Raw genomic sequence first — 72,089 nt, forward strand, 5'->3', positions numbered from 1 at the left:
ATCACATCATAATTTAACCATTTCCCGTCATCCTCCCATAATTTAGACTAGTTCTGTAAGTAATTATTGACCTATGTCGGTCAATTATATTAAGTGTGTTGACAGGAGCGATGTTCGCCAAGTCACACTTTACCTTTAAGCATATTTACGCTGTCATTCCCTATGTTCAATGGCAGTGGTCTCCAGGCCCGAATTATGATGGCAGTGGTCCACACACAGTTCTTACAGTATGCGTGTGGATCACCTCCATGAAGGCATACTGAGTACCCAATGCCGCCACATTATCCCCTACCATAGTGTTTTCTGCAACCCATAACCACAACTTCGCCAAGAATCTCAATGAGGCACGTGAATTAGTTTTTCACTTGATTCCAGACCATTTCAAGTCAAATATACTAATCTTGAATAACGACTATCTAATTTATATGGCCCATATTGCCGGATGTTACAGATTAGATATAGACTTGTTCATAAGTTCAATCATGACGATTTGTGTGCTAAGTCAATACGATGTTCAGTGTTGTAACCATAGCTAAGCAAGTGCTTAACAATTACGTCTTAAGAAAATTTTCTAGACCTAGTCGTAATAATGATGATGTTGGCTTTATATTAACATTCCCACTCCCAAATTCTTTTTAGGTGATTGAACTTCATGCTTATGCACAAACATTTTCCTAGATAGGCCATACCTTGTAAGCACATGTCTTCCTCATATCATGACCAATGAATACTTCATAAATGTTATGACAGTCGATCTAAGTACGTTCTGTACAGGTTAACATATACGCCCTTTTCCTCAGCTATACCTTTTATTTTACTTTACTAGTAAATTGAAGGTCAGGAGTTAAGTTCACGTCTTGTCCAAACAAGTAACTATCATACAGTTTATGCGCAGGCGCAAGATATTGTCTCCGCCTAGATGGGCCTTAAGACGCTACAGTCAGTTCCAGTACAGCACTCGTGGCTGCCGCATCGCGGTTGCGAAGTGGGGCCGAGGCAGCTCGAGGTAAGTTTTACATTCTGACGATAATGTATGGACTTGTAGTTTTAGCTTGATCATGTCCACTATGGACAAACGATAGATACTGTTATTATGAAGAAGGTTCGGTTATCCCGACTGAAACGTAAGTAAATACTAGGTAAACGGTGCAACCGAGGCTGTTCATTATTAAAATTAAAATTAATATGTATACAATTGCTGACAGGGCCGCGAAATGTTGAAGATATGATGAAGTACAGAGAAGCTGATTTGGAAACGCTAATCTGTGTAACGTCCGTTCCTCAGGTTAAGAGCTCATTCTATAAGAGGTGATAGTCCCTTGACCTAAATAATGTGATTTTCACCTCTCCCTCCCTCATCTCTCTCTCTCTCTCTCTCTCTCTCTCTCTCTCTCTCTCTCTCTCTCTCACTCACTAATATATATATATATATATATATATATATATATATATATATATATATATATATATATATATATATATATATATATAGGGTGAGTCACCTAACGTTACCGCTGGATATATTTCGTAAACCACGAATCGATTCCACAAACCGAACGTGAGGAGAGGGGCTAGTGTAATTTGTTAATACAAACCATAAAAAAATGCACGGAAGCATGTTTTTTAACACAAACCTACGTTTTTTTAAAATGGAACCCCGTTAGTTTTGTCAGCAAATCTGAACACATAAACAAATACGTAATCAGTGCCGTTTGTTGCATTGTAAAATGTTAATTACATCCGGAGATATTGTAACCTGAAGTTGACGCTTGAGTACCACTCCTCCGCTGTTCAACAGTGTGTATCGGAGAGCACCGAATTACGTAGGGATCCAGAGGGAACAGTGATGGACCTTAGGTACAGATGAGACTGGAACAGCACATTACGTCCACATGCTAACACCTTTTTATTGGTCTTTTTCACTGACGCACATGTACAACAACCTCTGAAAGGTGCAAATCTGCAACACACCAGATACTTTAAACTAAAAGTTTTAACAACTCACACAAACACATTAACTATGCACCCCGTAAATGGGATGGAAATGGTACAAACACTAACACTAAGAATTTATTTGCCACCGAAAGTGCAATTTGTTTCTAAAAGAACTCTTATGGGGGAATGGTGGCAACTTTATAAAAATGACTATTGAAATAAAACCCATGAAATTCAGATTTACATAAAATGTACATCATGCTCTACATTACACACACACCGCCTCGCAAGATGATACGCAAGATAAAAACATATTTCAGGAATTCGGCCTTTACACCTTAATTCTATAAATCCGTTAACACCGATTCCGACAAACATGAAAGAGGCAGGTATTAACGTATGCCAGACCGATAGACAGACAGACACTAATTGCCTAACAAATGCGGACGAGAGACAAACGAGCAAGCTGGGGACGAGAGACTGACCAAGAAAACAAGTAGAATTTAACAAGTAACTTAAACAACATATCTCCAATCACTTAACTTCTAATAAACTGCGATTTCTGGCGAAGACCTGGCGCAGCACCCCCAACGCTCTCCCGAACCGTCCGATACCAGCCGCTTCAACGGACGCAGGAAGGCGCGCCGATCTCCCGTCTCACGGCGTCGCAGCTCGCCCTGGCCAGCCCGATGTCGTGGGTTGACTCCTGTTACTCTCGTGTGAACCGCGACGTCACTACCCCTTTCTATACGGCGCGGCGCACTGGACTCACGTGGGGACCTCACATGCGCCGACGCTCAAGGAGGACAAGTCATCTCGTGTCTCAGTGCACGACCAACCAACCGACCGATCCAACCGCCAATGACCGTTGCCCGAGCAACTCGAGCAGACTGGCGGCGTAACGCGCAGACTCAGATGCAGGAGTTCAGCCCCGACGGGACGACCACTAGCTGAGTTCTGTTACTGGCGGAGTGGCAAGGCTCTCATTGTCTGGCTTAAAGTTTGAACCAAACGACAGACATACTCGCACTCCGACGACAGACAAACTGTCGCAGAAATGCGAACGAGAGACAAACGAGCAACTAGTGACGCGAGACTGACCTAGCATCACCCTGACTGACCAACTGCCGAGCTGATAGCGCCCCGTGAGCAGGCAACCTTTCCCCTTTTCCACCAGAGGGAGACACCAAAGCTGCGATTGCCACAGCGGCGCCACCGCCAGAAACGGAGGGCGACTGCTTCACACCACGCACTGCGGCGCGCTCTTCAAAACAGCAATTTTTACCACGGCTCAATGACGAGCAAATAGAGGTGCACACAGGGCTACCCGTCAAGTTTGTGGTTTTATCTTAGAGCATGCGGTAACCGTACACCGGGTTTTTGAACTTTTCCAATTGCATTCAAATTTCGGACGGCGATGGAATGATCACAGTTAATCACATTTGCCAGTTCTCGAGTACAGTGACATGGATCATTGTGGATTAATGCATTTAAACGATCTTTATCAAACCATGAGGGTCTTTCTGAATATGGACAGACAATAACGACTAAACGACCCTCCTTAAAACGGGAAAACCGTTTTTTGCAGTGCTCCGTCCAGTAGCATTATCGCCGTACACAATCCAATATTTCTGAGTGCCTCTACATCTACATCTACATCTACATCTATACTCCGTGAGCCACCTTACAGTGTGTGGCGGAGGGTACTTATTGTACCACTATCTGATCCCCCCTCCCTGTTCCATTCACGAATTGTGCGTGGGAAGAACGACTGCTTGTAAGTCTCCGTATTTGCTCTAATTTCTCGGATCTTTTCGTTGTGATCATTACGCGAGATATATGTGGGCGGTAGTAATATGTTGCCCATCTCTTCCCGGAATGTGCTCTCTCGTAATTTCGATAATAAACCTCTCCGTATTGCGTAACGCCTTTCTTGAAGTGTCCGCCACTGGAGCTTGTTCAGCATCCCCGTAACGCTCTCGCGCTGACTAAATGTCCCCATGACGAATCGCGCTGCTTTTCGCTGGATCATGTCTATCTCTTCTATTAATCCAACCTGGTAAGGGTCCCATACTGATGAGCAATACTCAAGAATCGGACGAACAAGCGTTTTGTAAGCTACTTCTTTCGTCGATGAGTCACATTTTCTTAGAATTCTTCCTATGAATCTCAACCTGGCGCCTGCTTTTCCCACTATTTGTTTTATGTGATCATTCCACTTCAGATCGCTCCGGATAGTAACTCCTAAGTATTTTACGGTCGTTACCGCTTCCAATGATTTACCACCTATGGCATAATCGTACTGGAATGGATTTCTGCCCCTATGTATGCGCATTATATTACATTTATCTACGTTTAGGGAAAGCTGCCAGCTGTCGCACCATTCATTAATCCTCTGCAGGTCTTCCTGGAGTACGTACGAGTCTTCTGATGTTGCTACTTTCTTGTAGACAACCGTGTCATCTGCAAATAGCCTCACGGAGCTACCGATGTTGTCAACTAAGTCATTTATGTATATTGTAAACAATAAAGGTCCTATCACGCTTCCTTGCGGTACTCCCGAAATTACCTCTACATCTGCAGATTTTGAACCGTTAAGAATGACATGTTGTGTTCTTTCTTCTAGGAAATCCTGAATCCAATCACAAACCTGGTCCGATATTCCGTAAGCTCGTATTTTTGTCACTAAACTTAAGTGCGGAACCGTATCAAATGCCTTCCTGAAGTCCAGGAATACGGCATCAATCTGCTCGCCAGTGTCTACGGCACTGTGAATTTCTTGGACAAATAGGGCGAGCTGAGTTTCACATGATCTCTGTTTGCGGAATCCATGTCGGTTATGATGAAGGAGATTTGTATTATCTAAGAACGTCATAATACGAGAACATAAAACATGTTCCATTATTCTACAACAGATTGACGTAAGCGAAATAGGCCTATAATTATTCGCATCTGATTCATGACCCTTCTTGAAAATGGGAACGACCTGCGCTTTCTTCCAGTCGCTAGGTACTTTACGTTCTTCCAGAGATCTACGATAAATTGCTGATAGAAAGGGGGCAAGTTCTTTAGCATAATCACTGTAGAATATTACGGGTATCTCGTCTGGTCCGGATGCTTTTCCGCTACTAAGTGATAGCAGTTGCTTTTCAATTCCGATATCGTTTATTTCAATATTTTCCATTTTGGCGTCCGTGCGACGGCTGAAGTCAGGGACCGTGTTACGATTTTCCGCAGTGAAACAGTTTCGGAACACTGAATTCAGTATTTCTGCCTTTCTTCGGTCGTCCTCTGTTTCGGTGCCATCGTGGTCAACGAGTGACTGAATAGGGGATTTAGATCCGCTTACCGATTTTACATATGACCAAAACGTTTTAGGGTTCTGCTGCTCTTAACCTTCTACTGAACTCAAATAGAAGAATACATCGAAAATGTTCCGATTTCTTTACTTGTAAGTCCATTTTTAAGCGTCCACAAATCCACTCATTACCTCCAAATGACAATAGCAACACAAGGAAAACATGGCAATCGATAAATAAACCCATAGCAATTGGAATATCAACAGGCAGAAGAAAAAGGCTACGGACTTATGCACCAACGTAACGTATATACTCGTTCCCTTTCTGAATTGACGGGGTGTTAACCAGTGCGATCGATCTGCATATGAGTTATTATTCTCATGATAGTTCGAGACATTTGCATGCCTTTACTGGGCAATACTGTTAATTAATGTATAAGTGGTTTGCCTTGTTGTGATGTCTCAATTTATTGTTCTCTCTCTCTGTAGCAGAAGTCTGTTGCTGTGGTAAACGTTAATTTGGCACGAAGCGTGGGCACGCTGGTGGATTGTACAATGACCTGTCTCAGAATGTTTACGTCAGCCGGGTGTGCTAGAGCAGATGCCATTTCCCTGAATGTATGCATCTAAACCATTGTCTGTACAACCGGTGAAAATCAGTTTCACATCTAAATTAAACGATCCACTGCGTTTATTAATATTTTCATTTCTCTGTGTATTTGTATTTTATCGATTGTCGTCAATATACTAAGTTATTGGTTTAACATTTTTTAAATTGGAAGAACTTGGTCAGATAGTGTAAAGCACATTGTGGCTACAAGCCGAGCATCATAGTTCTGAGTTCTTTACGGAGTGGCGTGGTAATTGGAGTTTTTGGGTTTCAAACTTTCGAGTGATTGAATGCCACTCGATGTTCAGCTAAGATAATTGAACCTTAACTTAAGGCCTGAAAGAGTTTTCTTACTGAAAGCCTGAAATGGATGTGTGAATTTCTTTTATTAAGAAAAATTTTGTTGACTGTTTAAAGGCTTAACGGTTTTCAAGGAAAAAGCCCGTCGTTACTTCTTAAGAATCTTTTGAAACATTTTTCTAACTATTTACATTATTAACTGTTTGAGGGCTAAGCCCGTTGCCCTGTCACAGAAGTTTGTTTAGAATATTGGTCCAATGGAATCGTTGGTTCAAATTCCAATGTACGTAAAATTTTAAACTGGCTTGTTTAGCAACATAAAACGTTGAATAAAAGGCCAGTGGCATACTGCTCATGGATCCATGCATCCGAGCTACCCTGCTCTATGGTTACCTACCGTCATTCCAAGGACTACAGGACACTTGTTAAGATATATTATGGTATAAGAAAGAGCTGATGAATGTTAAAACCGTAGGAGAATACAGAGACTGAAATGTATAAAACAATTACTTTGTAGATCAGTTGTAAGCGCTGGATACAAGCAAGAAGGGTGACAGGTGGCATAGGTGATGATGTTGTGGCGTTTTGCATCAGACCAGGCAAAACGGATGAACCAAAACAAAAGGAAGCCTGCAATTCTCATTCTGGTTGCCGGTAACAATCTAAGTCCGGCAGTCTTGTATTTTGCCACCAACGCTCTTCAGGCTTGTCTTGACTCAGTTATGAGAAGAGACACAGCGGGCAGGAGACGAGAAATCCAGTGGGGGATCCATGAACTTTTTGAGGATTTGGATTTCGAAGACATCACAGTTTTAGTAGCTCAAAGGCAAATATATACAAAAGCTAAGTTAAATTGACTGAAAAAAGGAAGAGGAGTTGATAGGCTCAAGATAAACATAGGTAATGCAAAGGAAATGAGAATAAATCCTGGAAACAGGGAAGTTCCGATGCGTGTAGGGGAGCAGGGTTGTCAATTCATTCCTGCACTTGGGTACTGTAGCGACAGAAGATTGTGAATCTGGAGAAGATACACCGCATTAAGTAGGCAAATACTACCTCCACACATCTGAATTACAAGCAGAAACATCACACTCAAAAGTAAAATTCGTATTTTTAATACAAATATGACCGCTGTCATTCTGTACCGCAGTGAAAGATGTAAAGTAGATAAAAAGATAACATCAGTGATACAGAGTTTCATAAATAGGTGTCTCCGAGGCATAATGAATAGCTGGTGGCCATAAAAAGTAAATAACGACGATGTCGGATAAAAAGCCAGACCTATAGAAGAATACATATGTAAGGGTAAATGGTGATTGAGAAAGCTGTATGGATCAGTCGAAAAGAAGGCATTGGAACGGAATCCCCAAGGAATGAGGAAAAGAAAAATGGTTCAAATGGCTCTGAGCGCTATGGGACTTAACATCTTAGGCCATCAGTCCCCTAGAACTTAGAACTACTTAAACCTAACTAACCTAAGGATATTACACACATACATGCCAGAGGCAGGATTTGAACCTGCAACCGTAGCAGTCCCGCGGTTCCGGACTGAAGCGCCTAGAACCGCTCGGCCACCGAGGCCGGCTGAGGAAGAGAGCAGGCCTAACGCTACATTCAAGAGGACGGTGGAAGGGAAGCAAGGACAGTTGGCAAGATCTGGATGGAGTTGTGGGAAATGGCCAGAGACAGAGGTTTATGGCGTGTTCATCTGGATGCCTCATGTTCCCACAGGGGTCAAAGCAATTAAGTCTAATATGTCGCATAATTGACATTATTATTACATCATAATTGAGCATGAACAAATAATGATGAAGTGTGGAAAATAAAGATGGAAGTAAAAAATACCTCATTACAATGGCACAGACAAAACTTTATTCACCATATTTGGATTTACACAGTCATACATGGAACAGCTAGGATTCGTCATAGAATTGATCAGTTAATCAGCGAACTGGAAGCTTCAGCGAAGCGGAAGCTCAGACGGTGGGGTAGTAAGGGTAGGCTCCTCCTACAACGGGGGCGACATTGGCTGGGTAGACGTTGCGAACGATTCCGGAGGAGTAGACACTGGGGACCACTCCTGAGGTGTAGACGTTCGATGCCACACTGCCTGGGTATACCGCCGGCACGACGCGGCCTCCCACCACCTGCTGGGGCTGCACCACGGGCTGGTACTGCAGTGGTTGGTACCGCGGCTGCTGGTAGACGCTGGTGCTGGCTGGCACCGTGGCGGCGCTGGCGGCGGCCACCACGCCCAGGAGCACCACAGCAAGTACCTGCCGGAGGGACCAGAGGTGGCCAGTATTAGTCTGCAGTTGTTACAGGTCACAGGCAAGACGTAGTGGCTTGCATACAGACTAAAAATACAGCAAGACGCGAGACAGTTTTCACAATCTTTTCCTATCGACGAGATGAACAAAGGTATAAATTTCCTCCATTTAAAAACCTGACTTAAAGACGTCTTCAACAATACATTAAAAACAGTAGATACCCGTAAGGAAGTTGAAATATCTCTTAGTCTGGCGATTCTTAAACCGGGGAAATCTCCCGAAAACCCTTCAAACTACCGCCCCATAGCCTTGCTGTGCATTTGCTACAAGTTGCTGGAACGGCTTATCTCCAACAGGATATACCGACGATAGACAAATACCTGCCACATGAACAAGCCAGATCGGAAGTTGTTGAACACACGTATTAGCTCTCACATGGTATGTAGAAGTGGGATTTCAGAAAAATTATAAAAAACATCAGTAGACCTTATTGACCTCATGGCAGTTTATGATAAGATATGGATAGATGGTCTCATCGTGAAGTCTGCCGACATGATTCCATGCTTGAAATTAACAAAGCTGTTGGAAAGAGTGCAGGAAGTCCGATAGTGCAAGGTAAATCTGGAGTCCCAACCAAGCAAATGAAGAAGAACAGAGAACGTACTCCAACAAGGATCAGTTCAAAATTGGTTCAAATGGCTCTGAGCACTATGCGACTTAACTTCTGAGGTCATCAGTCGCCTAGAACTGAGAACAAAAAAAACCTAACTAACCTACGGACATCACACACATCCATGCCCGAGGCAGGATTCGAACCTGCGACCCTAGCGGTCGCTCGGTTCCAGACTGTAGCGCCTAGAACTGCACGGCCACTCCGGCCGGCCAAAGATCAGTATTACCTCTACTCCTTTCTAATGTTTATATTAGTGACGTGTCAGATACTATCACGTATGCTTTGCTACGTTGACAATAAGGCTATGATGACTCAAACAAATGGCTAGAAGAAGGAGAAACAACTTTGACAGTGGACCTAGATGTACGAGACCAGTACTACAGAAAATGGAGACTGTGCCCACACCCAAAAATCTGAGACTGACTTGCGCTTTCCATTTAAATAACCACCTAGTAGACAGAGACCTCAAAATAATATGTTGTGGAGAAAGAGTCAGGCTCAACAAATATCCCAAATTCCTAGACATAACTCTTGACAGATCACTTACCATCAGAAAATATATTTAATTAACTGCCCAGAAATTCAAAACCTGAAACATCATCCGGAAATTTGTGGGTACCACATGAGGAGCAGAAGATATTACACTAAGCTGAGCAGCACTGAACCAATGAAATTTCTTACTTTTCCTTTCAAAAGCGTAAAATACAGCTGTTTTCTGAAAGCACTTATCTGGAGGTTAGCGTTAGATGGAGCTGAAACGTGGGTGATAAACAGTGAAATCAAAAAGTGAACAGAGGCTTTCGAAACATGGTGTCCAGTACAATGCTGAAGGCTACACTGATGTATGTGTTAGCTAATGAATAAGCTGAACCGAATCGAAAGGGAAACGAGTTGGTAAGGACAAACGAAAGCTTGAATACAGTCAGATAACTGAAATACATGTACGTCGCTGCAGCTATCCAAACGACTTACAACTAGTGTAAAGAGCCAGTCCTGGAAGTGAAGCAAACAACAGAAATAACAACAATTGTCAGTGTTGGTGCGCTAGTTGTATCTAGATCCTGGTAAGCCAGAGGAGTCGAACTTCTTTCGAACTGGGCTCTTCGGTTATTCGATTCCATGCAGTCCTAAGCTGTCAGAAAAAAGAGAGGGAAGGAAGATACGAGGTTAACTTCTGTCGAGGGTGAGGTCATCAGTGAGGAAGAGTAAGCTCCGTTTATCGAAGGATGACGATAGAAAGCTTCCATGGCCTTTTCAGTGGAACCATCCTGAGTTTTGTGTAAGCGATCTGTGGAAATAGCGGAAAATCCGAATAACCAGGTGGGGTTCTGAACCGTTGTCCTCCTGAATGTAAGCCCAGTGTCCTGACCACCGCACCGCGTCATTCTCTGAGGAAAATTTGACACAAGGAGTAGAACTACTTGTATAATACGCATGTGATTCCTACACAGTCTAAGCAACTTATTAAATGTTTTATATACTTCCTAAAAACTGATTTAAATGGATATTTGGAGCTCAGAATGTAAACTATTCTTGATTTCCATTCGAAGGAAGATAACTTTCGTAACTGATCCACGATGATTACTGACATTTACAAAGTCAGTACAGGATCGGTGTATTAATGTAACTGATCGTCAGTTAGCCTTGCATCACAACATGAGTTGGCAGTACAGCAGAAAATCTATTCACCAAGCAGCAACATCTCTGAATGGTGTGCATACTCACGGCTTTCATGATGAGGAGGTGTGGAGTTGCGAACACGAGGTCTGCACTGTAGTCTGGTGGGTCACCGTGTGTGTCTTCCTCTGCAGGCGTCTGCTCTTTTATACTCTTTCGGCCCATGGAGCGCTTACGGGAGATAATGGCAAATTGTAGCACCAGTGCCAATGACCGTGGCTGTGATGTGTGGCGGGGTGGCGGGGAGAAGGGGGAGGGGGGAATGTGGGGACCAGACAGGTCGTTACCTCAGCATCGCCCGGATGTGAGTTCCTCCCGCTGTGCCGCAAAACCAGTTCTGGTGTTACAGCACCGCGACCCTCGCTCATGGCAGATAGTTGTCTGCGGCGTTATTTAGTGACGCCAGATGTTCCTCTCTCGCGTCGCTGTACAGGATCATGGAAGATGGAGCTCCAGACAGTGGTGCCGCAACAGTTACCTAGCATAATAATTTGTGACTGTTATTTTATAAACGCCGCTCAAATGAAATACAGAATGATGTTTGAGATAGTACTGGTTGTCACGCCAAGATGCAATTATCCTGCACATTCTGTGTAGAACGACACAGCTTGATGATGGTATCGTTCTTCCACAGTATCACACACTGTTCAGTAGCATGTGAAGCGGTGGCCTTTCGAGGACCGTTATTAGTTGTGAGATGCTGAGGAAGCAACCGACAGCTGGAAGTTTACAGTTTAACGTCCTGCCGATGTCGAGGCCATTGTAGGAGTAACCGAAGCTGGGATGGGGAAATAGGCAGTGTCTTTCCAATGGAACCACCCCAATATTCGCCTTAACGAATTTAAGAAGCTCACCATACTGACTAACTGCAGTTTTCCTACAGTAAAAAAATGGTTCAAATGGCCCTAAGCACGATGAGACTTAACATCTGAGGTCATTAGTTCCCTGGTCCTAGAACTACCTAAACCTAACTAACCTAAGAACATCACACACATCCATGCCCGAGGCAGGATTCGAACCTGCGACCGTAGCAGCAGCGCGGTTCCGGACTGAAGCCCCTAGAACAGCTCGGTCACAGAGGTCGGCTTCCTACAACAGAAAATGGTTAAAATACTAGTACGGTTCGATAAACACACGGTTAATTGGGATATCCTAAGTGAATTCATATGAAATCATTCTTCCCGTAAAAGTCTACGGATAAATTAGTGTTTGTAATTCTGTCGAGGTTACAATGAGAAATGTCCCTTATAAGTGGTAACAATTCTGACGTTACGGCTAATAATGGAAGCAAGGCTAAAGAAAAATCAAGACACTTTCGTAGGATTTGTCGACCAGGAAAAAGCGTTCGACAATATAAAGTGGTGCAAGCTGTTCGAGATTCTGAAAAAAGTGGGGGTAAGCTATAGGGAGAGACGGGTCATATACAATATGTACAACAACCAAGTGGGAATAATAAGAGTGGACAATCAAGAACGAAGTGCTCGTATTAAGAAGGGTGCAAGACAAGGCTGTAGCCTTTCGCCCCTACTCTTCAATCTGTACATCGAGGAAGCAATGATGGAAATAAAAGAAAGGTTCAGGAGTGGAATTAAAATACAAGGTGAAAGGATATCAATGGTACGATTCGCTGATGACATTGCTATCCTGAGTGAAAGTGAAGAAGAATTAAATGATCTGCTGAACGTAATGAACAGTCTAATGAGTATATAGTATGGTTTGAGAGTAAATCGGAGAAAGACGAAAGTAATGAGAAGTAGTAGAAATGAGAACAGCGAGAAACTTAACATCAGGATTGATGGTCACGAAGTCAATGAAGTTAAGGAATTCTGCTACCTAGGCAGTAAAATAACCAATGACGGACGGAGCAAAGAGGACATCAAAAGCAGACTCGCTATGGCAAAAAAGGCATTTCTGGCCAAGAGAAGTCTACTAATATCAAATACAGGCCTTAATTTGAGGAAGAAATTTCTGAGGATGTACGTCTGGAGTGCAGCATTGTATTGCAGTGAAACATGGACTGTGGGAAAACCGGAACAGAAGAGAATCGAAGCATTTGAGATGTGGTGCTATAGACGAATGTTGAAAATTAGGTGGACTGATAAGGTAAGGAATGAGGAGGTTCTACGCAGAATCGGAGAGGAAAGGAATATGTGGAAAACACTGATAAGGAGAAGGGACAGGATGATAGGACATCTGCTAAGACATGAGGGAATGACTTCCATGGTACTAGACGGAGCTGTAGAGGGCAAAAACGGTAGAGGAAGACAGAGATTGGAATACGTCAATCAAATAATTGAGGACGTAGGTTGCAAGTTCTACTCTGAGATGAATATGTTAGCACAGGAAAGGAATTCCTGGCGGGCCGCATCAAACCAGTCAGTAGACTGATGACCAAAAAAAAAAAGTTTCGTCACGACGTCAGTTATCGAACCATCGTCTTCACCGTTAATATTGAAACATAATACAAGTACATTGGCTAATAGTCATAGTAGGCAATCATGAGTGACATGTATAGAATCATCCACATCGTATTAACAGTGCGTCTTGCCACATATCTCCAGCACAGGTGAGTATGTTGAGAAATAGTGTGTAGATGTGAAGAATAAAGATGTAGAAAGTTAATAAAGCTTATTTTGTTTAGAAAGCTTTACGGATTTCCACTTGAAATATTTGGAGGCGTTAGTTGTCAGCAAGTAGTCGTAAAGTCAACAGCGGGTAGTCCAAACAAATTTTCTTGTTTTGGGTTTGTGATTATTTTTAATACTCTCAGACTTAAACAGACTGTTGACATCGTATTTAGCGAATGAATATGAACAGTGGTACTGTGTCTACTATTCCCACTTGCTGAAGAAGACATCACCATAAATACTGTGCACTTATCTTAGGCACAGTTATAACTGCTTATCTTTGCAGATTGATCAAGTTTATTGCAGTGAAATAATCGCATAACGTATCTCTGTATTTACACCGGTTTCGTCTTATTAAACATTTTCAGTCTTCCTAGGAATGATGTAGATGGGCCAGAACATGTCCTGGAGTCACCATAAGTAGGAGAAATTTGCTGGAGTTTGTCTTGTAAGAACCATTTCGTAGGCTATTGGCAATACCTGATATAACGAAAACGATATAACTTGTTAGGTACCGCTTACTTCATTTTCCATTATTTTTCAGTGACTGTTAAAAGAGCAAATGCTTCGTTGCGAAATAACTTTGGTGTTGTTGCCGGCCGGAGTGGCCGCGTGGTTCTAAGCGCTACAGTCTGGAGCCGAGCCACCGCTACGGTCGCAGGTTCGAATCCTGCCTCGGGCATGGATGTGTGTGATGTCTTTGGGTTAGTTAGGTTTAAATAGTTCTAAGTTCCAGGCGACTGATGACCTCAGAAGTTACGTCGCATAGTGCTCAGAGCCATTTGAACCATTTGACCCATTTGGTCGTGGTGATTAATATATAATGCTGTCCAAAATTAAAGAAACAAGCGGAAATTTTGCAGGGTTGCGTTTATCTTCTCATAAAACACTATAATCAGGTTATGTTAATCACCTGAGCAATATAAAGAATACAGAACAACTGCAACAAGCATAGCGGTAGACAAAAATGGTCTTAGATTTTTCCACCGTAACGGATTTACACACACATTGCGACAACTGCTTAAAGCTCGGTACGGGGTGTGACCACCTCTGGCAGCAGTACAGGCCTGACAAATGACAGGGCATGCTGTGAGTCATACTATCAATGTCATGTTGAGGAAATAACGCCCATTGTTACTGCTGTGTTGCTCGCAATTCTTGGAGAGCGGCTGGTGGATGCCGACGTGATGCAGTTCGGCTCCCTAGTGTATCCCAGACGTGCTCTATTGGATTCAAATCGGGAGAGCGAAAAGACCACGCCATGCGTGCAATACCTTCCGTCTCCAAGGAAACATCACCCACGCGGAGGTCGCGCGTTATCGTCCAGCAATTCGAAGTCTGGCCCCACAGCACCTCGCAACAGCCTCATATGAGGTCCCAAGATCTCGTCACGATCTAACCGTACAATTTGGTGAAGAGGTGTTCGAGTGGTCAACGTAATCCATACCCACAATAATTATCATCCTCGATATCAGTGTCTTTCCGCAATGCTTGTGTACCCAAATCGTGTTCCACGTTCCCTCCAGACGAGAATCCGTCGGGAATCACTCTGCAGACTAAATCGGACCTCATCTGTGAAAACAACATTGGCCAACTGTTCGACCGTCCAGCTAGCAAGTTGACGGCTTCATTCTAGACGTCAGAGGTACACATACAGCAGGTCTCCGACAATAAAGGCCACTCTGCCGAAGCTTTCTGTACACCGTTTGCCTCGCTACAGCACGTCCAGTGGGTGCTGCGAGATCAGATGCCAGTTGCCTCGCAGTTATAAGGCGTTATCGTCGTGTCGTTACAGCCAAATAACGGTTCTCTCTTTCTGATACTACACTTGGCCGGCCCCGCCCTAATCTTCGGGATACAGTTTCGATCTGTATAAATTGTCACCACATCCGGAAAAGAACAGAGCGATTCACATTAAGCCATCAGGCCACATCAGTTAGCGACTGTTCGGCTTCCATTTTTCCTATGGCCCTCCATCGCAGAGAGCCTGGTAAATATCCTTTCCGTGCCATATTGCACCGTCTGTGACTGTGTACATAGCGATTGTGGACGTGGGACTACTCGATAAACACTATCCCGTTTGATAGATGCCCTGACGTCATCGTTTGCGTGGGTTGTCCGTTGACCAGAGTGCCATCTTCTGTGAAGGACACGATCGTACGGCCATCTGTTGACTATTTGTATGATTATATGATTAGTTATATACAGGACGGGGAAATACTGATTTGTTGGGAAATACTGATTTGTTGCTTTAATTTTGGACACCAGTGTAAAAACGTTTCTCTTTAGCTTTTGAATGTTAAGGCTCCACAAATGTAGGTGGAATAATACTTATTTTAAAAGATGACACCTGATATCATTTTATCTTTCTTCAGAGTGCCTAGACACAATCACGCTTATATTAATTGTTAAATTTATTCCACGTCGTGCCGACGTTTGCCATGGCTATATTGCTTTTCTGAATTAATCTTTCACGTTATAACAGACCACAGTAGCCTATTCAAATGACGTGTTCCACCAACGGAAGCCAATGATAAAGAACGATGATGCTGTTTTGTCCACGGATTTCACATGTAGTTATGCACACATTCCGAGAATACCATGGATCGTTATTCACTGTTACCCACGCAGCCGACTTTAGCAAACTGTTCAAGTAATTTATGTACTATGCAGTTACGCCTGACCGTTCAGTCCCATCCGAACCTCCTTGTATAATGGCTCGTGACAGGTACCGATTGGGCATTGTAAACAACACGTACAACAATAAGAAAATACGTCTTGCCGGACAAAAAATTCGCTGATTCAGAGGTTCCAGAGAGCCAGTAATACGTGAAGCGTACGATTTACTGCATCACACAACTGTCCAGAAAAGCATCCCTTACAAACTACAGAAGTATGTTATGCAAGTGTTTGACTCTTAAGAGACAGTGGACAGTGCTTTTTTTTATTACAAAAAAGCTAATCGCTGTTGTTATCTGCCAATAACGTGACAAATGTGAGTACATTTGGGGAGATAGTCCTTTTTGTCAAAGGAATGAGTTATGCCAAAATATTGTACTCTACAATACCAGTGCATGAGATGTTATATTAACTAACTGACTTGTATGCCAACTAAGAGCTTCTTTTTACAAAATTATCTGATCCTAAATGCTTTTGCTGGTTTCTCAGTTTAAGTTTCCATACTTATAAGCATCCGAGAAGATACAACTTACTTTCTGTTTATTATGGTTATTACTTTAAGTGTCGCGGTTCTAGGCGCTCCAGTCCGGAGCCGCGCTGCTGCTACGGTCGCAGGTTCAAATCCTGCCTCGGACATGGATGTGTGTGATGTCCTTAGGTTAGTTAGGTTAAAGTAGTTCTAAGTTATAGGGGACTGATGACCACAGCAGTTGAGTCCCATAGTGCTCAGAGCCATTTGAACTTTAAGTGTGTACACTAGATTAGCCATAGGTAATGAAGTTTGGAGTGTAATAAAAGAGCTGTGCTTCTCCAAAGGCCCACTTCTGCAAAACCAGTTAATAACTTACACAAAATCTGTTGATATTTACTCACTCAGCTTCACAGAAATATTTCTGTTAATTTATTCAAAGGAAAATATGGGTTATTCACAATGAGCAGAAATGTAATGTGCCACGCCACAGCAACGAAGATGCCCACAGTACATACGAAGACCACAACACACACCATGTCTATACAAAGGAACTTTAACACATATTTGCACTTACTGCCGTTGTAGTCTGATGTGACGTCTAGCCTCGAAACATGGTTCCGATTAAATGATTTACGTAGGAAACAAATGTTACGACTGGGAGCGATGTTTGTACGATATTTTCATAATTCAACTGTGTCGATCCTTATGGAACATCCAAAGCAATCTCTCCCCACGAAAATGTGACATCGCTTTGTGAATTAACGCACAGCCTTCTGTAAATACCGGCATACTGCTTGTTAATTAAGAAATGCACTACAGGCAGATAAAACTACATCAGTGTAAAGAGAACAAGATTGGATAAGCAAATGGTTGGCAAAAAGGAAGAAAGGAAGATTGACACTGAGGTCATTAGAGAAGGAGCACAAGAGACAGGGAAGGGTCTTGGCCGTACCGTTTCAAAGCAAACATTCTAGAATTTTCCCGGGAGTGATTTAGGGAAGTCACGGAAAACCTAAATCTGGATGGCCAGACGCGGGTTTGAACTGTCGTCCACGCGAATGCGACTCCAATGTGTTAACCACTGCGCCATCTCTCTCTGTACAAATGATTAACATTTCAGCACATCTCCACAAAGTAGGTATGGCTAATGATGTAGTAGTACGTATTACATTCTGTATTCAAAATGTAACGGGTATAAGTCAAGATATTTTTGTATGTGGTAACTTAAACATTTTACGTCCATGCGTCCACACTTCAATACCTGACTATGAAAATAAGCATCAATGGCTTGCCAAATGTACTTTGAGGTAATAAGTCTTCAAATGGTGTAAATACTGATGTAACGTTGTTTAGTACACCGTACACCGTATCCATAAAAACATAAGGAAAGATTACGCATAGGTTTTCTCATTGAGACGCCGAAAGCACAATTACACTTTTATTTGTGGAACACTTCGTGTAAGAATGTGACAGAAAGCGTGACGTGTCATGTCTCATCAGTCACTAAGATTGATAATCTCTGTCATTGAGCGGAAGCAGCAAACGAATGCCATATCTGTAATTGTCATTCAAGCTCAGTTAGAGCCGTTTCTGCTGCCAATAGAGACAGCCCGGTGTAGCTGCTTTCGCTACACCTACAAATCATGTACGAGTGTTCTACCTACTATATTAGTTACGGACAAGAATTTAAATTTTGTTATATACTACCCCGCATGAACCATGGACCTTGCCGTTGGTGGGGGGTCTTGCGTGCCTCAGCGATACAGATAGCTGTACCGTAGGTGCAACCACAATGGAGGAGTTTCTGTTGAGAGGACAGACCAACGTGTGGCAGCAGCCTTTTCAGTAGTTGCAGGGGTAACAGTTTGAATGATTGACCTATTTGGCCTTGTAACACTAACCAAAACGGCCTTACTGTGCTGGTACTGCGAACGGCTGAAAGCAACCGGAAATTATAGCCGTAATTTTTCCCCAGGGCTTGCAGTTTTTCTGTATGGTTAAAAGATTATGGCATCCTCTTGGGAAAATATTCCGGAGGTAAAAAAGTCCGGGTGGGGACTACTCAGGAGGACGTCGTTATGAGGAGAAAGGAAACTAGCGTTCTACGGATCGGAGCGTGGAATGTTATATCCCTTAATCGGACAGGTAGGTTAGAAATTTTAAAAAGGGAAATGGATAGGTTAAAGTTATATTTAGTGTGAATTAGTGAAGTTCGGTGACAGGAGGAACCAGACTTCCGGTCAGGTGAATACAGGGTTATAAATACAAAATCAAATAGAGGTAATGCAGGAGTTGGTTTAATAATGAATAAAAAAAGTAGGAGGGCGAGTAAGCTATTACAAACAGCATAGTGAACGCTTTGTTGTGGCCAAGATAGACACGAAGCCCACGCCTACCACAGTAGTACAAGTTTATATGACAACTAGCTCCGCAGATGACGAAGAGATTGATGAAATGTATGATGAGATAAAAGAAATTATTCAGATAGTGAAGGGAGACGAAAATTTAATAGTCATGGGTGACTGGAATTCGAGAGTGGGAATACGGAGAGAAGGAAACATAGTAGGTGAATATGGATTGGGGGTAAGAAATGAAAGAGGAAGCCGTCTGGTAGAATTTTGCACAGAGCATAACTTAATCATAGCTATCACTTGGTTCAAGAATCATGAAAGAAGGTTGTATACATGGAAGAATCCTGGAGATACTAGAAGGTATCAGATAGATTATATAATGGTAAGACAGAGATTCAGGAACCAGGTTTTAAATTGTAAGACATCTCAAGGGGGAGATGTGGACTCTGACCACAATGTATTGGTTATGAACTATAGATTAAAACTGAAGAAACTGCGAAAAGCTGGGAATTTAAGGTGATGGGAACTGGATAAACTGGCAGAACCAGAGGTTGTAGAGTGTTTCAGGAAGTGCATTAGGGATCGATTGACAAGAATGGGGGAAAGAAATACAGTAGAAGGAGAGTGGGTAACTTTGAGGGATGAAATGATGAAGGCAGCAGAGGATCAAGTAGGTGAAAAGACGAGGGCTAATAGATATACTTGGGTAACAGAAGATATATCGAATTTAATTGATGAAAGGAGAAAATATAAAAATACAATAAATTAAGCAGGCAAAAGGAATACAAACGTCTCAAAAATGAGAACGACAAGAAGTGCAAAATGACTAAGCAGGGATGGCTAGAGGACAAATGTAAGGATTTACAGGCATATATCACTAGGGTTAAGATAGATACAGCCTACAGGAAAATTAAAGAGACATTTGGAGAAAAGAAAACCACTTGTATGAATATCAAAAGCTCAGATGGAAACCCAGTTCTAAGCAAAGAAGGAAAACTAGAAAGGTGGAAGGAGTATATAGAGGGTCTATACAAGGCCGATGTATTTGAGGACAATATTATGGAAATGGAAGAAGATGAAGATGAAATGAGAGATAAGATACTGCGTGAAGAGTTTGACAGAGCACTGAAAGACCTAAGTGGATTGAAGATAGATTAAGGAAAGGCAAAACTACGTTTCTAGCATTTGTAGACTTAGAGAAAGCTTTTGACAATGTTGACTGGAATACCCTCTTTCAAATTCTGAAGGTGGCAGGGGTAAAATACATGGAGCGACAGGCTATTTACAATTTGTACAGAAACCAGAAGGCAGTTTTAAGAGACAAGGGGCATGGAAGGGAAGCAGTGGTTGGGAAGGGAGTGAGACAGGGTTGCAACCTATCCCCGATGTTATACAATCTGTATACAGAGCAAGCAGTAAAGGAAAGAAGAGAAAAATTTGGTGTAGGATTTAAAATCCATGGATAACAAATAAAACGGAATGGGAAGTGTCTTGAAAGGAGGATATAAGATGAACATCAACAAAAGCAAACCGAAGATAATGGAATGTAGTCGAATTAAATCGGGTGATGCTGAGGGTATTAGATTAGGAAATGAGACACTTAAAGTAGTAAGTGTGTTTTGGTATTTGGGGAGCAAAATAACTGATGATGTTCGAAGTAGAGAGGATATATATTGTAGACTGGCAATGGCAAAGAAAGAGTTTCTGAAGAAGAGAAATTTGTTAACATCAAGTATAGATTTGGGTGTCAGGAAGTCGTTTTTGAAAGCATTAGTATGGAGTGTAGCCATGTATGCAAGTTAAACATGGACGATAAATAGCTTAGGCAAGAAGAGAATAGAATCTTTCGAAATGTGCTACAGAAGAATGCTGAAGATTAGATGGGTAGGTCACATAACTAATGAGAAGGTACTGGATAGAATTGGGGAGAAGAGGAGTTTGTGGTACAACTGGGCTAGGAGAAGGGATCGGTTGGTAGGATATGTTCTGAGGCTTCAAGGGATCACCAATTTAGTACTGGAGGGCAGCACGGAGGGTAAAAATCGTAGACGGAGACCAAGAGATGAATACAGTAAGCAGATTCAGAAGGATGTAGGTTGCAGTAGGTACTGGGAGATGAAGAGGCTTGCACAGCATAGAGTAATGTGGAGGGCTGCGTCAAACCAGTCTCTGGACTGAAGACCACAACACCAACAATTACCCCCCTTTGCGTTGCAACTTTTGTGAAGAGCAATTGCTATCAGGCATAAGATGAGTCATTTAATTCATGAATCAGTTAACCTTGTACATGTTTGGTACAATTAAGATTTTTTAAGACATCTCAATTGGTGTCATCTTCCCTTCGTGCTAAGTGAATATTTACGGAGATGGCTCAGTAACACACCTTCTTGTAATACTAATTTTCATTCTTTGAGTATCCTAGTATTTCGCAGGTAACTGACAAACCTTACACATATGTGGTAACTGATACATGCATCTGCGACATTCTGTCTTTATCGATATCTTCTTATAGAGAGGAAAGATTTAAGTTTAACGTCTCGTCGACGGTGAAGTCATCAAAGACGAACTCTTGCTGTAGTGAGTCCTATTGACCCTAGTTCATGATTCGTGCACATACGCCTCTCGATATTACATCATAAGAGCTACAAACTTTTAGTACGTTCCTTAAAATATTATCAAAGTTATAAATGTTTCTATTTCAAAAATTTTACGTTGCCCTTGAGACAGGTATATTAACTACAAAAAGACTGTTTTTGTACCAAGTTTTTAACGCTCTGCTTTCCCTACTCATACCAATTTTCTTACGTAATTTTTAAAGTTTGCACTTGAAAATGTTTACTCTACATGAGCTGTCTTTTGTAATTGCCCTATGTTCTTTAAATAATAGAAGCAGCTACATAATTTACACTACCCCATATAGTAATTCATACTAATTAACTTGTAATTTTGAGCTGTAAACTGTCTATAAATGTAAATGTATTTGAGCAGTTTCCTTAATACGCGGAGTGCTACGTAAGTAATTTTACACTTTTTTTTCTTAAAGCGGGTTGTCTCTATTCGGGATTCCAATACGCCGTATTATTCTCCATTGTTTTGGCTACAAAACCCCGTTTCCCAACATAACCTTTGTTCAATGTGACGGCCGGTCGCCACCTTATTGTGAGGGCCTGTATGCCCGAGTGGTTCCACTCTACCAGTCGACGTCGGAGCCAATGTCTGTCTGTATCAGTAATCTCCCCATCGCACAAGTAATGCTTCCCCCGAATGCATCCTTCATTGGGTCAAACAGATGGAAATTGGAAAATTGCTAAACCCTGTCTGTAGGATGGAAGAGGAAGATGATGATGATGACGATGATGATGTTTGGTTTTGTGGGGCGCTCAACCGCGTGGCAATCAGCGCCCGTAAAAATTCCCAACCTTTGATCAGCCAAATCTCGTCACTTTTCATGAATGATGATGAAATGAGGAAGAGGAAGAACAGTCCAATGCAGTTTTGTGAGCTCCTGTTGGGTGTGCAGACTTCGTGAGGCGTTGTGTTTTCATGGAGAATGAGAAGTTCGTTTGTATTTTTGTGGTGATGAACACGATGAAGTGTCCGCACGTGCCAATATTGCAAGAGTCAAAACTGTGAGCGGCCGACCGGCACGCGGGGCTCAGACGGGGTCCCGCGATCTTGTTGAGATGATGAGAGACGTCTCACACAATGATTCGTCGTGCTTTTGTTCACTGACAGGTGTCCATAAGCATTCTGCAACCGCCTATGAGTACATGCAAATGCTCTGGTTCCCCGCAAAAGAAATTCAGTGACGGCTGTCAGCTTGGAACGTTCCTCCGGTTCTGACGCCATACTAACAAAACGCATAGCCCCACCGCCAATCAGATCTTCATAAAACTACTCGGACTGAAGCGGGAATGTTCTGCAGTTTCCTTAAAACTAAATTAGCCGAGAAAAATAATGTGTTGCATTACGTACTGAACGTCTCTCGTACATAACGCTTCTGCTCGCAATATGAAGTTACTTCGGGATCAATAATTCTTCTCGGTATCTTGCAGATGTTTCTTTTTCTTTACTAAGATACATTATACAACGAGCTTCTAAAGTTCCTTTGCTAGCTTTTTACAATTTTATTTAACTCCCAAATACCTGAATAAATTTCTACTTGCTCTAAAAAAATAAAATCTCGTATTTTGTAATCGTTAATGATGTGTTACATAGTTCAAAAGGTCACATGTAAGATATGTTATACCTGTCAGTTTAAATTAAGTATGTGACATATTTGAGAAAAAAAGGCATTTGGGAAATTCAGTAACTCTTCATTTACTAAATGATTTCTTTTAAGTATTTTGATGATAGGTTAACAGGATTCAGATGATTAAAAACGAATAATACTTGGTTTCATACATTTGAAACAACTGTGTATAACACGATGTAGACCTGTTCGTGATTTCTCGGAAATGATATATTCTCCTATTTAGATACAGATGAACGTTACACGTACTGCACATGTATACAGTCTTTGCTTTGCAGTTTGATCTTTTACGGTTTTGCCTTGTACCTGTAACGTGAGGCCAATGATCTACTTGATCAGTTCGTGTGTGCTTATATCCAACCGGTTTTGTCGAACTCCAAAGCTTCTTGCATACTAATTCCGTCTGTTCGCTGGCTGAAGGCAAACCTCTCTGTTGTTACATCTTTTCCTTACTCGCAAAGTGTGTCTGTTACTACGAATTTGAATTCTTGCAGATGATTTTGTTTGTTATGGGGGATTTCTACACTGTCACAGTTACATTCCGTTTCTGATCTTTGAAATATCCACTTCCATACCTTCGAGCATAAAACCTCCGCGATCCATAGATGAAAGCTTGAGATTATTAGCAGTCCATTAGATCATACAGTGTAGGCTTTCAGAGCCGGTATGGTCTTCACTTAAAACTTCCGGGCTGGTAGGTCGTGTTCGATATATAAAACTCTCCCCTGACGTTTCGTCTCCTAGTGCGAGAGACATCATCCAAGGTAATGCCGCTTTACCTCGGAGGATGTCTCCCGCAGACGGAGACGAAACGTCAGGGGAGAGTTTTATACATCGACCACGGCCTATTAGCCAAGAACTCGTAAGTGTAGTTCATTAGAGTTTCCACATCGCTATAACAGTAAAATGTAATCAGTCCAGACAATGTTGAGGTCGGATGTTTGTATGAATGAATGGAAACCTGTAATAAAGTAAAGCATACATACATAAATATTGAACACAATTCCTTACTGAAATATTCTAATGCTATAAATTAGCGGTAATATTTGTTTTCATTGCACCTGATTTCATCTGTTGCATGTGCTTACTGACACGTATCTTACACAAACAGTATTTTTGAATTCAGTTGAACGTTCAACTGGTTTATTACATCAAAATGTGATTTATGTCAAGTCGCAGATACAACAAACAGGTTTCAAACTTAAACTTACATCTGTATCTAACTGTAATTCTCTAAATAATGATGACAACTTCTTGTGTGTGTGTATGTTTGTGTTGTTAACGAAGGGGCGAACAGCAAGTTGCTCTAGAAGTACCCTAACTAGAACAGCGGAACCGGTATCTCCATGTAGAATGAACACCTAACCTCACTGCCAGTCAGAAACAATTAATCTTCCATTTATTTCAGTACAGTGTGGATTCGTAACGCACATCATCAAAAATTTAATTATTTTTGTAAAAACTGATTATGAGAAATGTATTATATCGAAGGCTGTCATTTGAAGTGATTGTAATCTTCACCATTGTCAACAATGTTGAAGTTCCCTTTACATTTTTTCATTTTGTCATTAATCTGCCTCTCACCGAATCTCCTTAAATATTACTGAAGTGTACGTGCAACTACGTTATGTAAGAGCCGGTGTATCACGATCTATCGATTTACCATAATGGTGTGAAAACATTTATGCTTTAGGAAGAGCAGTGTAACGGTGTTCATCATTATTATACATATCATTAATCCCTGCTTTTAATATTTCTGTTTAAGCGGCCACTACAGATGACTTGCTCCTTATGCTGAATAAGGAACTCGATATGTACATAATTACTCTGAAATTTTTATTTAAGTGTGTAGCAGAGTGTTTGTAGGGTCACTTAGAGGCTGTTTTTTGACTAGCGCGTTGGTAAATTAGTTCCTAAACCTTTCTGAAGAAACTATTATTTCTGTTATGTTGTTACAATGTACACGTCTCCCCATATAAGTGGGAGTTGTCAAAATATTATGACATTCGAAGGAGAAAGTTGGTGAAAAAGTCTTTCTTTTAACGAAGTGAAACCAACTCGCGTATCACATCCCTTCCCCATTTCGGCGACAATACACACGAGTAGTCTTTATTTGAACTCTTTCAATGTCCTCTGTCAATTGCATCTGTTGACGATACCGTACGGAGCAGCAAAAATTCCAGAAGAAGACGGACAAGTATACTGTAAGCAGTCGCATTAGTAAATTTTTTGCGTTCTTCCAGCGAAACACGTCCTCTGTTTCACCTTTTATAATATTTTCTATGTGATCGTTCCAATTAAAGTCGTTAGTTACTGTAATAATTAGGTATTTTATTGACTCGTTAGATGCATTTGTGTGATTCACTGTATAACCGAAATTTAACGTATTTTTTTTCTTCTTTAATACTAAATTGGTGATCTCCTGATGTCTCGGTATGTGTCGTATCAATCGATTCCATCGTCTAGTCAAGGTGTACCACAAATTTCTTGTCTCCCCAGTTCTCTTCAGTACCTCCTCACTAGTAATGTGAGGAGAACTACTGCAGCTACATGTCCGGGACATGTTTTATTAGATTAACCAGGTCAATAACAACCAAATAAATGGAAATCGTGCTTTACTTTAACCTCGTACAATTTTGCGATGTCTTCATTTTAGCGAAGTTGCTAAATTTCAGGCAAAATTTTTTTAGCCGTAACTAAACAGTTGCGGACCTAAGTTTATACGAAATTTTTTCTTTAGTTTTACTTGTAGAATAACATAATAAAATATTTGAATGTCTTCGTGAATCACCCTGTATGTGTCACGGCTATAAAACAGAGAACCGCGTCTTGTGAAAATATGATGAAGTGTGAAATGAAAGGCAATACAGTGCGTCCGCAACATATAAAATGTATAAAGAGTAGCATCTAAACATTCTGCGTTGTGTCTGTTTGTTCTATATCGTGTCTCCCTACCACTTTCGCGCAACGACGCTCTGAGCTTGTTTTTTTAGGGAACTGACTAGTTTGAACCTGGGACCTGTTGCTGGTAAGGAGACGTCAGACCACACATGACATGTAGAATTCAGAAGAGTTCAGCGAGACAAGCGATGATATAACCAAATACTTAATGATTTCAGCGTCAGCTCGACTGCACTCCCTGTAAAGGAATCTTAATACTAACTAAATTTAGTGGAAGGGGTTCAAGGCTTTCCTATTTTTAGTTAGCTGGTAAAATAACGTCGAAAAAGCAGTTAAGTTTACCATTGGAAATTTTATTCTACTCACAAAACATCGTTTGTAAATTCCACTATTGATAAAAGGAAATGTTTTAATACAGGATGGTAAGAACCAACTGCGTTCAACAAAAATGTGAACGAATATTCTCTGAATGGGTTTCCAAGTTCTACAATGGATCGAAGGATGACCTATGCCATATCACATCTATAATCTAGGTTTAAATTAAGTTTCACAAAAGAGAAAACTATGAAAATGGTCTACAGTGACCCTCAATTATCTTTAATTACTTATCTAACTTGTCGTAAATTACAGTGGCTGATGTGGCTTCTCAATAACTATATAACAGAAAAATCATCGCGTTGCAGATTTTTACTTCAAATGGCAAATGTGAACACCATGAGCTTTAATTGACGATCGACACTAGTATTACGCAAAAAGGGGGTGTAACAGATGAGACTTCTGCAGTTCTGAGTGAAGCTTTATGCGCTCAAAAATGCAGCATCTCGTGCGTTCATTACCTTGTCGGTGTTCGTCAGGGGCGACGGGCAGCACAGCTCCGCTCACCTCGCCGTCTCCGAAGCAACTCCCTTCTAACTTCTCCTTACTACAATTTACCGAAGTTGGTTTAAAAAAAAAAAAAACTATCTGGCTGTGTTTTCATCTGACCAATCAGGGTCTCAATGTTAACCTTAAGCTCCGCCTACAAAAATTCTGTCTATCCAATGAGAAACGTTATACTTTTCGTGGTGGGGCAATGTTTTTGAAGTTTGCAACATAACAGAGAAGCGAAAAAGTCTCACGCTAAAACTTGCAGCTGGTGTGGTCCTTTTAGCGTTATCGTAAGATCTATATTGTTCTTCTGGAGGGCTCTATCTTTTAACATGGGCTGGGGGATGGTCCTAACGTAACAGAGACGCGAAAAAGTCTCACGCTAAAAACTTGCGGGTGATGTGGTCGTAGCGGTTAGCTGGCGACGTGGGTGTCCGTCCCTTATCGTAGGGCCTTCTCACTTAACACGGTTCCGCTCTTGGCTTCTGTTCTCGTTTCTCCCCTCGAAACTGCGTCTGTCTCACGGTGGGAAGGTATGACATGCATTTAGGCATTCTTGTGTTAGTCTGTGGCATTCCATTTGCTCACTCGTTACTCGTATTACTTTGGTTAATTTAATGTCACGATTTATTCGGAGCTATGTGACATACTACAGGATTTGCTTACCATGTCAGAGTTTTCATGGAAGGTGTTGGATTTGCCTGACACCTTACAAGCAGATGACAGTGTTTTCTTTGGATAAACTCATAAAGCTGTCTGGCATAATAAACAATGAAGTGCCGCCAGGGAGAAAATTGATGAACTCTCTTTTGTCTCGCTGTACAAGAAGGAAGTTGTTGTGTGATAGCGCCTCTGACGCTTTTGCTTGTAAAACGAAAACGAATGTATTGTAAATGTACTACTGTGTGCGTCATTTCAGAATATAATTCAGTAGTTAAAATATTAACTTACTTTGTTCCTTCTGAACAACTCCTCTCGTTGAATTATTAAGTAAATACGTAAGAGTTTTCTACAGGCCATATGCCATTGCGGATCTGTAATGATATGCGGACTTCACTTGAATTCTTGAATAACGTTATTACAGGAATAAAAAATCAGTAGAATATTTAGTCTTTTAATGATACCATAAAACATGAGTGCTTAGGAATAATTTTTTTATGAAATGCTCTGACTTCGATTTCGCTTCACGGAATCTGGTAACAGTGAATGATTTAATGAAGAATTTGCATGAAGAGAAATACTAAACGGATAGTGAAGTTGAGATTTTTTCAGTCTGGATGCTCAGATAGTAAAAATTACTTCACTACAATACCGTTTCGTTACGTGAGTGTTTGTATCGGCAATCCCTCTCGATTCTATTTGGGGCAAACGTAAACAATTTCACACTATTTACGTCATAGACGCGAAACTGTATCAGAGAAATTGGTTCGCAAGATTAGTTTTCACAACATTTGAAATCCATTGGCTCATGTAATGGCAGATCATTAAGAGTGACAAACACGAGGCAAATTTTTGTGCTTTGTAGCTGTACTCATTTCACTCTTTTCACACGCCTAGCAGCTGAATCACTGCAGGCGGTTCCAGTCGCGTAAGCACCGACCAAGTGAAATCAATACGATCATTCATTTTTAAACATTACATATAAAATAAAATTCCAATAGAATACCCACTAAGAGAGGAAAGGTCACTAAACGACGTATTTTAAAATTCACTAAATCAGTTCACTAAGCTTCATCAGCTGCACCATATGTCTGGCCAAAATGCATCCTTTATATTCAGGTGACTGTTTCATCCTTGAATCTTATGTAAAATAAATATAGCATCTTTCCAAGAAGTGAAAGGAAATCTATCACTGTATATACTGACGAGCATACGCAGTCACTAACAGTATGTAGTGAGAAGGAGTTTCGGGTCGCTGAACAAGACCAATGCCGATGCTGGAGAGTCACATTGCACACATCGGACTGCTGTGTATGTAAAAATTTCACTGTAAAAGATAACAAGCGAGGTACATTTTTTCAAAGAGTATTTGAATGTCATTTAATAAATTACATCATTCTCTCGAAAGAATGCTTATACGCGTTGTAGAGACGATTTAGTAGTTAAAGTTTTGATGAGGAACCATTGTCCAGAAATGTACCATTTGAATGTGGAATAAGTTTGAAGGTTAGATCAGTTTCTATTCTCCTACTTCACGGTATGTTCACAATGGAGACAATGTGGTTTGACGTGCGTGCAGCACACCAACCCAACAAATGGGCAGTGTACCAGTATTTGTAGTCGGATTCTCTTCTATGTGACAGAGGACACCCTCTTCAGAGCCGAGAGTGCAGGGCGTCCGTGGATCACCACTGTCACTCCTCCTCGGTGAAAACTACCAGTTTCTCGCAGCTGTTTGGTGAAATTGCTCTGTCGAATTACAAGAGGGACTAACGATAGTGCTCTCTTCTTAGTTTGTGTGCGTACCTTCAAGTGAGAGATTTGAAAGTGTTCGGTTTTCAAACTTACTTTATATCCGAAATTTACGTACCCCACATCGGTTCCTGATCAAAACCTAATTTATTAAGTCCCCTATACACCCCTAGAATCTTGTAATAGGAACTGTGAAATACCATACGAAGTGCTTCTAGTTTTGACGTAAGGTTTTAACGACTGGTGACTCCATAGAGTGCTACGTGCACAACGACCATGTAATAAGTAAAATTAAAAGGAAGGTCAGCGTTGGCCGTAATTTTGATGATTTACTAACAGAAAAATAGATTTTCGATCACATTAGCATATCCACCAAGTTTCGCTGCAATACGATAATTACACTCCGCATTGGACCTCCGTGAGCAGATGTATCTTACTTATGACCACGTGGTAGTAGTTCTGCCGTAACGACCGCGAAGACTGGACCAATTACAGTACCCTCAGAGACGTTTTAATCATTTTTCGCTCTCTGAACGACGGGTAGAGACCCTCAAACGCCGCACAATGGTAAGTACCTCCTATTCTTGAGCACGGTTTTGGTATATCTATATATACCTTCATCAGAAGTAAAATACACTAAAATCACATCCTGAAATGGAGATTCATAAAACAATTATGCCAAAGGCGTCGTCAGTAGTTAAAACATCATCTCCATTTATACAACATAATTATGGACAGAGGGTCGATGCGAACACAGTTTAGCCTCAGTACTTCGCCTATGAACCGTGGTTAATAAATCTTTATCCTGCAACTGTTTTGGCTGTCATAATTCACTCAGTTGATTCCTCTTCTCAAGATCGTACAGTTTTCAGATAACAGGGATCTATCACAGTGTGTGTGTGTGTGTGTGTGAATTCACTGATCACTATGTGAAAATTTTTAACTTCCAGCACTGAAGATGATCATTATGTGATCGAAAATCGATTTTGCTGTTAGTAAATCATCAAAATTACGGCCAACGCTGAGTTCCTTCTAAGATTTTAAGGCGTTTAATCAGTGCCAGTAAATCCATCTTCATACAGGGTGATTGAGGGACTTCTGCTTTTCAATATAGAACATCAAATCAAAAACACTTTCAGCGGTCTATTTTTAAAATTTTATTTTACTTATGCGACAAGTTCCATCCTGAAAATGACGTAGTGAAACACCGAAACTGGTCGCATAAATAAGGAAAAATTTTAAATGCAGACGGTTGAAGGTGGTTTGATTTGACGTTTCATTATTATTGCGGTACATCTCTTGGCTTGTTGTTAGTGCATCAAAAGTTATTGATGTCGCTCAGTGAAGACAGCGAGTGCAAGCGTGGTTCTTTTTGTAGTTCTTTCTTCCTTCTGTAATTAGTGTTCGGGATAACTGTGTGAACCGCGAGCTTAGTTGCTCCCCCAAATGTGTTGACTTTAGTATATTTCAGCACAAACTCATTACTCGATCTTCGCCAAGGTGCTGATAATATAATTCCTTTATTTATGATCAATGGTAATACTCAACGATAGTAGCATACCCTGGCTTTGTACACTTGTGTTTAACTTGAAATATACAGCAAACAGTAATAAGAAGGGTTCCATAGTGGTTATCATTTAATTTAATACTTTCATGACTCCTTATTTATATTAAAAGAATTTAACTACAAATCATTCTTGATTGCGGAAACAATTTTAAAACGTGAATGTTTTCGATGTGCATGAGATCAGTATAACAGTTACACCATGATGACTGTTAGAGATGGTGGCAGAGAGAAGGCACTGCTCTGGGAAAGCATGAGAATGAAGAACGACTGCCTATTTTGTATAATCTTCTGAGTTACAGCACCTATTTTCCACATATGATAGGGCCTCCACTGTTTAATAAATTAAATTTGTGATGGCGGTGGCTCAGGCGTAACTTAAGCAGTAGAAAACTATCATTCTTGTAGTAATGAACTTTAAGATGATAGTATGTACAATCCAAGCGCCTAACTGCGTAAGTAAAATAAGCGACTCACGCCGAACGTTTATTGTGTTGAGAAAATTGTTGTAGGTGCTGTTCATTCCTGTGCAGTGGGGCTGCGAGTCACGGAACCTAAGTTGACAGGAGTGTATTCCTTCTTGCTTACCGTCACTCACAAGCAGCCGTCTTTCCCTCTGGGAAGAACCATACTGTCATTTTCCTGGCAGTCTGAACTGGTCTAGGCAGTACCGTTTTACACTTGTTGTTCAAAGACTTACGATTTGACAACAAAAAACAACTGATTTAAAAGCATATTAATCTTTGAATTATATATATATATATATATATATATATATATATATATATATATATATATTTTTTTTTTTTCGGGCAAGTTTTGTTGCCATCTTCAGATCTACATACATGGACAACTGTGCCACTGTATGTAGTGTACGACAATTTATTCATGGATGTATTTTGAAAATACTCTTTGAAAAAGACGCTCCAGTGTAACGTCACACATAATACAATAAATCTAAGATTGTGCCCAAAACGCACAAAAGTTTCTGATCATGCACATGTGGTTCATACGATATTATCTGCTGTATATATGTTGTCAGTTGTGTGCGTGTTTGGCACAACCGTAGTTTTACTGTACATTGTCGTGTATAACGTTATACTGGAGCATCATCTTCAACGATTTGTTCCCAGATACGTCCATGATTAAAGGACCACGCACTACAATGAGTGGAACCATGGTCCATGTATGTAGGTGATCTGAAGATGGCAGTTTAACGTCCCGAAACTAGTTGTCAATGTACGTGTACGATCTGGGTAATCAAACTCCTCTAGCAAGAAACTTACATTATTTAAATTTAGAGATAGCACTCTCCAGCTGTCAATGTTAAGTAGCCACGTTAGCCTGTCTTCTGATTTTTCTTGATACAAAATCACAGACATTGGCAATTCATACCCAACTGATGTGATGTAGGTATTACTGACGCAGGTAAATTTAACTTCCAATTGCATAACAACACAACATGGGATGCTCGGATTTAAGAGGATACGGACTGGGAGATAACTATGTAATAAAAGCACAATTTATGATGGCACAAGAAGAATTTTAATTATGAGAATTCATATATAGTTTTAGACAGTGAATTGCAACAGACGTCATAAGATAGATCTGGAATTCAGTAAGTCTGGACATCAGATCCTGGCGTAGTAGGGGTAAATCCCAGATATAGTGGGCACGACTCTGGCCGAGTAGACTGACGGGACGATGCCAGTGGAGTAGAAGGGTGACGAGTAGACGGCGAGGCGCGCCCCGCTGGACACCTGGGGTTGAGCCTGCTGCTGGGTCTGCTGTTGAGACTGCTGTTGAGCCTGGACCTGCTGCTGGGTCAACTGCGGGCAGCCAGGGCAATCTGGGCCCCCCAAGATGGCGCTGGCGCTCGCCACCAGGCCTACCAACAGCACTGCCATCACCTGCTGGCAGAGAAGGCCACGTGTTAACGTTCGAATGGTCAGGAGTCAGCCAGGACTGGGCCCGCGATCTCAAATTTCCAGATCAATCTTGAACTGTGCTGTGAGGTCGATAGCTTGCCCCCAGAGAATTCTGCACTTCCTTTACGGTTGGAGTATCTTTGGTCTCTGTAGTAGGAGGGAAGGAGCGAAGCGAGAATGAGGTTTTCGAGGCGAACGGTTGTTGGTAGGATGGAGCCACGTCCTGACTGGAGACTTATCTACATGCATGCTCATAAATTAAGGATAATTGCAGAAGGTGGTGCCACACAACGTGGCACTACACAAAACTGGCGCTAATAGCATAGGCACATAGAGAGCACATACGACAAAGATATGTAAGGCCACAGTATTGGTGATAAGTTGAGAGAACCGTCCCGAAACACATGTGCTACAAAACTCCACTGTTTCCTGCGCATGTACCCCGACATCAATATGGGATATGATCACCATGCACACATACACAGGCCGCACAACGGTTTGGCATACTCTGGATCAGGTGGTCGAGCAGCTGCTGCGGTATAGCCTCCCATTCTTGCACCAGTGCCTATAGGAGCTCCTGAAGTGTGGAAGGGGTTTGAAGACGTGCAGCGATACGTCGACCGAGAGCATCTCAGACATGCTCGATAGGGTTTATGTCTGAAAAACAGGCAGGCCACTCCATGCGGTTGATATCTTCTGTTTCAAGTTACTCCTCGACGATAGCAGCTCGGTGAGGCCGTGTGTTATCATTCATCAGGAGGAGGGTGGGACCCACTGCATCCCTGAAAAGGTGGTCATACTGGTGCAAAATGACATCCCGATACCCCTGACCTACTACAGCTCCTCTGTCAAAGACAGGCAGGGGTGTACGTGCACCAATCATAATTCCACCTCACACCATCAAACCACGATCTCCATACAGGTCCCTTTCAAGGACATTAAAGGGTTGGTATCTGGTTCCTGGTTCAAGTCAGATGAAAACCCGGCGAGAATCACTGTTCAGACTATACCTGGACTCGTCCATGAACATAACCTGGGACCACTGTTCCAATGACCATGTACTGTGTTCTTGGCACCAGGCTTTACTGGATCTCCTGTGGCCAGGGGTCAGTGGAATGCACCTTTCAGGTCTCTGGGCGAATAAAACATGTCTGTTCAGTCGTCTTTAGACTGTGTGACTGGAGACAACTGTTCCAGTGGCTGCGGTAAGGTCCCTAGCAAGGCTGCTTGCAGTACTCCGTAGCCGTCTGCGGGCACTGATGGTGAGATATCTGTCTTCTTGTGGTGTTGTACACTGTGTACGTCCCATACTGTAGCGTCTGGACAAGTTTCCTGTCTGCTGGAATCGTTCCCATAATCTTGTGATTACATTTTATGGCACACGGAGGGCCTGTGCTACGACTTGCTGTGTTTGACCAGCCTCCAGTCGCCCTAGTATTCTACCTCTCACAACGTCATCAATATGTGTTCTTTGAGCCATTTTCAACACACAGTCACCATTAGCACGTCTGAAAACGTCTGCACACTTACTCGCTACACCGTACTGTGACATGCTGCAACACACCTCTGTGTATGTGGACTGCTGCCAGCGCCACCGTGCGACGACCGCAGGTCAAATGCACAGCATGGCCATACCCCAAGGTGATTTAAACACGCAAACCGCCTACCACAGCAATTTTTCACCATGCATCAACATTATCCTTAATTTATGAGTATAAGTGTAGGTGGTCTGCAGTTTGTTTGAAGCAGCTTGACACTTGCCTACCACTTGATTTTCAACTTCAGTTGTGCTGCATTCACGCAATTTGCATTTAAGTGGTGATTACTTGGAGGGCTCGCTGGCATGTGGCCAACTCCTTCCCCTATGGAAATGGGCATATCTCTTTAGAGCATGCCTTTTTTATAAGTAGAATTTCAAGCTGTTGACTTCTTGTCATTCTGTTTTTAAGACCTTGAGGTCTGTGCTCAATTTTAAATTTAGCTTTCCTCTTGCCACTGAGTTGAACTCAATAAAGGAGATCCACTTTAATCAGTGACAGTGACCTGGTCCTTGCAGTCAGCAGTATATCCACCTCCATGCTCTTTAGCGGAATAAGTGGAATATTTCGTACAATACTCAAATAGTTGTTTTACATTTAAATTATAAATTACCCTTGATTCTTGTTTATACCCGCTCTAAGTGTGATATCTTGCACAGCTGCGCCAAAAGCTTTAGCTTAGTTTTACCGTTCCACTGGTTAAGAGAGTGTTTGCTGTACACGTTGTAGTGGTGAACTTACTGTCTCCGGATGCTGCGCCCGAGGTTTTGGCCAGGGGCCTATTGTGCTCCTAGCGGTCTTGTGCCCCGATCTGAAGATGGGCTGGTCAAATGTAATTTATTAATATGTACTGTGTCTGATTTTTTGTAATCGTTTAAAATTGTGAAGCGTGTCTAAATTGTTAACATCTGGTATTTGGACTTGAATAATTCTTTTAAAGCTGACCTTTAATTTCTTTCTTTTATAAATAAAGAGGAAAAAATTGGTTTTTGTACCTTTCAACTGCTTCGCTAAAGTGTTTACTGTTGAGTAATAAAATTTTGGAGGACGTAGTTAACAACAAATGATGTTCAGTGGTTTTTCCCTGCCCTTCCACTAGTACTGACTATTTGTGTCCTCTAACTGGCTACACGCTCTTGTTGCCTGTTCCAAAACATGTACATTACGTAACTTCTGACTATAATACATGACATACGCCGACTATTTAGCTGCATTATTTGACTGTTGTTCCTGACTGAAGAATCGGAACCACCTCCAAGCCGCCGGAACTCACAGTGCCGTTATTTATCTATACAGACGATGCTCTGCTCCTTCCTCTTCCACACAAGTATGTATAAACTGAACCGCTTTGCCAGAACCGCCGTTTACAACGCACGCTCTTGGATAGTCGAGCTGTACATATCTGCCTAAACGTGTTACAGTCAGTTTCATTTTGACGTATGCAGTGATTACAGCGATAAGTTGCCCAGTATCACAGAGACTTTTGCCGTACAGACAATGTGTGAACACGATTCAGTTGTACAGAATCAGTGTAATAAGTTTATATAACGTAAAGTACCAGGGGTTTTGTTTGTAGTTATTTGTCACACGTAAGTCGCTGAGAAAAGTTGATCACTAACGGTTACTATTAGCGCAGTACGAATTTAATAGGTCGCCGGATACGATGCCGGGATTGTTCACAGATGTGCACCGCTATAGGAGATCTGAAGCTATACATCATATCCAGCAGTGAGTACGAGCTTATTATGAAGTAAGTGAATAAAAATTCTGTATCATGTAAGTTCTTACACATGTATTTAGCTCTTTCTGGCCGTTCCCAAATCTGATTCATTTTTATCAAAATTAGTTATGATATGTATGAAGAGGCCAAATTTCGTATTTCACTGACGTCGAAGTGCTTTATAAAACGCAGCTAATATTTACTGAATGGTGCCTACTATCTCAAATACCAAAGAGAAACGATATTTCAGCTATTCCCGATATGGAACATAATTATCTGGTTAATGTTACCTAGTATTTATTTAATTCTGAGAATTACTGGAAGTCAGAAGTATATATTTCGTTTTGAAATATTTTGTCAAGTTTCAAAAGTATATTTTGGTGTTTCAGGCCTAGGAGAAAGCCACAAACAGTTTCATGATGGATAGTGCAAACCCCCATTGTCAAGGAAACAGTTCTATGGTATATTAATTTTGGAAAACACTAATTTAAATTGTACAATTGCTAGTACCAGACGTGAAGACCCAACAGTTTATTTCCTATTTAAAGCGGATCACTGTTTGTCTGGACAGTGGGAAAACCAGTAACTGAGTTTCAAGACAGTTTATAAAAGTGATCTTATAAAGAAGTTCATTATCTTATTCTTCCTCAAATGAGGCGAACCTGCTGATTTACAAGGAACTAACAACATATAGTCAGTCTGTGTCAAGTATCACACGCATTTGAGGTGGTAACGGACAGCACATGGAAGGAACATCATAAGATGTATTCTTTAAGAACGTTTCGTATAATATCAGACGATGTGTAGTTGCATGGCGTAACTCAGTGAGACACAGATGGTTGGGAAACCTTCCTGAGCCATGACCGTCACCACACAAAACTCCAAGAGATTTTTCAGGAGCGGGACCAAGACATGCACATTTCGGTTATTGGTGACCCAGATGTAGTAATTGCATTGCAGTCAATTAACTTAGCCCGGTACACAAATATGCAAATGTAAGAGCACTGTTCTGCAAAGCCACAGTTGTGAAGCGACAGATGGATGCGTTATCTCGCTGAATGTAAAAGTTACCTGCGAGGTGTTACTGGATACAGGACCACATTGTGGGATAATAGCTGCCTACACGCCGGAGCGGCAGAAGTCATGGAATACCTCTTAATATCGTGTCGGGCATCCTTTTTTCCGGGCGTAATGCAGCAACTCGAAGGGGCAAGGGCACAACAAATCTTTCGAAGCACCCTGTAGAAATAATAGGCCACGCTGCCTCTATAGCCGTCCATAATTGCGAAATTGTAGCCGGTGCAGAATTTTCTGCGCAAACTGACCTCTCGGTAATGACCCATGCATGTTCGATTGGATTCATGTCGGGCAATCTGGGAGGCGAAGTCATTCACTCGAGTTGTCCAGAGCTTTCTCCAAACCAATCGCGAACACCAGTGGGAAGGTGACGTGGCGCACTGTCATAGATAAAGGGCTGCAGATGGTTTCCATGTGGCCAAACATAACCATTTCCCGTCTACGAGATCCAACACCATTATGGAGCTACCACCGGTGCCTGCTTGACACATTGGATGAATGGCTTCGTGGGGTCTGCGCCACGTTCGAAACCTACCAGCTCTTATCAACTGAAACTAAGACTCACCTGATTCGATCATGATTTTCTCTCGTCTAGGATACAATCGATATTGTCACGAGCCCAGGAGAAGCGCTGCAAGAGATGTTGTGCTGTTAGGAAAAGCACTCGCCTCAGTCGTCTACTGCCATACTCCAGTAACGCCAAATTTCGTTGCACTTCCCTAACGGATACGTTCGTTATACGCTCCAAACTGCTTTCTGCGGTTGTTTCAAAGTGATGCTTGTCTCTTAGAACTGTCAACTTTACGTAAACGCCACTGCTCTCGGTCGCTAAGTGAAGGCAGTCGGCGACTGTGTTGTCCGTGGTGAGATGTAATGACTGAAATATAATATTCTCCGTACACTCTTCATACTGTGAATCTCGGAATACTGAATTCCCTAACGATTCCCAAAATGAAATATCCTATGCGTCTAGTTCCAAGTATCATTCCAAAATTCAAACTCTGTTACTCCCGTAGTGCTCCCTTTATCACATCAGAAACCCTTTTAAGTGAATCACCTGAGTACACATGACGGCTCCACCGATGCACTGCCCTTTTATACCTTGTGTACAAGGTTCTACTGCCATCTTCTTATGTCCATATCACTAACCCACAACTTTTCTTACCTCAGTGTATATTTCACTATTAAGAGGCGTACAATGGATCGCACTACATACCACTCAATAAATATCCTCCACATGAACCTGAAATGTGCCACGTTGTCCAACAGAATGTATGTTGAATGAAATTTTCACTCTGTATTGGAGTGCGCTCTGATATGAAATTTCCTTTCATGTTAAAGCTATATACCAGATCGAGACTCGAACTCGCAATCTTTGCCTTTCTCAGCCAAGTACAGTACCAATTAGGCACCCAAGTACAACTACTTCCTAACTTCTGAGAAGTTCTCCTGCAAAACTTGCAAATCTAGCACTTCTGGAAGAAATGATGTTGTGGAAAAATGGCTAGACACAGTCTGGAGGGTGTTTATAGTATGAAATTTTCATTCTTCAGATGACTGTGCGCTGATATGAAACTCCCTGGCATATTGAAACTGTGTACCTGACCGAGATTCGAACTCGGGACCTTCGGGAGTAGCGGTCCCGGTATAGAATCCCGATTTGGCACACAGTCTTGATCTGCCACAGATTAACCTTTGCGTAGACATCCGATGCTGCTTACGTCTGGAAAACAAAGACCTGTCGAATTAATTCCACGTGGAATAGCTGTTATATCGCATTTTATAGTTCCTTCAAGACACTTTTAAACAGGTGGTCATAATATCTCAGCTCGTCAGCACATGTGCATCTACAAAGTAGGGTCGGAGTAAAAGAAGTGCAATATCAGAAAAGGCTAGTACTTGTTAAGGAGCGTGAAAGGCGGATTTTCAGCTTATTACCACTGTTGTACATCAAACAATAAATGAAAGAAGTGAAAGAAAATAAAAAGAAACAAAGGGTCGGAGAATATATGCCATTACTAACAATTCCAGGCTGTATAGCTCTTCTGGCTTAAGCTCTGGAAGATGTAGAAGAGTCGTTGTTCGGAATGAGCAGAATCCGGCTCAAGGATAAACAGAGGAAATCGTAGATAAAGAGAAAGTAGTAGAACGATAGATAGCGTATACCTTAATACGAATCCTGGGAATGATCCAGTCATGGAAGGCATTTTTATATAAGAAAGACATTACACAGGTTACATGAACGAAGGAAGGAGTTATAAATAGAACTGCGCACTCAAATAAAGAGTTCTACTGGTATCCAATAGTAATATGGAACTGAAGAGGAGGTTGACGAATATGTAGGCCTAAGTGTGGAACACAGCGTACTGTGGGGGTAAAACTTGGACCGTCACAAATACGGTGATCTGCGAGCATTGCATTTGTGGCACTATCAAAGAATCTAAAACAATTAAAACAAAATTTTCTAAATAGTAAAATAAATTATGAATGACAAATCAATGAATTACTTGAATAAATATCTTCCAAATGAGCCACAGTTTGGTTTCTTACGAATCAACCACAATACAATTCAGAAAAGTGGTAGGCTATTGGAAGATCTTGCCAAGGAATGGTGTGTTACCGTTATCTTGCTAGTTCTTTCTAAGTTTTCAATACAGTTGACCAAAAGATTCTACCAAATCAGGTAGAAAAATTAGGAATAAGATGTGTATTTAATGACTGGTTTCGATCATACGTGGCAGATAGGAAGACGATACCTAAACTCCTTGCATAACACCTACGAGACATGAAATTTAAGCGCCGCCTAGTGTGCTACCGAGACACAGTGAAACGCGTATAAGAACCAAATTACTCTAATAAAGGGGATTCTCACTGCACCATATTATGACGTACTTTTTTCTGATATCCATCAGTGTCGTACCCAGCACCTTTTTACATGGGGAAAAATCCTCTTTGGTGTTGACTCAGAAAACAAAAGATCTTGCACAGAAAGCATATGAAACCCTTCAAAGAATATATGCCAATGGACATTTTGCAGTAAAGTTGCACTGAGCACAAAGAAAACACATGACATGAATTTTGCATTGAAGAAGGAAAATGTTAAACTAAGTAAAACCTCTGTAATGCGTAACAGACACAAAATTTCTTACAATTAATGTAAATTTTGATTTGAAGTGTCGTGAACACACAAATATTCTTGCGAACAGAATGTCATCAGCCTTGTATGCTCTTAACGTCCTCTCGTTAGTGTGTAACGACAAGTGTCTTTCAGTAGGTTGTCATTCACATGTACACTCAGTTCTCAGCTATATAATTGCGTTCTGGAAAACAAAGGAACGAAATACAAAAACAGTTTCCAAACTACAGTCAGGAGCAATAGCAATAATTACCGAAAAGAATAATGCGGTTTGTTGTAAAGTTGTATTCGTACCACTGGAGATTTTAACGACTAGACCTGTTCGTTATGCACAAAAATAGCATTAATAAGTACTGCACAATCAGTTCTGTCCATGACCATGGAACACGATACAGACTCAGTGTGCATTTACAGTGAAAGGGTGAACATAAACCTCGATACAGAGTTATCTACCAAGGAATAAAACTTTTTTTTTTTTGCCTAAGAGGTTAAACATGTTAGTGGAACCTACTTATCCAAAAGGCAGTTAAAATTAGCCAACTGCGAGCAGTACTCCAGCACAGAGGGTTCCATGCAAACTTTGTTATTATATACGCGGTTCATCCACCCTGGGAATCGAGATTACCAATGATATTTGTCTATTTTAGATAGAGGTATTGGCAAGATGTCGATCCCGGGAATTGCAAGAGCATATCAAAATCTCTACGTAGTGCCTCAGACTCTCCCGGAAGTGCAAAAAGAACAAAGCAGGGGACTTCAGTTTACACATGTACAAACAGAAGATTCAATAAAATAGTTTCATTTACTTATCAAAAATGACTACATCTTAAATTTTACATTTACATGCAGTACTGTTCGTCTATTAATATTTTGACGAATGATGAGTGCAATGTATGTTATAATGGCAAACGATATTTATGTCTGATACTATTACGATTTAGCGTTTCTAAGATATTTTAGCTTTACTTGTTCTGCGAAACATTGCTTCTAGCCAAAATTCATAATTCTATATCTAGGGGATGTTTTCGATGAGCGAGTTTGTGAGTATCAAAATATGTGACGTAAACGGCCGAATCTTTTGATTTCATTGACTTAGAAGCTTAAAATCTTTTCACCGCGAAAGGACCACAGACTTTAGTGACGAAGATTCGAGTCTGATACGCCCACCTGTTGACAAGAAAATGGCGTCTTGACAGACAGACAGACTGTTAACAAAAGACGAAAGATGTTTGTTCTTGTTATGTAATTGCGAATTAGGAATTTTTGGATTTTCCTTTGCCTCTATTGTGAAACCTCGCTTGTTGCCGAATTTCATGTTTCCACGTTAAAGGATAGTACCATAGGATTTTATGGATGCGACTGCGAGTTTCAAAAAATGTGACATAAACGGGCGAATATTTTGAATAAATAGACTCAGAAGTTTTAATATTTTACAGCGCCAAGGGATCATAGACTTTAGTATGCTACATAAATTTGAACCTGATGCGTCAATTTTTTCAAGCGGAAAGTGTTTCGTAACAGACGCGCAGAGGACAGACGGATGTAAAACGACAAAATATATAAAATATATTTTTTCTTGTTACATAACTGCAAATTAATAATTTTCGAATTTTTCCCTTTACCTATACTGTGAATCCTCACTTACTGCCAAATTTCGTGAAGTATACTGTAGGTTTATGAGTAAGTTTACGAGTATGAAAATATGTGAATTGATTGAATTGAGTTAGAAGCTTCAAATTTTTACACTGCTAAGAACCATAGATCTTAATATGGGACATAAATCTGAACTTGATACGTCTACTCGTTCCTGAGGAAAACGGTTCTCACAGTCGGACAGATAGAAGGAAAACAGAGCGATCCCAGAAGGGTTTCGTTTTTGCAGATTGAGACACGGAACCCTAAAAGCTATCCGTCAAACAATGCATTCTATACCGTGAAGGATTCCTTAGGAAACACAGACTAGACATTTGGTAAAAAGTGTAAAACAAGTAAATAACGATAATGAAACATCTCTGTCACTTCACACAACACTTTCGAACAGTAATGCTTCTTGTTCTTTTATTTTCTGAGAAACCTATCTCTCAGATCTCTGCAATGTGTATAAACAACCCCACATCCTCTTTCTGAACTCAACATAGCTGTTTCGAAGTTTGCTGGCTCAGTTTTTCAGGCTAGAAAATGGGAAGTTGTGGTACATGACAAGGAACCCACCGTCGCTACAATCCTGATGCCAGTCGATCGAGTGAGTAATGTTACATTATGAAATACACTGTGTATCGCGTGTGCTGTGTGTGCAGTGACTGGTAGAGAGATATGAGTGAGAGGTGTACCACTACCGATTTACAAAACAGTGTTCTACACTAGGGGTAAACCGAATGAAGTATTTAGGTTTTAAAGAGACAAGCCTCGTAATCAGAGAGATGGACGCTCCAAACTTCATCCGACCTTCCTGATTCAGGTTTTCCGTGGTTTCCCTAAATTACTTCAGACATATGCCGGGATGGTTCCAAATATACACTCTGTGATAAAAAGTATCCGCACAGCCAGAAACATGCACGTTTTTCATATTAGGTGCATTGCGCTGCCACCTACTGCCAGGTACTCCATATCAACGACCTCAGTAGTCATTAGACATCGTGAGACAGCAGGATGGGGCGCTCCGCGGAACTCACGGGCTTTGACCTCTGTCATATTATTGGGTGTCACTTGTGTCATACCTCTGTACGCGAGATTTCCACACTCCTAAACATCCCTATGTCCACTGTTGCCGATGTGACAGTGAAGTGGAAACGTCAAGGGACAATTACAGTACAAATGCCTAAAGGCCGACCTCATCTGTTTACTGACAGAGACCGCCGACCGTTGAAGAGGGTAGTAATGTGTAATAGGCAGACATCTATCCAGACCATCACAAAGGTATTCCGAAGTGCATCAGAATCCATTGCAAGTACTATGACAGTTAGGAAGGAGGAGACAAGACTTGGACTCCATGGTCATAAGCCACACATCACTCCGGTAAATGGCAAACGACGCCTCGCTTGGTCTAAGAAGCGTAAACATTGGACGATTGAACAGTGTAAAAACGTTGTGTGGAGTGACGAATCGCGGTACACAATGTGGCGATCCGATGTCAGGGTGTGGCTATGGCAAATGCCCGGTGAACGTCATCTGCCATCGTGTGTAGTGCCAACAGCAAAATTCGGAGGCGGTGGTGTTATGGTGTGGTCGTGTTTTTCCTCGAGGGGGCGCGCACCCCTTGTTGTTGTGCGTGGCACTATCAAAGCACAGGCCTACATTGATGTTTTAAGCACCTTGTTGCTTCCCATTAATGCAGAGCAATTCGGGTATGGCGATTGCATCTTTCAACATGACCGAGCACCTGTTCACAATGCACGGCCTGTGGCGGATTGGTTACACGACAATAACATTCGTGTAATGTACCGGCCTGCACAGAGTCCTGACCTGAATCCTATAGAACACCTTTGGGATGTTTTGGAACGGCGAGTGCGTGCCAGGTCTGATCAACCGTCACTGCTACATCTCCTCAGTGCAGCACTCCGTGAAGAATGGGCTGCCATTCTCCAAGAAACCGTCCAGCACCTAACTGGATGTATGCCTGCGAGAGTGGAAACTGTCATCAAAGCTAAGGATGGCTAATACCATACTGAGTTGCAGCATTACCGATGGAGAGAGCTACGAACTTTTAAGTCATTTTCAGCCATGTGTCCGGATACTTCTGATCACACAGTGTAAGTCCACGTGTGGCTACCGGTCCCTTTCTTGTGATATTAGACACTTAAGGATGTGGATTCCTGTGTATATGGTGTATCACAATTTATAGCGTAAAAGAATCCGGTTGAATGTACACGATGTTAGAAGCAAAAACTTCCAGAAATCTAAAATGAATGCCTTAAGAGCAACGAGCACTTCTTCATCTCCGGTACTGTGAAACAAATCTTTTCCATAATTTGGAAAGAGGTAGTATGCACCAAGACAAGAAAAAATTGGTTGCTATCCTTTGTCTCTATACTGCATACATTAAGAGGTATGAGCTCTTGTTCGGTGGAAGAGATATATTTTACAGCAGAGAAGATTGGCAAATGCTTCTAGCTCTGAAAGTATGCCTTTTAGAGTACATGCTTACCAGCAGCATATTTCATGCCTTTTGAGCAACACTCGAAAATAAGAAACTGCAAAAATGCATTGTGAAATTATTTGTCTAGAACTGAGATATAAAACAGATTAGAGAAACATTTAACTCGCCTTTGAATGATATGTTGTTTCAAGTATAATTGAAACGCGCGTCAGATGTTTCTCTAATTCATTTTCTTTCTTCCTTACATTTAGACAAACCACTTCAAAAAACCTTTGACCATTTCCTATCTATTTTTTATTTTTCAGTTTTACTCAGGAAACATGAAGTATAGTAGGTTACGCATTAATATTGAGGATACCGTATTCTGCTACTATGAGAGTGTATGGATAGTAAGAAAGCAGAGAAGTTCCATTTTATGCTTTAATTTGATATTTTTTTACGCATAATTTACGTAGCCAGCAGAAGCTGCAAGTAACTTATTTCAGTTTCCTTGATATGTTCGTGAAAGTATGGAAAAAATTATCAGCTACTGACAAACTAGTGAAGAAGAATTTAGAAACGAAGAAAACGTGTATTGGTAAATCATATGTCCAAAAAATGTAGCTTTAGAGAAGTACAATGTAAACTTTCGATGTACCGATGGGAGGCCACTGCTGACTACAGAAAAATGGACAGGCAGGTGGCACAAGTACATCTTGTGCGAGAGAAACGAAGTCAGTCGAACTGTAGCAGAGGAGGTGGAGGATGTTTATGTGGCAAGACGCAGGACTCTAAAACACCCATTCGCCCATCCTGAATCTCATGTGAGATTCACGAACTAGGTTACATAAGTTGCGTAAAAAATCAACGAAACAATCACCTTGACACCAGAACTACTGCAAAGCATCTTCATCACATTTCCAAAGAAAGCACTTGACGAAAAATATAAAAAACATCGACAAACTTTGACTTGTTGTTGTTGTCGTTGTTGTTGTTGTGGTCTTCAGTCCTGAGACTGGTTTGATGCAGCTCTCCATGCTAGTCTATCCTGTACAAGCTTCTTCATCTCCCAATACTACAACCTACATCCTTCTCAATCTGCGTAGTGTATTCATCTCTTGGTTTCCCCCTACGATTTTTACCATCCACGCAGCCCTCCAATGCTAAATCGGTGATCCCGTGAAGCCTCAGAACATGTCCTACCAACCGGTCACTTCTTCTTGTCAAATTGTGCCACAAACTCCTCTTCTCCCCAACTCTATTCAATACCTCCTCATTAGTTATGTGATCTACCCATCTAATCTTCAGCATCCTTCTGTAGCACCACACTTCGAAATCTTCTATTCTCTTCTTGTCCAAACTATTTATCGTCCATGTTTCACTTCCATACATGGGTACACTCCATACAGATACATTCAGAAACGACTTCCTGACATTTAAATCTATACTCGATGTTAACAAATTTCTCTTCTTCAGAAACGCTTTCCTTGCCATTGCCAGTCTACATTTTATATCATCTCTGCTTTGACCGTCAGCAGTTATTTTGCTCCCCAGAATGCAAAACTAACTCACTACTTAAAGTGTCAAATTTTCTAATCTGATTCCCTCAGCATCACCAGATTTAATTCGACTACATTCCGTTTTTCTCGTTTTGTTTTTGTCGATGTTCATCTTATATCCTCATTTCAAGACACTGTCCAATCCGTTCAACTGCTCTTCCAAGTCCTTTGATGTCTCTGGCCGAATTACAGTGTTATCGCCGAACCTCAAAGTTTTTACTTCTTCTCCATGGATTTTAATTACTACTCCGAATTTTTCTTTTGTTTCCTTTACTGCTTGCTCAATATACAGATTGAATAACATCGGGGAGAGGCTACAACCCTGTCTCACTCCTTTCCCAACCTCGACTCTTATAACTGCCATCTGGTTTCTGTACAAACTTTAAATAACCTTTCGCTCCCTGTCTTTATCCCTGACACCATCAGAATTTGAAAGAGAGCATTCCAGTTCACATTGTCGAAAGCTTTCTCTAAATTTACAAATGCTAGAATCGTAGGTTTGCCTTTCCTTAATCTTTCTTCTAAGATAAGTCGTAAGATCAGTATTTCCTCACGTGTTCCAACATCAATTTCTACGGAATGCAAATTGATCATCCCCGAGGTCGGCATCTACCAGTTTTTCCATTCGTCTGTAAAGAATTCGTGTTAGTAGTTTGCAGACTTATTAAAGTGATAGTTCAGTAATTTTCACATCTGTCAACACCTGCTTTCTTTGAGATTGGAGTTATTATATTCTTCTTGAAGTCTGAGGGTATTTCGCGTGTCTCATACGTCAACTTTGACTAGTCAGTATAAACGGTCTTCATTTCCGTCTGTGACAGCTAAAGTGTTTGGTCCTGAGACTGCCTATTTCAGTCAGCGATGGCCTTTTTTTAGATCCGTTTAAAAACATGGCCCAGTCATACACAAGTCTCAATAATATGCATGCGGCAGTACTCGTAGTGGATGGTACGTGAAACATGTCGGAGGAAGGCGGAAGAGAGTTAAGTCGTTTTCGTAACGTGAAAATGGGGCAGGTTATCTGGCGTCCAGAAGAGCACAATCATTGGCTTCCGGGCAAGTTTATAAACTGTTGACGTGCCGCATTGCGTAATGTACATCTTGCATGGCAAAATGGCTCTATCCAAAGCCGGCGCCGAGGCAACTGTGGTAAAGTACATGCGGTAGATGACAAAGGTGAACGACGGCTGCCGAAATGTGTGCGGGACAGAAGACGCGCAGCTGTTGAGCAGCTGACCGCCCAGATGATCCAACGGGCCACTAACAGTGTCCCCTCAACGACCGTTCAGCGAACGCTGCTGCGTTTGGGCCTCTGCAGCAGGCGCCTGATTCGTGCAGACATGCTGATTACTGTTCATGGGCGGCTCAGGCTGGAATTTGCACCCCAATACCAAAACTGGACGTCTACTGAATGGCGGCGGGTGGCCTTTTCACATCAGTCCTATTTTATGCTCCATCGGATAAATGGTCGTTGGCGTGTACGGCGTGAAATGTCTGAAAGCGAACACCTTGCAACAATCATTGGAACAGATCGGAGAACATTCCCTGCGTGATTTCCTCCTTCTGAAAGACGCAGCGCACCCCTGCATGCAGTTTATTTTTCTTCACCGTGATGGCATCTACCAGCAGGACGACGCAACTTGTCACGCGGCTCGCTTTATCCGCTCGTGGATTGGAGACCTCCAGGATGAGTTTGCTGAGCTACCCTGGCCACCAGACTCATCACCTACATCTACATCTACATTTATACTCCGCAAGCCACCCAGCGGAGTGTGGCGGAGGGCACTTTACGTGCTGCTGTCATTACCTCCCTTTCCTGTTCCACTCGCGTATGGTTCGCGGGAGGAACGACTGCCGGAAAGCCTCCATGCGCGCTCGAATCTCTCTAATTTTACATTCGTAATCTCCTCGGGAGGTATAAGTAGGGGGAAGCAATATATTCGATACCTCATCCAGAAACGCACCCTCTCGAAACGTGGACAGCAAGCTACACCGCGATGCAGAGCGCCTCTCTTGCAGAGTCTGCCACTTGAGTTTGCTAAACATCGCCGTAACGCTATCATGCCTACCAAATAACCCTGTGACGAAAAGCGCCGCTCTTCTTTGGATCTTCTCTAACTCCTCCGTCAACCCGACCTGGTACGGATCCCACACTGATGAGCAATACTCAAGTATAGGCTGAACGAGTATTTTGTTAGGCACCTCCTTTGTTGATGGACTACATTTTCTAAGCACTCTCCCTATGAATCTCAACCTGGCACCCGCCTTACCAACAATTAATTTTACATGATCATTCTACTTCAAATCGTTCTGTATGCATACTCCCAGATATTTTACAGAAGTAACTGCTACCAGTGTTTGTTCCGCTATCATATAATCATACAATAAAGGATCCTTCTTTCTATGTATTCGCAATACATTACATTTGCCTATCCGCTGCAGATCTTCCTGCATTTCACTGCAATTTTCTAATGCTGCAACTTCTCTGTATACTACAGCATCATCCGCGAAAAGCCGCATGGAACTTCCGACACTATCCACTAGGTCATTTATATACATTGTGAAAAGCAATGGTCCCATAACACTCCCCTGTGGCACGCCAGAGGTCACTTTAACGTCTGTAGACGTCTCTCCATTGAGAACAACATGCTGTGTTCTGTTTGCTAAAAACTCTTCAATCCAGCCACACAGCTGGTCTGATATTCCGTAGGTGCTTACTTTGTTTATCAGGCGACAGTGCGGAACTGTATCGAACGCCTTTCGGAACTAAAGGAAAATGGCATCTACCTGGGAGCCTGTATCTAATATTTTCTGGGTCTCATGAACAAATAAAGCGAGTTGGGTCTCACACGATCGCTGTTTCCGGAATCCATGTTGATTCATACAGAGTAGATTCTGGGTTTCCAGAAATGACATGATACGCGAGCAAAAAACATGTTCTGAAATTCTACAACAGGTCGATGTCAGAGATATAGGCCTATAGTTTTGCGCATCTGCTCGACGACCCTTCTTGAAAACTGGGACTACCTGTGCTCTTTTCCAATCATTTGGAACCTTCCGTTCCTCTAGAGACTTGCGGTATACGGTTGTGTACCAGATCGCGAATCAGTAGGACCACCTCCATAGGACTGTCCGCGCCATGCATCCTCAGCTGAGGAGCTTGGCACACAGGTCCACAGTGCTGGAGACGGCAAGGCTGAAAATCCCTGTCGTTACCTTATACAACAGTACTGACTATCTTCCACCGCGTCTGGCAGCGGGGGTTATTCAGACTTTTGAAATGTGGTTACATTAATGTGACAGGATAGTATATTTCTACCGTTGTTACTCCTGGATGACTAACGGAAAGGATACGGTTACATTACCTGCAATTCGGGGCCTAGAGAACACCTTGGACGAAATAAGATACAGTAATATGTTTCCTAAACATATTCCGAAGCATGACCAACTGGAACAGCGACAACACAGGAAAAAATGTATATATATTTGCTCCAGTTTATAGACGCTATCTTTTGTTTCTCCTGCAGCTACTGAAGACGCGATGATGATAGTGGAAGAATATGTGAGAAGAGTAATAATATTGTAAGGGTGACAGACACCAGTAATTAGACCCTTGAGGCAGAATGCAAGGAAGACTTACAAGAGCTGTAAAAATAAATCTAGAAGATATTTCAGGATAAGGCTCAATGGTAAATAAAGCAAAGACGATGGTGAGGAATAGCAGCAGCGAAGAATAACGACTTTCTTAGCAAAGGAATTGAAAAAGACGCAGTAGCGGAAGAAGTGGCACAATCCTTCTGCCAGGAAACGTGATACAAGATTCCACAGGATGGTCGAGGAAAAAAGGTATCAGAAATACATTAGCACCCATTTTATCAAAGGGCTCTACCGGTATGTGATACTTTTTAAATGTAATCATTTGAATTAGGTAGGTATCAAGTAATGTCAAAATGAAATAGAAAGGTGAAGAACAAAGTGATGAAGTTCTGAAACGAACACGTGACGAAAGAAGTCTACATAAGACCCTTATCGGGAGAACTGACAGGTTAGAGGAACGTCTGTTATACCTTCCACAAATAGTTAATTAGACACCGGAAGAAGCATTAAAAAACAAAGATTAGTATGCGGAGAACAGATTACAGACGGTATTAGATGCAGCAGTTTGCGCAGAGGTCGTAAGATGAGCACAACACAGGTAATGATAAATGACAGCATCAAACTAGTTCACATATTGGCAACTTCTAAAGATGTATGTTTTGGAATCATGCAGTCTGTACTTACAGCTTTCATAGTGAAGTGTCGTCTGCGCTGAAGACTGGAGGAATACTGAATTGTCTGCCCCTGCCCAAGCTCTCCCTTTTATATACGCCTATGCGCCTATTGTCAGCGCCTGGGGCGTTGCTAATTAATTATTCGTCCATCACTGGCGGTGGGGGCGGGCAGACCGCTAGGTAAGCCCCCCTCCTCACACCGTCCCCGCCGTGTGCTACAGAACTAGTTCTCACGTTACGGTAGCACAGTCGTCTTTCATAGATACTAGACAACCGCAGAACTGTTCTTTAAAGATAGTTCAGCTGCTCGGAGGCATGAAGGACGGTAGCGATTACACCACAAGTGACTTAGTGCGTCTTACAAGGTTAATCATTTGTAAAATTTTGTTGTAAGATTAGGATTTTCAGTTCTTAGCTCGAGTTCAATTCATTGCCAATACTTCACACACGTAAGGTGTTTTTTAAAAAAAATTATTGTGCTAAAACTTATTTTCTGGTAGTTTAGCAGACGTCGTACAGCTTGAGACAGTAATTTCATTCTTGTGAGTGAGATGCAGACTTCGTCGAAATAGAAGGTGTAGAATTCTTTGTGTCTCAAAGCTTCAAAAATAATATGTTCCTATTTCTGATCTCTCTCTGCTGTCGAATACAATGTGAATAGCGTTTACGTTAGGATGTCGGATGACGTGTGTTATAAACTCTTGTGTGGCCCATGATTTCGAGACCACAGTCGATGGTTGAAACAAATCTGTGTAAACACATACATAGCACATAGCAGCCGATAACACCTTGGTAACGGAAACAAATATAATTCTTTAAAGTCAGTACCGCCATTAGACTGTTGTTTATTTACAGCATTACGTTAACACTTACACAATCATGATTTCGGGTTCAAAGTGCCATTATCAAGTCTTTTAAGTGTTATAAACTGCCTAAAATGGCATGCCTAAGATGGTGTACTCAGTAATGAAACAAAGCAATAGGCTCTGCCAAAAATATCGACTATTAGGCATTGTGTCTGATAGTGTATTTTAGTACGACAATTACCGTCTTAGGCAATTTATAACGCTTGATAATGACACTTTGAAGCCAAAATCATGATTGTGTTAGAGTAAATGTAACACTGTAAATAAACAACAGTCTAATGGCGGTACTGACTATAAAGAAATATATTATGACTGTGGTCCCACATTATGAAAAATTATTAAATATAATTCTATTAGGTTATTTAGCAAAGAAGATAAAGAGTAACAAAAACACTAATTTATTCTGATTTATGTCCCAGTGACATGGAATAATTAATGTAGGTGCGCCTTACCACCTCTGTTTGATTTTGTTTCACACGTTCATTGAGCCATGAAAGAGCTGCTGTGTATGAAACAGAGAACAGTCTTTTCACCGCTATAAATGGAGTAATCATCTGTTGCATGTGTTGCTTTTCTTAAATTAAATGATACAAATAAAAGCTGGGCAGAACATTCTGCTTACGGAAAACATAGTTTGTTAATTTTCATTTCACCTAGGCATAGTTCAGTATTTAATGTGTCACCTACTGTCGATTTTAGCTTATTATTCCGTCTCACATAGAGGAATCAGCTGTTTTGTACTGACTGCATAATATGCACCTTACTTCATACTGGTTATCGCGATTTCTGGTACTGATGTCTCTTTTACCATTTTATTAGAAGTTTTAGAACACTTGTTTTGTCCACCGTATATGTTCGACAATTACACAGACATTTTATTTTGTTTGTTAACGAAAAAGTAATACATAAGCCGACTGCAGAAACCTAAGTACGACTGTTAAAGCAGACTGCAGTAAATCATAGTACCAAAGCTCCTCGTGTGTGCCCTTATTTCTCCGAAAACCAAACAGATTTTCTTGAGTTCGACTTCCTTCTAGTTGCGCCATCTTCCTGTAAATCATCTGTTTTAGTATTTTGCTACTTGTTAAATTGATTGTTCAGTAAGATTCACACCTTTCATCATCTTCGCTGTTGGGTTTTGTGGTTATTACTTTCTTCTTCAAGTATGGGGGTATTTCGTCTATCATATGTTCTACATGCCAGGTGGAGTATTGTTTAGTTTCACCATAGTAGTTCTGGGAGGCTGTTGTCTCCTCAGTTCTTTTAGTGTTTCATAAAATTAATCTCCCAAAATTGCATCCCCACCTTCATCTACTTCCTCTTCCCTTTCTGTAATATTGTCTCCTCTTCCTGTCCTTTATATAGCCAGTTTGTTTCCTAATTTCAGCCTTCCTTTCTTGGCTTAGTAGTGACAAGCCATTTCAGCTCATGATACTATTAGGTAAACGTCAGTGATTAATTTTTGATAAGTGTAATTACCATGAATCATAAGTATGGGTTCTATCTACTACTACAATGACTAATGCTTCATGGCTCACAACATGAGTACAAAACTGTATCAGTGTCCATTTTTTCAGTGTATGTGACTGGCTATTGGTTGAGACTTGACGTTGTCAGGTGTTATGGACGACAACCGACGACCAGCCAGTTTGGGCGACCATTTAGTCCCAACTGCAATCCTACTAGGATGGAGAGAAAGAATTTTGGTCTGAATTCATTCGAAGGAAACCTAAATCTAGTTCCCGTAGATGGGCCTTACACGTGACCGTGAAGTGGTATAGTGAACCTAGAAACGTATGATAGTTTTAGGCGGTGCTTCAGTCCAGTGACTGATTTTAGAATCACATCAAGGAATGCGCACTAGAGACCTCCATAAGCAGGTTCTGCCATTATCTAAGCAACAAAAACTCTGATTTTGTTAGACATGAAGTTGCGTTTTGTGCAGCATTTCTAAATATTTCGAGTTCTACGCATTTGAGTGTTGTATAATATACTGAAGCTATTTGGAATATTTTAATCGTTCAGTCACAGAACTTTATGACGAGTAAAATTCTATATAAGTTACTTTTAAAACTAGTTCGTACAGCATCTTGTACCTTGAAACAACAGAAAGGCTTTTCCCATGGTACATGGTATATTTGCAAAGTGACTAAGTTTCTTTAATGTCTCAACGATTTTACTTATTTCTAAAGTGGAAATTTGTGTTAGTTTCCAATATTTTCATTTTAAAAAGTATTTCATTCTGTATTTTTGATAATACTTCTGCTCAATTTGATTTCACTTTTCGGTTACTGTTGTGTAGTGAAGAAGAGCTGGAACAGACAGATGACTAACTACAATACTGGCAAGATTTCCTAGAATGCAGCACTTCTAAATTTCAATAGCATATTTTTTCTTAGGTATACGACCATATTATACCACGTAACATGATTTTTCAGATGGCAAAAACTTAATATTCCCAAGTAATTTTCGTAACTTGAGAAAAAGACTACAATACACAACAAATCAACGCCATGATTTAGATACGGAATACGAAGATATATTAATCTTTTATTACACTCCTGGTTAGAAGCTAAAGTCTCAGAAGTGTCCCAACTTTCTCCCCTATTATTGCAAAGTCGAACCGTTCCAGCGTGGCCGTTACTGCATATAATAATATTATTCAAGAAAAAATCTATTCATCTCACTTATGGATACCGTCTTTTATCAATGCAATTCAGTGAAGCCCAATATCTATAGTAACATCGTCGCTGAATTTACTCTACGAGGTAACGTCATCAACAAGTTGACTGGTAGGAGGGAAATGTCGGTGTACATTGCTAAGGACGACTTTGAATCTACTGAGTGTTTTAGATAGGCAAACGTTGTCTTTTAGCATAGGAAAGGAGGCTATTAATCAAGAGCGACGGAAGTTTCTGGAGATTAATCTGGTTGGCACGAACAATTCTACCTGAGCAATTTAATATAACGAAACGTCCAATGCGAATTTTGCAGAATGAGAACAAAGAGAAGAGATTTCAGTAAGGACATCAGACCATATTGTAGTCACACTTAGGGATCATCAAGGTGAAGTTGTGTAACAGTGCCTGATGACAGTTTCAAATCGCGGAAGGAAGTCCACAGTATGTCCGAACATTGGTTTGATGCAACTCCACACCCTAATCTACGTGCAGACCTCTTTATCTCTTCCTAACTACTGCAACGTACATCCATATGAATCTGTTAACTGTAGCAAATCTTAGTCTCTTTCTACAAATTTTACTTCTTACACCTCCCTCATCAGAGTGACGTCTCCTAGATGCCTCGGGGTTTATCTAATCAATCGATCTCTTTTGGCAGAAATTCGATTCAGTAACATCTACTTATCTGATGATGATGATAATGTTTGGTTTTTGTGGCGCTCAGCTGCGCAGTCATAAGCGCCCGAACAAAATCCCAATTTTTACACAGTCCAGTTTTTTTACACAGTCAAATCTAGCCAACGTCGCTAAAGATGGTGATGATGATGATGGAGTGTGGAGGACAACAAAAACAGTCAGTCCACTGACAGCGAAAAATCTACATATCTGAACTGCAGCAACACATTTCAAAAGCTAATATTCTCTGCTTGTATTTATTGCTTATGTTGCACTTCAGTAAAGGCTATCTCAAGCTAAAATTTAAGTTTGTATTCGATGATAACATATTTCTCTTTTTCATAAATTATTTCCTCCCTACTGCTGGTCTTCATTCAATATCCACTCTGTTTCACTCATCGCTAGTTTTGATGCTCAAATATCAAACTATCTACAAGGGTGTCATTTCCAGATCTAATTAACTCAGCATAGTCGGATTTCTTTCAAATGTATATAATAACCCTTGATTTGCTTTAACTGACGTAAAAGTTTTAACCTCTCTTCAAGAGATAACACTGCCCTTTCAACTACTCCTCCTTGTCATTTGCCATCTGTTACAGAAATACCGCGTCATCGAAAGTTTCAATTTCTTCTCCCTAAACATCAACTCCCCGTCCAAGTTTCTCTTGGTTTGCTCAACGGTACAATGTAGAGTTGACGACATTGGGGATAAGCTACAATTTGCTCTTACTCCCCTCTGAACTACTGTTTCCTTTTCGTGCTCCTAGACTCTCGTAATTGCAGCCTACCTCCTGTAGAAGATGTAGATAGCTTTCTGCCCTTTACATTAACCCTTCTCGCAAACTCGAACTGAACTTCCTCGACTTCGCCTTCTACATGTTTTTCCGTTTTTGTGTAAATAATGCATGTCTAGACTCCGCAACTATGACTTTTTAATATGATGGTTCGGCAGTGCTTGCACCTGTCAGCAGCTACCTACTTTGTAAACAGATTGCATTGTCTGGCTTCCAGTATTTCGCCTGTATCATATACAGGGTGTTACAAAAAGGTACGGCCAAACTTTCAGGAAACATTCCTCACACACAAACAAAGAAAATATGTTATGTGGACATGTGTCCGGAAACGCTTCATTTCCATGTCAGAGCTCATTTTAGTTTCGTCCACCTACGCTCAATGGAGCACGTTATCATGATTTAATACGGGATACTCTACCTGTGCTGCTAGAACATGTGCCTTTACAAGTACGACACAACATGCGGTTCATGCGCGATGGAGCTCCTGCACATTTCAGTCGAAGTGTTCGTACGCTTAACAACAGATTCGGTGACCGATGGATTGGTAGAGGCGGACCAATTCCATGGCCTCCACGCTCTGCTGACCTTAACCCTCTTGACTTTCATTTATGGGGGCATTTGAAAGCTCTTTTGCTCGAGTATCATGTCGTTTTTGGAAACCCAGAATCTACTCTGTATGAATCAACATGGATTCCGGAAACAGCGATCGTGTGAGACCCAACTCGCGTTATTTGTTCATGAGACCCAGAAAATATTATATACATGCTCCCAGGTAGATGCTATTTTTCTTGACTTCCGGAAGGCGTTCGATACAGTTCCGCACTGTCGCCTGATAAACAAAGTAATAGCCTACGGAATATCAGACCAGCTGTGTGGCTGGATTGAAGAGTTTTTAGCAAACAGATCACAGCATGTTGTTATCAATGGAGAGACGTCTACAGACGTTAAAGTAACCTCTGGCGTGCCACAGGGGAGTGTTATGGGACCATTGCTTTTCACAATATATATAAATGACCTAGTAGATAGTGTCGGAAGTTCCATGCGGCTTTTCGCGGATGATGCTGTAGTATACAGAGAAGTTGCAGCATTAGAAAATTGTAGCGAAATGCAGGAAGATCTGCAGCGGATAGGCACTTGGTGCAGGGAGTGGCAACTGTCCCTTAACATAGACAAATGTAATGTATTGCGAATACATAGAAAGAAGGATCCTTTATTGTACGATTATATGATAGCGGAACAAACACTGGTAGCACTTGCTTCTGTAAAATATCTGGGAGTATGCGTGCGGAACGATTTGAAGTGGAATGATCATATAAAATTAATTGTTGGTAAGGCGGGTACCAGGTTGAGATTCATTGGGAGAGTGCTTAGAAAATGTAGTCCATCAACAAAGGAGGTGGCTTACAAAACACTCGTTCGAGCTATAGTTGAGTATTGCTCATCAGTGTGGGATCCGTACCAGATCGGGTTGACGGAGGAGATAGAGAAGATCCAAAGAAGGGCGGCGCGTTTCGTCACAGGGTTATTCGGTAACCGTGATAGCGTTACGGAGATGTTTAATAAACTCAAGTGGCACACTCTGCAAGAGAGGCGCTCTGCATCGCGGTGTAGCTTGCTCGCCAGGTTTCGAGAGGGTGCGTTTCTGGATGAGGTATCGAATATATTGCTTCCCCCTACTTATACCTCCCGAGGAGATCACGAATGTAAAATTAGAGAGATTAGAGCGCGCACGGAGGCTTTCAGACAGTCGTTCTTCCCGCGAACCATACGCGACTGGAACAGGAAAGGGAGGTAATGACAGTGGCACGTGAAGTGCCGTCCGCCACACACCGTTGGGTGGCTTGCGGAGTATAAATGTAGATGTAGATGTAGATGTAGAACCCCGGTACCAAATGTAGAGACTCTTCGTGCTGGTATTGTGGACGGCTGTGATACAATACGCCATTCTCCAGGGCTGCATCAGCGCGTCAGGGATTTCATGCGACGGAGGGTGGATGCATGTATCCTCGCTAACGGAGGACATTTTGAACATTTCCTGTAACAAAGTGTTTGAAGTCACGCTGGTACGTTCTGTTGCTGTGTGTTTCCATTCCATGATTAATGTGATTTGAAGAGAAGTAATAAAATGAGCTCTAACATGGAAAGTAAGCGCTTCCGGACACATGTCCACATAACATTTTTTTTTCTTTGTGTGTGAGGAACGTTTCCTGAAAGTTTGTCCGTACCTTTTCGTAACACCCTGCATTTTGCATATCGTGGAATCTTCTTGCCATGACTGACTTTCCCTTGCTTTTCAATTATACTGCAGATTCCATCCACATTTGATTCCGCTACGTCAAACCTCGTTCCCCATTATTATTTACTGCATTGATTTCGAAATGACACGAGAAGAAGCGAAAAACAAGCCCGCAAAGGATGTTACAACCAGCTGTCTGCAGTCGTAAGTCGGCTAACAACAGGGGTGTGTGGTCAAGTGACAACAGAGGCCTACCTTCCTGTTCTGTATACTTGTTGCCCGTCCACACATCGCCTAACTGTTAAAACCTACCTGCCCAAACTTTCTCTGCAACAGATTTTACGCCGCAGTCCAACTGCTGTGGGATAGTTAGTCCCTGAATTAACCCAACACAACTCAGGAAGATGTTGGCGTACCATTAAATAGCTAACGCATTTTCCTACCTACATTTTTGAGTCGCTGTCATCTCTGATTAGTTCTGTGTGCAGCAGCACCAAGAAAAAGATGAACAAACAATTGCTTCTAACCAAAATTCCGGGAGCCTACACCGTATCTGCATATTCCGATCGACGAGAACACTTTTAAATTTACTGACTAGCAACCCCCGTCTGAGGTCACAGTAATTCTGCTACCACGCGGGACTTTGAAAGCGAAATGCAAGGATAGTTTTGAACCTGTTTGGCACAAAACCGCACAATATTATATGAGAGAAAAAAAAAAAAAACTAGCGCTACCAGTCACCACCAAATGGTCATCAGCGACGACACCGTGGAAGTTGATAATAAGCGTGAGCCTACTCACCACCAGCAAGGTAAGGGATGACGCAGTAATGCGTCATAGACATTTTTCATCTAAGCTACAAGATATTATCACAGTCGAAAATACAATTCCAAAACTCCAACTAAAGTCACGCACCTATTCATTTTTTGACTTTGCCTACATAGGATGACCGATCGAAAAGCTACTTGCGCAACTTCCAGCTCTCTAGTAACACCGGTTGAAATAATTTTACGACCTCAAAACCGCATTTTTCTGGATGGACCATTTTTTCTTCTCCCACCCTTTAGGGATTGAGACGAGTCCAGCCAACTGTTGTTGAGAGGAGCGTTCCCCGGGAAACTGTCTCTTACTGTTATAGATTTTTCGGTCGAATCTCTACACCGAGACTCCACAACCATCCTAAAGCTTCACACAGTCCCCGTCACGGATGACTTCAAGTTTTACTATGCGCTCGGCAGATCTCTGTTCTACAATGGTCCGTCAAATCCGTCGCTCGGATCAGCGAATTCTGATGTACGGACTCAACTGCAATTAAAATCTCTATCGATCCAAAGGTCGAATTAAGATGCAGCCTGCACCAAACGGTATGAAATAAGACTACACAATGAGGGAAAGTTCCACTATAATCTCTTCTCTTACTCTACTGAGTAAATTACATCATTACATTAGGATTAGGAAACGAGCATGGAGTATGCGATAGCAGATCACTGACACGACTCACCCTGCAACTGTTCGTTTGAAAACGACAGAAGGTTTGAAATTCAGCACCTGGAACAAAATTTCGGGGGAAAAATTTAAATCTTTACTTCAAACACTATAGGCCTATCTTATTCTTAAATTTACATTATCTCTTATACCTTGTTTGTCGTTCGTTCAAGACTTTCTTTCCTCCTAGCAAGTTATTTTAGTCACATTGCCATAACACAAAAAAAAAAAAAACAGAAATAATCTGCAAATGGTTTAACTGCTAGACAAATAAAAACAATGTAAGTTCACAACGACATAATTCTACACATTTCTTCAAGCCGCCTACTCGTTCTCCTTCTCTCCAGTATAATTTTCCATTTTCTGCTCTCTCAGTCCTACGTCACACACTCATGGCACTTGTTCTGTCGGCTGTAACGATGGTTATTACAGTGAGAAACGGCTGTGGAGGGACTCTTAGCTCTCCACTGATGGTGCTGCTCGAATATTATAGGACAGAGGACGGTAATTCTGCATGCTGTAGCAGTGGGTGAACTATGAATGCAACTTCCCATTAGCTTTTTCTCGTGCTCAGATGTGGGTTAGGTTTACAAACCTCAGAAATTGGCCGTGAAGTGGTACCCTGACGGCAAGCATTACCCGCGTGACAACAGTTCGTTCATGCATACTTTCTCATGCTTCTTTGCCATGACTATTTTGTTCGCCTGTATCGTGAAAACAATGGTAGAATTTCCGCCTTTTCTCTAATCTTCTAACAAAAGGAATAAATTAATAAATCTGTCGAATAAGAGTATTTCAATTCATGATCACGTTTTCTAGAATAGTACTTAGCATTCATTATAGGTATGTACACCAGCCCAGAGAAGAAAATTAATAAGATTTTTTTTAGAGTATTTAATGAAGTGTAAATTTGTATTGGGACACGTTTTCGTTAGAGGCCTCTGTTTTTGAGTTATCCAACAAAAACGTACAAAAAGGGATCTGAAAAGTCGCCACCAGCCCCACTCTCACTCACAACCGCTCGGGATGTTTAGTATATTGTTCGTGGTAATCCCTAACTCCCTCTACCAAAATAAAAAAATTTGTAACTACATGCAGTATTTCCCACATTCGACATCTTTTTATCTTCGTTGACAGTGCTATTACGTCGTCAGATTAGATAGCCACTTCATTAACATTATTAATGTAAACGTTCCCATGAGGGCAATGAATGAAAAACGACTTTTGTAAACATTACTAAAAAACTAAGTACGTTGAATATTGTATCCGAACATAACCGTTGCAAGAACCGTAGTTTAGTAGACGGAAAGACAGACAATGAAAATAACATAATTATTACAAGAACAGTAGTTTAGTAATCGGAAGGGCAGGCAATCAGAACTGTTTAAATATTAATTTTACGGTACTGAAATTCACAAAACTGGAGACACTGGAAAGTTTCAGATAGATTATACAATGGTAAGACAGAGATTTATGAACCTGGCTTTAAACTGTAAGGCACGGCAGATGTGGGCTCTTACCACAATATATTGGCTATGAACTGTAGATTAAAACTGGGGAAACTGCAAAAAGGTGGTAATTTAAGGAGATGGGATCTGGATTAACTGAAAGAACCAGAGGTTGTAGAGTGTTTCAGAGAGATCATTAGATTGACAAGAACGGGGGAAGACATACAGTAGTAGAAGAGTGGGTGGCTTTGAGAGATAAAATAATAAAGGCAATAGAGGATAAGGTAGACGAGGGCTACTAGAAATGCTCGGGTAACAGAAGAGATAATGAAATTAATTTATGAAAGGAGAAAAAATAAAAATGCGATAAAAGAAGCAGGCAAAAAGGAATACAAAAATCTCAAAAATGAAATCGACAGGAAGTGCAAAATGGCTAAGCGGGGATGGTTAGAGGACAAATGTAAGGATGTAGAGGTATATGTCACTAGGGGTAACGTAGATACTGCCTAAAGGAAAATTAAAGAGAACTTTGGGGAAAAGAGAGCCACTTGTATGAATATCAAGAGCTCAGATGGAAAACCAATCTTAAGCAAAAAAAGGAAAACAGAAAGGTGCAAGGAGTATATAGAGGGTCTATACAAGGACGGTGTACTAGAGGACAATATTATGGAAATGTAAGAGGATGTAGATGAAGATGAAATGGGAGATATGATACTGCGTGAAGAGTTTTACAGAACACTGAAAGACCTAAGTCGAAACAAGGTCCCAGGAGTAGACAACATTCCATTAGAATTACTGATTGCCTTGGGAGAGCCAGCCCACACAAAACTCTACCATCTGGTGAGCAAAATGTAAGAGACAGGCGAAATACCGTCACACTTCAAGAAGAATAGAATAATTCCAATCCCTAAGAAAGCAAGTGCTGACAGGTGTGAAAACTACCGAAGTGTCAGTTTAATAAGTTCAAATGGTTCAAATGGCTCTGAGCACTATGGATCTTAACTTCTGAGGTCATCAGTCCCCTAGAACTGAGAACTACTTAAACCTAACTAACCTAAGGAGATCACACACATCCATGCCCGAGACAGGATTAGAACCGGCGACCGTAGCGGTTTCGCGGTTCCAGACTGTAGCGCCTAGAACCGCTCGGCCACTTCGGCCGGCTATAGAATTGGGGAGAAGAGTAATTTGTGGACTACTTGACAATAAGAAGGTATCCGTTGGTAGGACATGCTCTGAGGCATCAAGGGCTCATCAATTTAGTAGTTGAGGGCAGTGTGGAGGATAAAAGTCGTAGTGGGAGAACAAGAGATGAATACACTAAGCAGATTCAGAAGGACGTAGGTTGCAGTAGGTACTGGGAGATGAAGAAGCTTGCACAGGGTAGAGTATCATGGAGAACTGCATCAAACCAGTCTCTGGACTGAAGACCACAGCAGCATTGGAGGAACTGGTTTTCTACATCTTGTTTCACATATGATTTCAACTAATAAATTTCTTTTGAAATGTATGATCACGCGATATCAATGTCGTTTTTCATATTATTAATCTCCGTTTTCACTATACTGTTTACCTTATCGAGGTTCATTTTTAAACTAGAATTTACAATGGCATTGTCATTTTGAAATTCAGATTTTAAGTTACTTAAAGTCTCAAATTAAGACAACACCAAAACATTTTACTCATCAGGTTTGACTTGTGGAGACACTTTCATCTTCTCTGATTCTATCACTATGTGTCATGAGCACCAATAGGCACTGAATTGCTCAGTTGAGCACAGTTGGTTCCATTTTAAACTGAGCTACTGAAACAACACGATGAGATTCTGCAGCAGTTTCCTCATCATAGTGAACACAAGTCAAAGACGTATAAAGGCTGATAATTTGGGTACAGCTAACTTTCTTCTGATTCTGCTCATTTCAATATTGTTCTTTGTGGCACTTTGACCACGAGTTGGGACCCAGTAGGTTCTACATCACAGTCAGTTGCGAATTTTTACAAGAACACCCAGCAGTTGGAAATTACCTGAGAACTTAGCTTGATGTTTAGCAGGCCTCATCGTTCGCTGATGCCCTGTCAGCTGTCATTGCTGGTGTAGGTTGTCATCGGGATGCATGTTCATGAGGTCGCCACGCTCTGCTCCTAGATACTCTCCCACATGTCAAAACTTCCGGCTGGGCTCACCCTGCCGACTAAATTAAGACTAAACAGCAGTCTTATCTGCCACCAGACCGGGTGGACAGACATTCGTAACCCTCCCGTTTTGTCTTTAAAATGACGAATCAAGTCCAACTGTGCGCTCTCAGTGAGTGTTGCTTCTTAGAAAGCCGTTTTATTTGGAGAATTCTTTGAAAAACCTATTACCCTCATTGGTTGTACGGCGTTATTCAATACTTTTTTCAGCAACACAATGTACTACTTTGCAACGTCAGATCCCTTTATCCATTATTATTTAGTGCATTGATTTCTAACTGCATTACTTTGAAACGTCTCAGGTTGTATAGTCATGAATAAATAGTGCATCTCTTTTTCGAACTGATAGTAGGAATATGACACAATAGGCCGGCGACATATGGTAGGACGAGTTATCTGCTACTGTAGGTGGTTTTAGTAACTTGAGTGTGTTGTTAAGTTATAATAGAGAAAACCTTGCGCTTCGGTATACACAAGATCCATTTGCACCTGCACTACTTTTTACGACATTCCTGCCCTTATCTGGTATCCCCACAATTTTACACTGGGCTCCCACCGTTGTGGCGTAATTGCTCTGTGCGTAACCGAACAAACCAGGAAGAGATTCGTACACCATCAAGGAAATAAAATGCTACTCTGGAAGAGATACACTATTCTGTTGAGTCCCTGCGCCCTCTGATTAGTCTGGTGTGCAGTAGTACACGTGAAGATACAACTACCATGCACCAGAATTCCCGGAGCCTACATAACAGCCGTTAATGCCAATTGGAAAGAGAAAGTTCTAAATTCAGTTCACTAGCTATGTTCATATGAGTACGTAATAATGCTGCTGTCACATTGGACTTCGTATGGTTCTGAATATGTTTGGCATTCAAACGAGTATGTTCCCCAAAAAGATAAAAATCAGCAACGATTTAACACTTACCACCTGCAAGTTAAGAGATGACGTAAAAACATGACATAGAGCTTGCTCATCTATGCTACTAACGTCAAACGCTGTACGTATTAGTACGGCCATGAACGTAAGTTCCAAATACAATAATCCTGAGAAATCAGTACACAGAACAACCACCTCTGGCCGTAATAACGGCCTTGATACACCTGGGCATTGAGTCAAACAGATCTTGGATGGCGTGTACAGGTACAGCTGCCCATGCAGCTTCAACACGATACCACAGTTCATCAAGAGTAGTGACTGGCGTATTGTGACGAGCCAGCTGCTCGGCCACCATTGACCAGACCTTTTCAATTGGTGAGAGATCTGGAGAATGTGCTGGCCAGGGCAGCAGTCGAACAATTTCTGTATCCAGAAAGGCCCATACAGGACCTGCAATATGCGGTCGTGCATTATCCTGCTGAAATGAAGGGTTTCGCAGGGATCGAATGAAGGGTAGACCACAGGTCGTAACACATCTGAAATGTAACGTCCACTGTTCAGAGTGCAGTCAATACGAACAAGAGGTGACCCAGACGTGTGACCAATGGCATCCCATACCATCACGCCGGGTGATACGCCAGTATGGCGATGACATATACACGTTTCCCATGTGCGTTAACCGCGATGTCGCCAAACACGGATGCGACCATCGCGATTCTGTAAACAGAACCTGGATTCATCCAAAAAAATTACGTTTTGCCATTCGTGCACCCAGGTTCGTCGCTGAGTACACCATCACAGGCTTTCCTGTCTGTGATGCAGCGTCAAGGGTAACCGCAGCCATGGTCTCCGAGCTGATAGTCCATGCTGCTGCAAACGTCGTCGAACTGTCCGTGCAGATGGTTGTTGTCTTGCAGACGACCCCATTTGTTGACTCAGGGATCGAGACGTGGCTGCACGATCTGTCACAGCCATGCGGATAAGATGCCTGTCATTTCGACTGCTAGTGATACGAGACCGTTGGGATCCAGCACGGCGTTCCGTATTACCCTCCTGAACCCAGCTATTCCATATTCTGCTAACAATCATTGGATCTCGACCAACGTGAGCAGAAATGTCGCGATACGATAAACCGCAATCGCGATATGCTACAATCCGACCTGTATCAAAGTCGGAAACGTGATGGTACGCATTTCTCCCCCTTACACGAGGCATCACAACAACGTTACACCAGGCAACGCCGGTCAACTGCTGTTTGTGTATGAGAAATCGGTTGGAAACTTTCCTCATGTCAGCACGTTGTAGGTGTCGCCACCGGCGCCAACCTTGTGTGAGTGCTCTGAAAAGCCAATCATTTGCATATCACAGCATCTTCTTCCTGTCGGTTAAATTTCGCGTCTGTAGCACGTCATCTTCGTGGAGTAGCAATTTTAATGACCAGTAGTGTATAATGATCGGACGCAACCATCATATACTCCAGCGAATTTGTTACGCACGATCAATTGAAATTCAAATTTGTATCACTCCAAAGGTAGAATTAAGATGCGAGATATTGCTCTGATGACTTAACAGTTGTGCAATCGTCATGTTCCTCCTTCTTCTGAGTGTTTTTCGTATATTCCTTTCCTCGCCTATTCTGCGAAGAAATTCCTGTTGTCTTACCTGAATCGTAATAATATGCAGCATTCTTCTGTAGTACAACTTCTCAGATGATCCGATTCCCTTGTGTTCCGGTTTTCCAACAGAACATGTTTCACTACGATTCAACGTTGTGCTCCAACGTACATTATTAGAGATTTCTTTCTCAAATGAAGGCCGATGTTTCACGTTAGTAAACTCCTCTTAGACAGGAATGCCCTCTTTGGCATTACTGCTCCGCTCTTTATGTTATCCTTGTTCTGTCCGTCATGGGTTATTTTGTTGCCTAGATAGCACGACTCCTAAACTTCGTCTACTTTTTAATCCACAAATCTGACGTTAAGTTTCTTGATGTTCTTGTTTCTGCCACTCCTCATTGCTTTCCCTCCATTCGATTCACTCTCAATCCATATTCTGCACTCATTATTGTTCATTCAATTCACCACATCCACTAATTCTTTCTTATTTTCATTGAGGGTAGGGCAGTGTCATCAGCGGATCGTAACACTGATTCATCTTGAATTTTAGTCCTACTCATGAACGATCGATCTATTTCCGTCATTGCTTCTTCAAGGTATAGATTGAACAGTTAGGGAGAAAGACTACATCCTTGTCCTACACCCTTTTTAATGGGAGCATTTTGTTCTTGGTCTTCCAGTCTTATTATTCCCTCTTAGCTCTTCTACATATATTATGTTACCCGTCTTTCCATATAGCTTACCCCTATTTTTCTCACACATCGATCATCTTGTCCACTTTACAGTGTCGAACGCTTTTACCAGGTCGACAGATCCTAAGACCGTGCCTTGATTGTTCTTCAATCTTGCTTACATTAGGTACTGCGACTTCAAAACTTGCTCTCTGGTATCTTTCCTATAGCAAAACTATTAGTCATCTAACGCATACTCAAGTATCTTATCCTTTATTCTGTATATTATTCTTGTCACCTACTTGGATGCACGAGATTTTAAGATGACTGTGTGATAATTATCTCAATTGTTGCCGCTTGCCATCTTCAGATTTGTGTCGATGACGCTTTTGCAAAAGTATAATGGTCTATCGGCAGTCTCATGCATTCCACACAGCAACGTGTATTGTCTCTTTGTTACGACTTCCCCCAATAATTTTAGAAACTCCAATGGAATTTAATGTATCCTTTATGCGTTATGTGATCTGAAATCGTCCAGAGCACTTTTAAATTCTGATCCTAAATCCTCTCTCTTCCCTGTCAACTCATGTTTCTTCCCGTATCACTTCATCGGACAAGTCCTCCCCCTCACAGAGACCTTTAGTGTACACTTTTCGCCTGCCCGCTATCTCTTCTGCATTTAACAGAGGAGTTCTCATTGCACGCTTTATGTTACCGGTCTTGCTTTCAATTTGACCGAAGATTGGTTTGACTATTCTGTATGAGTCAGTCCTTCCGACAATCATCTCTTTTTGATTTCTTCACGTCTTTTATGTAGCCATTTCGTCTTAGCTTCCCTGCGCTTCCTATTTATTTCGTTCCTAAGTGACTTGTATCTCTGTATTACTCAATTTCCCTGAAATTTTTTTATATCCTTCTTTCGTCGATCAACTGAAGTACTGCTCTGGTTTCCTCGCATTTACTTTGCTTGTACCTATGTTTCTATTTCCAGCATTTGAGACTACCCATTTTAGAGGTGACCATTCATTTTATCTGAACTGCCTACTGAGCTATTCATTATCGCAGCATTTGTAGCCTCAGAGAACTTCAGGCAAATATCTTTAGTCTTTGGCACCTCCGTATTCTACTTCTCTGCGGTTTTATTTTCCCTGACTAGTCTTTTAAACTTCAGGCTACTCTTCATGACCACAAAAGTGTGATAAGAGTCTATATCTGCCACAGTGTACGCCTTACAATCCAGTATGATTTCAGAATTTCTGCCTCACCGTGATGTAATCCAACTGGAATCTTCCCCTGTCACTAGATTTTTTCCAAGTATACCTCATCCTCTTCTGATTCTTGAACAACGCTTTCGCTATTACAAGCTGATATTTATTACAGAACTCAAATATTCTTTCCCCTCCCCCCGACTCCTCCTACAAAGCCCGTATTCTTGTGTAACCCTTTCATCTCTTCCTCCCACTACAACCGCACTCTCCTATGAGCACTAGATTCTCATTTACCTTTACGTATTGAATTACCCTTTCTCTCTCCTCATATACTTCCTCTACCTCTTCACTTTCTGCTTACGGCGGCATGTATACCTGAACTATTGTTGTCGGTGCTATTTTGACGTCAATTCCTCTAAGTCTGAGGAGTAGTTTCTCCCCCCAAAGGCAAGAGTGTGGCCTCAACCTCAGTACACTTCTCCGCCATATTTGACAGCGCTGTTGGGGAGAATGTGAGTGACTTCTTATAGTGGAACTCTTCAGTCACCACTGCTGATGACTTCTATTCAAAATATGTAAGCTGTGACGAGATTCAAACCCGGGACACAGAATGTCTTCATTACTACTCAAGGACAGCCACCCCTAGATCACAAGTTCATCATAACTTCATTCGTATCTTTCCCTAATTTCTTGTGCTCTAATATTCAGTTTATAACCAATAAATTATGGTCAGAATCGATATTTACACTTGGAAACGCATTGCTGTTTAAAAGCTGGTTTCGAAGTATCCGTCGATCAATTACGTAATCTATCTGAAGCCTTTTGATGTCCCAAGATCTCTCCCATGTGTACAATTTCTTTACGTGATTAAAAAAAAAAAGTGGGGGGGGGGTTCTGTGCAGAATTCCACTGAGACAATAAACCTCATTTACGGTGGTGTTCTGCACTCTGTTCTCTGCAGCAACACAGTAGGGCTATGTTGGTTAAATCTTAACAAGGCCAAAGTAATCACCCTGCCTGGTGCATTTGCAGCTAATGAAAACACAGCTCCCATCTCTTCAATAAACATACGATAGTCAGGGCTCTCCAAGGACTGCCTTAACCTACAGTTGCACCTGTATTCGGCTATCTGTATCGTTGAGACACAAATGGTACCGCACCGACGCATGATCCATGAAACTATGGTGAGGGGGGGGGGGGGGATTTCAAATACCATTAAGCCACCAAAGTGCAAAGGACGAGGATGTTGACGAGTTCCATCGATATTCCAAATACGAGAGGCGTTCAATAACTAATGCAACACACTTTTTCTCAGTCATTCTCGACTGAAAAAATGCGTAACTTGTTGTGGAACATCGTGGAATATTCCTGTTTCTGTCCCTATAGTTTCATGAAGTTCCGATAGGTGCCTTCAAAAAACCGTCCATAACGGAGGCACTTATCACGCAGAAAGCTGAGTTTCCTTTGGCAGACAACCAGAGCATCACAGATATTTATAGGCACTTGCAGAATGTCTAAGGAGACCTGGAGTGAACAAAATCACGGTGAGTCGTTGGGCGGGGCGTCTGTCATCATCGCAACAAAGTCGCGCAGAAATGCTCGATCACCCGTATGCCGGGCCGGCCGCACACAGCACCGGGATAGTAGGTCACTAACCGATAACTTTTTCATAGGCACTCCTCAGGCAGAAACAATTAATTTGTACCCAGTTGTTAATGGGCTATCTGATAATGATGCACAGTTAATGGAAATAACACATATAGCACATTACAGGTTTTAGGCAGGTTCATACAAGGCAGGGAGGCTTATTAATGCGAACACAATACAGAGCTTTAAGTGCAGCCTACAAGAGGTAGAATGGGATGAAGTACACACAGAAAATGATACTGATGTCAAATTCAATTTATTCCACCGTAAATTTGTCTCAATATTTGAGAGTTGCTTTCCTGAAACGTTATCCAAAAAAGCCATTACAAAGTCAAGTAATATATGGGCAGGCCAGAATAAGTAAGGATCCGACGTTATTTTCTTACTAGAAAAGATACTTTAATATTTTAAGGAAAGTAATTAAGACGTCGAGAAATTTATGGGTTCTAACAGAAATTAATAATGCTAAATGATGATGCTGTGAGTGATAATTCACAAGTTGCAAGTATTTTTATCACTCACTTTCTGAATGTAGCAGCAAAAATAGGGTTAAAGGGTTCAGTTGAAGAAGCAAAAAATATGTTAAAAATGTTGTTCCCCAGGACTATAGGCCTTTAGAAATAGCGCCAACATCCCCCACTGAAATTAAGGGAATTATAAACATACTGAAAAACAAGAGCTCTTGTGGTGTTGACGAAGTCTCTAACAGAATTTTGAAGTATTGTTCTTATTTAATAAGTGGAGTCCTTAGTGATATATGTAATGCTTCGCTGGCACTGGGAATTTTTCCAGAGAGATTGAAATACACAATTGTCAAAACTCTTCATAAGAAAGGGGACAAGAGTGGCTTAAATAATTATAGACCAATCTCATTGCTGACTTCGTTTTCTAAAATATTCGAAAAAGTTATGTATTGAAGAGAAGTGTCACATTTAAGTGAAAATAATGTACCCAGCATATCACAGTTCGCATTCCAGAAGGGTTACTCGACTGAGAATGCAATCTACACATTTACCCATCAAACAGTACAAGCCCTAAATAACGAATTATCGACAGATGGTATTTTTTGTGATCTCTCCAAGGCATGTCAATGTGTGGATCATGTCACACTCCCAGAGACACTCAGGTTTTATGGAATTGAAGGCTAGACACACAGTTGGTTTGAATCATACTTAATCAACAAAAAGCAAAAAGTTGTGCTGAATAGCACAAATAATGTTGGGAGGGTGGTAACTTCTAGTGAATGGGGAGTTATCACAATTTTAGGTCCTTTGCTGTTCCTTATTCATGTGAATGACCTCCCACTTAACGTTCAGCAAGCGGAACTAGTATTTTTGCAGATGACACGAGTGTTATAATAAATTCCATTCCAGATAAAGCAGCTGAAGATATTGTTAAGGATGTCTTTCAAAGTATTATTAAGTGGTTGTCAGAAAATGGACTCTCCCCTAATTTTGAAAAAACTTACTATTTCCAGTTCTGTACACCGAATAAAGTCATACCGACAATTGTTGTAGCATATGAACAGGGCTGAGTTAACAGGGCAGATTTCTACAAATTTTTGTGTGTTCACATTGATGACAACTTGAAATGGAAGAAGCATATTATTGAGCTTCTCAAACAACTAAGTTCAGCTTCTTTCACTCTTCGTATAATCGCTAGTCTTGGTAATAAACAGATCAGTCTCCTAACGTACTTTGCATATTTCCACTCAATAATATCTTATGGAATAGTTTTCTGGGGTAACTCACCACTTACACATAAAGTATTGATTGCGCAAAAGAGAGCAGTGAGAAGAATTAGTGGTGTTCACCCAAGGACGTTATGTAGGCACCTTTTCAAGGAGTTAGGTATTTTAACTGCACCATCAGAGTACATACATTTGCTAATGAATTTCGTTACAAATAATCCATCTCAATTCGCGAAGAACAGTGATGTTCATACGTACAACACTAGAGGGAAAAATGACCTTTCCTATCCGTTATTGAAGCTGTCAGTTGCTCAAAAAGGAGTACATTATTCAGCAACAAAAATCTTTGATCATTTGCCCAACAACATAAAGTGTCTGTGCAGGTAGCAGAACAAGTTTTAAACCTAGCTTAAAATCATTGCTTTTGGACAACTCCTTATACCCCATGGACGGGTTTCTGTTTCAGAAACGGTAAAAAAAAAATGTACGTCTAAATGTAGTTGCATGTGTAGAACTAAAAATTTCAGTAGTATTAATATTAGCACTATATATATATATATATATATATATATATATATATATATATATATATATATAGAGAGAGAGAGAGAGAGAGAGAGAGAGAGAGATAGATAGATAGATAGATAGATAGATATTTTGTAAACTGACTTGTTCCACATCATATCGATAAAATAATCGGGAAAATGATCTACGGAACGTGACGTAACTAAAACTAAACTAAATCTCCGGGAACATTGGAACGTGCCGTCACTCTCATTCTTGGTGATCGATGGATCATTCTCAAACACCTCGCTGCTCAATTGTACGCCTCTGTTGGTAGTGCTGACTCACTCCTCCACCGGATGGGGTACTCAAAGGTGAGGGCCGCTGGATTTATTGACGCCTACCAGAAGACCACAAAGAACAACGAAGGCCGATCTGTGCGGAATTGCTTGCACTTTACGAGGCTGATCATTATAATTTTCTCTCAGACTTCGTCTCAGGCGATAAATATGGGTTCATCTCTTCGAACCAGAAACAAAACGTCTATCCACGTAGTGACGCGACACCGCCTCTCCGACGAAGAAAAAGTTCAAATGCGCACCCTTGGTCGGTAAAGTCATGAGGACCTTCTTATGGGACTCCGAAGGGGGTTATTCTGCTTGATGTCCTCCATCACGGTGCAACGATCAAGTCTGAAGCGTGTTGCGCTACCTTCAGGAAACCGAAGAAATGGCTTCAGCATGTTCATCTTCACAAAAATTCACACAAGTCTGCGCACAGGAAAGGAGCTCGCAAAACTTCTTTGGACTGTTCTTTCTCATCCATACTACAGCCCCGATACCGCACCCTCCGACTTCCATCTGTTCGGTTCAGGTAAGAATGCCCTCCACAGGAAACAGTACGTGAATGATAGGGAGGATATTGAGGCCTCAAGACGTTGCACTCACGTCGACCAGTACAGTAGTCCCACGTGGGCAACCTCCACAGTAAGGTGGCGTAAGGCAGGCAGTCGCACTGAATAGAGATTATGTTGAAAAATAGGATTTGTTGCCAAAAGCCGGCCGAAGTGACCGTGCGGTTAAAGGCGCTGCAGTCTGGAACCGCAAGACCGCTACGGTCGCAGGTTCGAGTCCTGCCTCAGGCATGGATGTTTGTGATGTCCTTAGGTTAGTTAGGTTTAACTAGTTCTAAGTTCTAGGGGACTAATGACCTCAGCAGTTGAGTCCCATAGTGCTCAGAGCCATTTGAACCATTTTTTGTTGCCAAAAGAGTGAGGAGTAATATGGTTATTGAAATCCTGAATATA

General features: G+C 41.4%; 2 protein-coding genes across 3 annotated transcripts; both read right to left on the reverse strand.

Annotated features, from left to right (window-relative positions):
- Nucleotides 1–7,992: 7,992 nt before the first annotated feature.
- On the reverse strand, nucleotides 7,993–10,938 carry LOC126203177 (cuticle protein 9.5-like). Its single transcript, XM_049937418.1, has 2 exons — nucleotides 10,812–10,938; nucleotides 7,993–8,419 (listed from the first exon to the last, which is right to left on the reverse strand). Exons 1-2 carry the CDS (start codon nucleotides 10,926–10,928, stop codon nucleotides 8,120–8,122), a joined length of 417 nt encoding a protein of 138 aa, XP_049793375.1. The 5' UTR covers nucleotides 10,929–10,938; the 3' UTR covers nucleotides 7,993–8,119.
- Nucleotides 10,939–32,410: 21,472 nt separating this feature from the next.
- On the reverse strand, nucleotides 32,411–50,257 carry LOC126203735 (cuticle protein 9.5-like). Of its 2 annotated transcripts, none has more exons than XM_049938103.1 (2): nucleotides 50,203–50,257; nucleotides 32,411–32,801 (listed from the first exon to the last, which is right to left on the reverse strand). In XM_049938103.1, exons 1-2 carry the CDS (start codon nucleotides 50,209–50,211, stop codon nucleotides 32,520–32,522), a joined length of 291 nt encoding a protein of 96 aa, XP_049794060.1. In that variant the 5' UTR covers nucleotides 50,212–50,257; the 3' UTR covers nucleotides 32,411–32,519. The 2 variants fall into 2 exon arrangements, with proteins under 2 accessions (XP_049794060.1, XP_049794061.1); XM_049938104.1 differs by having other exon boundaries at nucleotides 32,411–32,798; nucleotides 50,203–50,243.
- Nucleotides 50,258–72,089: the final 21,832 nt, after the last annotated feature.

Source organism: Schistocerca nitens, chromosome 9 (assembly GCF_023898315.1).
Source record: "Schistocerca nitens isolate TAMUIC-IGC-003100 chromosome 9, iqSchNite1.1, whole genome shotgun sequence".
Lineage (NCBI taxonomy): Eukaryota > Metazoa > Arthropoda > Insecta > Orthoptera > Acrididae > Schistocerca > Schistocerca nitens.

Coding starts and splice junctions, on each gene's coding strand:
- LOC126203177 (XM_049937418.1), bottom strand. CDS start 10,928: ATGGGCCGAAAGAGTATAAAAGAGCAGACGCCTGCAGAGGAAGACACA. Junction 8,420..10,811: donor ACCTCCTCATCATGAAAGCC/GTGAGTATGCAC, acceptor TCCCTCCGGCAG/GTACTTGCTGTGGTGCTCCT.